The 60,948-nt window shown below is 34.2% G+C and overlaps 3 protein-coding genes across 3 annotated transcripts in view; 2 read left to right on the forward strand and 1 right to left on the reverse strand.

The window, feature by feature from the left end:
* Nucleotides 1-8,236, forward strand: part of LOC132560993 (ATP-dependent translocase ABCB1-like) — an 18,809-nt gene extending 10,573 nt beyond the window's left edge. Inside the window, exons 14-23 of the mRNA XM_060225705.1 lie at nucleotides 241-390; nucleotides 2,500-2,604; nucleotides 3,115-3,192; nucleotides 3,646-3,729; nucleotides 4,400-4,845; nucleotides 5,576-5,732; nucleotides 6,303-6,500; nucleotides 6,968-7,174; nucleotides 7,482-7,628; nucleotides 8,036-8,236. Of these exons, the coding sequence (XP_060081688.1) occupies nucleotides 241-390; nucleotides 2,500-2,604; nucleotides 3,115-3,192; nucleotides 3,646-3,729; nucleotides 4,400-4,845; nucleotides 5,576-5,732; nucleotides 6,303-6,500; nucleotides 6,968-7,174; nucleotides 7,482-7,628; nucleotides 8,036-8,236 (1,773 nt within the window). The remainder of the gene's footprint in view (nucleotides 1-240; nucleotides 391-2,499; nucleotides 2,605-3,114; nucleotides 3,193-3,645; nucleotides 3,730-4,399; nucleotides 4,846-5,575; nucleotides 5,733-6,302; nucleotides 6,501-6,967; nucleotides 7,175-7,481; nucleotides 7,629-8,035) is intronic.
* An 8,717-nt stretch (nucleotides 8,237-16,953) lies between these two features.
* Nucleotides 16,954-32,772, reverse strand: LOC132560994 (protein SpAN-like). Its single transcript, XM_060225706.1, has 16 exons — nucleotides 32,664-32,772; nucleotides 30,663-30,745; nucleotides 26,242-26,301; nucleotides 25,575-25,653; nucleotides 25,165-25,288; nucleotides 24,466-24,544; nucleotides 23,218-23,418; nucleotides 22,600-22,732; nucleotides 22,139-22,249; nucleotides 21,539-21,660; nucleotides 21,020-21,150; nucleotides 19,895-20,052; nucleotides 19,651-19,812; nucleotides 18,595-18,701; nucleotides 17,636-17,890; nucleotides 16,954-17,040 (listed from the first exon to the last, which is right to left on the reverse strand). The coding sequence occupies exons 1-16, from the start codon at nucleotides 32,770-32,772 to the stop codon at nucleotides 16,954-16,956; spliced, it is 2,001 nt and encodes a 666-aa protein (XP_060081689.1).
* A 5,322-nt stretch (nucleotides 32,773-38,094) lies between these two features.
* On the forward strand, nucleotides 38,095-54,425 carry LOC132560996 (solute carrier family 40 member 1-like). The gene is made up of 8 exons (XM_060225708.1): nucleotides 38,095-38,180; nucleotides 46,907-46,971; nucleotides 47,341-47,500; nucleotides 47,891-48,136; nucleotides 49,095-49,298; nucleotides 49,878-50,243; nucleotides 51,204-51,665; nucleotides 53,341-54,425. The coding sequence occupies exons 1-8, from the start codon at nucleotides 38,177-38,179 to the stop codon at nucleotides 53,685-53,687; spliced, it is 1,854 nt and encodes a 617-aa protein (XP_060081691.1). The 5' UTR covers nucleotides 38,095-38,176; the 3' UTR covers nucleotides 53,688-54,425.
* Nucleotides 54,426-60,948: the final 6,523 nt, after the last annotated feature.

A 60,948-nucleotide genomic window follows, 5' to 3' on the forward strand; every position in this document is an offset into this window, starting at 1 on the left:
ATTGCATCCAGCTCAGGTTGTTTCCAACAAAATGGATGTTATATAGTGTAAGTTTTATGCACATTTTCTTTAATAAAAGGTATAAATCTTGAAATGAAAACTATAAAATTTTATTCAGCTGAAGGGAAATTATCTTTGATAAATCTGAATCACACAGTCAAAAATATATTCAAGTAGACATTTTAGGTACATATAGGTAGTCAGTATCACATTTGTCTAATGTATTTCTTATCTTTTCAGAAAGATGAAGATTTGCCAGAACCCTCCTTCAAGAGAATAATGCGACTCTGTGCTACAGAGTGGTATCTCATTGTTGTTGGTTGTTTTGCCAGTTTATTGTTTGGAGGAGTTCAGCCATGTTTTGCTATTATATTTTCCAGTATCATCACTGTGAGTATAGTGCCGTATTTTCCAGCCTATAAGTCGCGACTTTTTTTCCACGTGAGTCAGGCATGCATCTTATATGTCAGTGCAGCTTATACGTAGATAAAACCAGAAAAATCAGCATCATGGGGAAAAAACTATAGTACCAGTACAATATGTCACAAACTGGTTTCAACAAGTACCACGTGTTTGTGAGCGAAACAAATTGCTTCGAACCAATTGCAAATGTATACTAAATAATTTAAAGATTGCAATCAAGTAACATTCCTGTGGATTTAATTAATCATACATATGAAACAGTAATACATTCTTGACTTACATGGTTTCTTCGCAACAGTACATGCAAGAATGGGTAGAGGATGTTTCCAGTAGCCTATTGCACCCTGGGATTGATAGTTTGAGGCCTCTGACGGCAACAAAAATAAATCTTATATTTGTGTATACTATTACTAAAACCATTGAAAGGGTATTTTTCAAGAATCTTTAGGATGCTGTGAATTGCCCAGAAAATACATCCTCAATTTTGTTTTGAAGATGTACATATTTACGTTAATATTTACTGAGTAATGAAAATTAATGGAAAAACTCTCTGTGAGCCCTACCATGATAACACACTGCTTTGCGCCGTGGGGTGAAGAGGTCAAATTTAAGAACGACCGCTATGTTTGTTTGCGATGTTTGTGGCTTTGATGCAGCTAACAAAAATGAATTACGAGATTATAGGAATTTTATCAACATGCAATAGCCATCGTTGATATTCAACAGTACAGACACCGGTGGAGAGCTTGTAGTGCTGTACATAAGTCGGGCCCTACCAGTGCATTGGCAATCGTTGAAGGCCCCAAACAAGTTAAATGTTTTATGTATTTTAAATAACCAGTAATGTTTAAAAATACAGCCATAAAATAAAAGATATTTGTGCAAAATTCATCAGTAAACTTTTTAAAATTGAACATCGACGCTTTTGATAAACTACCTCCCGTTATCTGTTATATCAAACGTCAATAATAATGAATACATCAAGCAAAAAAGATGGGAATTGTTACACAAAATTTTACCAAAATGCCAATATGAACTTAACATAAACATACAATGTACATCAATGGAGGAATCAATAAGATAGGGGAGGAGGTGGGTCAAAAATACCTGGTCAACCAAAATTTTTCTGTGCACAAAATTTTTTCACCAGTCACGTGATCACATAAACCAAAACATTACGTGACTTCCCCTCACTGTGGCGATAGTATTAAACAAAAGGAGTGTAAGCGTGATCACGGATAAGAATGTATAATATTCTGACAGAAAATTGATAACATGCTAATACATTCAGATAAATATATAAAAACTAATCAGATAATATAATGGTCATCATATCATAAGAAAGGGTGCAGCTTAAGTGCCAGTGCAGCTTCTACATGGATGAAATAGTGAATTTGAATTTTTTTTTTAAACAAAATGAGTAACAAGTAATCCGTTTGGAGGAAATCAGCCGTGTTTTGTTATTATGTTTTCCTGTGATAAATGACTATATTATACACCAGATAATAGGTCAAGATGAAATTTAATGCCTTTACACCATAGCATTTCTTTTACATTTTGAACATTGGAAAAAATCAGTATGAAATGAAAATGAACATTGATGCAAGATAAAGTTACATTTTTTTTAAGCTTGGTGAGTTGAGCAGAATTAAGCAATGATTGATATATTTTGGTATCATTATTCAGGGGTTACCAGTGGTGAAGCAAAAAGTTTCCCCTGAATTCAACAAAACTTTACAAAGTACTCATACAAATGTATAAAACTTGTTTCATGAAGATACTGAAATAAGATGAAATAAAAAGAAAATGATTACAAGACCTCGATTTCAAACTAGATAGGTTATTGTTTATACAAGTGATTATGATATATAATTATATATATGTATTAAATATCAAGAATGCCAGGTCAGGATTTTGGCTATTGTGTCATTTCTCTTTTAAATTGCTTTTCAGTGATCTGACAATTTATAGTATCGTTTATTTGAAATTTTTAAATATTGTCCAACAATTCATAAGGATGATTTGGAGGTTGTGCTTGATTTCAAATCAGTGGTATTTTGTATCATTTCTGTACAGGTGTTTGGTAACACAGACTACAGCTACCAGGAGACAGAGATAAGAAAATATGTCCTCATCCTGATCGCCATTGGAGTAGGTGCTCTTATCGCCTTGTCTCTACAGGTACAGGCTCTTCTTATTTAGAGGACATCTTCATATTATTTGAAATCATCTTACAACAGATTTACAAGAGGTTAAATATTGACAACCAAAAGATGATATGAGCATAGCATAGAATTTCACTTTAAATTCTTCAATTATTTTTTTTGCCTCCATCCGTCCTTTCGTGTCTGGATCCTACACTTGAGCAAGGATCATGAAACTTGGTGCAATATACATTAGATATATTAAGGGGATGTGCATTGTACCAAATTCAGAGCTGTCAACCTCTCAATTACAGCGTTACTGCCTTTGTTCAAATTCAGGATAACGAAGCTTGGTGTTTACATTGATCATACGAAGATATGTGGTGTACCATATTCAGGGCCTGCAACCCCTTTATTACAGAGTTATTGCCCATTGTAAAACTTCATCAATTTCACTGATACTCTTGTTTTATTTGTTAAATGACGATATGGTACTTTATGAGTTGCGTATCATTTATACTCATTTTTTTTTTTCAAATCATTACAGAGCTACATGTTTGGGAAATCAGGTGAAATTCTGACAATGAGGCTAAGGAAAATGGCGTTTGATGCTATGATGCGACAGGTAAGTAGCTGCAAGTTTAAATGCATGTTCCTGTGTATGGTAGCAAAACAGTAAAACAGCTAGACAGTCCTTCCCAAAGAATGAAATCAATGAAATGTTTTTTACCAAACATTGCCTTTTAAGTTTTTCATAGTTGGCTAGTTGATCTCAAGAGAAACTCTCAGATGGGAATTATATCTATCTTTCATTGATAGTTGTCAGGATACTGGGCAAATGGATATCTGTGTATGGTTACACCATATCCACTTCCTAACATTGATGTTGGCACCCAGCCCAAAGATGAAATTTTATCAAATGTTTGAAAAAAAGCCACCAGAAATGGAACGACCACATTTTTTGGTTGTTACTGATTATAATTTTTGAGCTGGTCTGAACTATACTACATTGTTACTGTATTGTGTCTCTTCCATCAGACAACACTGTATTAATATAGAATATGCTATCTATGTTTAGGATATGTCCTATTTTGATGATCAAAAGAACAGCACAGGAGCTTTGACAACTCGTTTGGCAACTGAGGCATCAGAGGTTCATGGGGTCTGTATGATACTGAACAGCTAAGATGTATTTTTTGCATTCTATATAAAAACAAAAGTAAAATTATTGTAAATCTCATGCTTTGTCTACGACATATGTGTTATGATACACAATTTGTTGCATTAATTTAAAAAGACTGACATCATGAAAAAGAATAAAAACACACATAGGTCAAGGAATATTTTTCATCACTGACATCAAGTGTATTTTTTTAACATTTAAACATGAAGTCAGCATGAATTTAAAGTCCTCAGGTAAAAAGATGTCGGTCAAATTGTACAGAATTCAGAAAGGTGCTCACAGGTACAATAATTCTCCTATGAATTAGATATCAGATTGTCAATTTAGCTAATTGTTGGGGTCCAATTTTTTTTTTCAGTTGCTATGTTATTTAATGTACATCGTACATGTGGGAAAATCCATGCTGGCAAACTTTAATGTTTATTTTTTATGTAATAAGTTTTGTATCAATTTTGCAACCAAAATGTTTTAGCTGTGAATGAAAGTCGCACATTATTACTTTTATAAGGATTGAACCATGTAAGCTGATGAGAGAAAGTTTCTTGATTCCAGCCAGTCCCTAATGACATATCACTTTAACAGACATTACCAACTAATTTAATTACTAAATTCATAAGCAACCTCCTAAATATGCTTGAATCTCCTTCAGGCTGCTGGCATTACCATAGGGAAAGCTATAGAGGCTTTGGCAAATATTGGAACAGCAATTATCATAGCCTTCATTTATGGGTGGAAACTGACCCTGGTCATCCTGGCTTTTATTCCACTGATGGCTGTGTCTGCAGGGTTACGGATGAGGATTTTAACTGGTGTTGCAGGAAAGAATAAATTAGCGCTAGAAGAAGCTGGTAAAGTTGCTACTGAGGCTATAGAAAACATGAGAACAGTGGCTGGACTTTCTATGGAAGACAAAGTGTATGTTCTTTACCTTAAGAATTTGGAGCAACCGTACAGAGAGGCCATCAGGAAATGTCACTTGACGGGATTGGCTTTCTCTATATCACAGGCTATGCTTTACTATGCATACGCAGCTGCATTTTACTTTGGTGCTTATTTGATCAGCGAAAATGAAATGGAGTTTGGAGATGTATTTAGGTAATATAAAACTAATTTAACTGAACATTTAACCCATTTCTGGTACTAAGCCCACCTACATTTGTGTTATATCTATCCATCTACCTATTTTAATTAACGGAGTTCAGGTCCCCTGGGCAGAATACAAGAAAAGTTTCAGATACACAGAGAAGCTTGTTGATGACGAGGTAAACATGTGTAACAGGGGTCATTTATGATTTAAATCCATGCCTGTGCTAAGATACAAACTGGAGACCTATGGCTTACGAGTCTGACACTCAACGTATCCAGATAAAGTGACATTCTCTCTCCAGCCGAATGTTGCATCTAGCTTTAACCATGGTTACATGCTCTCCCTCCAGGACAGAACTTGTACTTAAGTTTCCAGGGATTACAGTGATGTTCACGGGGCATGGAAAAGTATTATTCCCAAGTTACAACATTGGTACCAATTTGTTTTAATACCTCCGCTAGGACTTGAATCCAAGACCTTAAACTTACTATTCTGATGCTCAACTGATCGTGTTTAAGAGAAATTATCACTATCTGAGCAGTATATTTGGATAACATTTACAAGGGTTGCACATTATACAGAAATTTGATGATATTATTAAGTAAATAATTATGCAAATATTTACAAGTTATGATTGGGTAATATATACATTATTTGATGTATATGTAATTTACAGTAAATATATAAAGGAAATTCCTAAGTCTGATGCCCTATATTTTCCTTTTTTTTTTGTTTCAGAGTTTTTTCTGCAGTTGTATTCGGTGGTATGGCCCTAGGACAGGCAAGTTCTTTTGCTCCCGATGCCTCTAAAGCTAAGGTTGCTGCATCTCATATCTTTGCCTTGTTGGATCGTGTGCCGAAAATTGACACAGAGTCCGAAGCTGGTAGCAAACCAGTATGTATGCCTCAGACTTTGGTGATAAATATTGATAACGAAAGTACATGTATAATGATTGAAAATTTTCAGATCAATTCAGTGATATATAATGATAATTAAAGTATTTTTTATAGAAATGACTGTAAAGTTTCAGATCAATCTTAAGTGACAATCAAATTTTGAAATGTTGTTTGAGTTAAGATATCAATATATTGCAACCATTAAGACAAAACTATGATGAAACACTAAAGGGTATCCGCAGTATTATAATTTTTGTATATAACACCTGAATAAAACTCTGTATCCAGATATTTCACTGGATTGATGTATGGGGAAAAGGATGATTTGAAAATTCATTTTTATATTAACATCAAATACAAGAAACTGTTGAGGTCAAACTTTGACCTTATAAATGGTCAGTAATAATAAATATTAAATGCCCTTTTTGGAACAATTTTAGTGTTTGAAACTGACATCACGGCTGTGACTCCTTGAATATTCATAACCCTTCATTATTTTTTTCGAAAACTGAAGTTTAGCCAAGGTCCGGAAACTTGATTCCAATAAATCTGACTTTTTCTCTTTCAGGCCAATTTCACTAGTAAAATATCCTTCGAAAATACAAAGTTTTGTTATCCTTCTCGACCAAATGTGCAAGTTTTACAAGGACTAACCTTAGAAGTGTCCTCTGGTGAAACCCTGGCATTAGTAGGGTCCAGTGGATGTGGCAAGAGCACCACAGTACAACTTATAGAGAGGTTTTATGATCCTGATGATGGATTGGTGGTAAGTTTAGAGATTTTTACTGGGGAATGAAGGGTTGGCAGTGGATGAGATGAAATTGAGATATAGAGTATGTCAAATATCACAAAAATATGCAATATGTAATATTATACCCCGAAGTGAGATATATTGTTCTGAAATAATGAAACCAAGACCGAACAAACTCTTACTTAATACTACGGTAAATTTCTTCCTTTTTATTTGTATCAAAGAGATCACAGGTATGCATGATATTGTTAGTTTTCAGCCCCATGTCAACTTGTTTAATTAAAGCCTTTATTTCTCATGACATATTCTCAGGGTACAAAGAATATAATCATAACTGATATAATCTGGTTTTCAAGATTTGGTTTTTATGGATTTGAAAAAAATATTTAAATTTCTAGGATATTAACATGTTACTTACATGGTATAACAACAAAAATAAGGAATACATGTGAATGTTACTTTTTGTTGGTTTGTTGATGCAGAAATTAGACTCCTACGATTTGAAGGATCTCAATGTACAGTGGCTACGATCACAAGTTGGCATCGTATCACAGGAACCAATACTATTTGACAGCAGTATTGCAGAAAATATAGCTTATGGTGACAACTCCCGGGTGGTTGGTATGGATGAAATCATTTCTGCAGCCAGAAGTGCCAACATTCATCAGTTTATAGAATCCTTACCCAACGTAATTATCCTTTATTACATGTAGTGATCAATCATTGTGAAAGAAATTGTCATATGTAGACAGTATGCTGTAACACAATCTTCCATCAATCAAATATTAAAGATATTTAACTATTAATTTTCATCAAACACCTTCAGTCCGCAAATTATGGTCAGTTTAGTTGACTTTCAATTTGAATTTCATTTTTTTTTAAGTAAAGATATTCATTTCCTAACATAATGCTAAATAGGAAATCTTGGTGAAACTCTGCGATAGACAAGTTTTAAAGAATATGAATATACATTTTTTTACAACTCATCTATCTTAGGGATATGAAACGAATGTTGGAAGCAAAGGGACACAACTCAGTGGTGGCCAGAAACAGCGTGTAGCCATTGCTCGGGCCCTGGTGAGAAATCCTAAGATCCTATTGTTAGATGAAGCAACATCAGCCCTTGACACAGAGAGTGAGAAGGTGAGAGATTATTGATAAGCCCAAGGTCAAAATAATTCAAAATGAAAGTCAGTTCAGTATGCTGAATTAAATAAAAGAAAACTATTGATGAAAATCTCGGGACCAAAAACAGACAATATCCCAACCAGTTGTAAAGGAATTTCTGTGTCCAGAAAATGTCAAATTTATGATTTTTCCATGTGATGCAAATGTCTCATTACACATATTTGTCATATTTGTAAGTGCTCAGAATTGCTTCTTTAAATTCCTTTTTTTCTCATTTATACTGTTTTGTTTTTTGGGAGAAAGGAGTGGAAATATATGCATTATTGATTGAGATTACATAAATTGATAAATGTATAGGTAGATGTTATCAGCTTTTAAATACGTACAAACATTAACAGAACATAAATTTTTTATTGCACTAGATTGTACAGGAAGCCCTAGACAAGGCCAGAGAGGGACGGACTTGTATTGTTATCGCCCATCGTCTGTCTACCATCCGCAATGCTGACAAAATCTGCGTCATCAAGCATGGTCAGGTGGCAGAAGAGGGTCGTCATGGTGATCTTATGTCCAAGCAAGGACTCTACTTTAAACTCAATACTGCGCAGAGTCGTCAGAAATAACCTGTCTGAGACATACTGTTTGCAAGCTACAATGTCAAACATTGACAGTCTACTCATAGTTTCTTCTAGATTTTTTTTTCTTTTTTTGAAGAAAAAATGAGGATTTAGTCATATTTATTTACATGATTTCTGTGGAACAAGTGGTTTCCAGTGTATATAATAATTACATAATAATTATATTTCAAAACGTCACAATCAGTATTATTAACTTTCTTTGGTTAAAAACATGATGGTGACAAACATGTCTGTGATATTTTCCAAGCTGTGATCCTGTGTTTTGAATATTGAATATTTTGATTAGAAGTCCTAGCCTTTGGTAGTTATATTAAGATTTCATTGATGTCCATGCATAGTTCTGTTTGTGTTTATGTTTTTCGTTATCATTTAATAGGTTGCTACAAATAACGTAACTACAGATATATGTACAGTTTAAGTATAACTTATGATTTTGAAACTTCGAAAGATTTCAGGAAAAAATTCTCATATTGAAGCTTCACCAGTAAAACATCCAACATATCCAAGGGTTCCCCAGTTAGATTTATTTTGAAAAGGTAATGCATCCTGGTATAAATTTATACAGTTTGTAGATTGTGAATCAAATTCAATGTGTGTGATTTCACTGTAAAACAAAACCCGAAACTCTGAATTGGTCGGATGTATTACTTGAATATTCACTGTAAAACAATATGAAGCAGCATTTGGTAGATAAGTTATAATGACAGATAAAGTTTGTTCCTTTCACAATATATATATATATTTATTTCAGTAATGCTATAGACATTTAAACAATTTCTTCTTTAACAATTAAGTTTAATCTCAGGGTATATCTTACTCATTTGTATGGATTCATCTCTGTAGCAATGTTTTGGAAACTTTTTAGTCTTGTTTTTACACTAAAGACTATTTTTTTCAGACATTAGTTTATGTTGTTTTTTTTATATCAAGAGTTGAAATTTTTAGAACACACTTATATATTATGTATGTGTACATTTGTATATTGCATATTATTATAGTTAAGCTAGTAGTTTTTGTAGTACATGTGCATTTGTATTTTTGCATGTTATTATAATTAAGCTTGTACCAGGATCTACCAGAAAGTCGCCCAGGATGAAAATAGAAAACCTTGAAAATTTCAGCAAAAGAGATTGACCAAATAAGCACCCTATGTGGTTATTTAGGTTAAGTTTTCTTTGATTTTGCCGACTGATTGACACTAAAGTGTGTCAGTATGTGAAGTATACCACAGGATTAAATATTCAATGTGAAACATCGGACATTCTTTATGTGAGATATAGCCATTATATTTTAAGATAGCTGGAATTATATTTATTTAAGTTAAATGCATATCTATTAATCTGTTATTTTCAATATACTACAACAGCTATATTTTACATACTGAATGTCAACTACGACTTTGTATTCATTGCATTGAAATTTCCCTGTTTGGCAGCAAATGAAGCAAAGTTTGAAGACATGAATAACAGTTTTTAGCCCACAGTCAGCATATGGTGGGCTTTTCAAATCGCTGACATCCTTGGTCTGTCAAGCATCCAGTCATAAACAATCTGGATGGATCTTAAGTCTCATATAGCAGTTCCCCACTTTGTACATTTTAAATTTTGGGACTGATCTGACAAGCTGCCATCTTGGATTTGACAATTAAAAATTACTAGGAATTTTCAGATTTCATATGATGGAAACCAAGAACAGAGGAAATGATCTAAAACTTAAAGAACAAATAAAGACTAAACAATTGTGAGTGCCAAGACGCTTTCCAGATCTCTCGTTTACTTCTGTGTACATTGCAGTCCCATGTTTATGGTAACTGTTTTCTAAGTTATGGTAAGCAGAGATCAGCATACATTGTTGGAATATTATGTATAGTGGTCAATTCAAAATGGTGCTGTCTTTAAATCAAGATTAACATTGTAACTACGTGACATCAGAGAATAAACATAATGTATGCAGTGTTTACGGGACTTTAGAATAATTTCTGTCATACAAATTGTTTTGTGTTTGCAATTTTTCCAAAAAAAATTGTTATTAATACAGATTTCACAGAAAATATCGATATTTTTCACTCATTCTATTGAAATATATTCTGATGTAATAATCCTCTTTCGAAACATATCCTTGTAAGGTATTCATGGGGAAAACAAAGCAGGAAATGTCCTTAGTTTGGTCTGTAGTGACCAATGCAGATATTTATACATCACTGCTAGAATTTGATGAATGTTTTTTACTATGCTCCCTGACAGGAGAGCATATGGTTGCCGTTTTGTCCGTCTGTCCATCCATCCATTTGTCTGTCCATCATTCTCTGGAACATAACACAAAAACTATGAGAGGTATTAACATGAAACTTCATAGGTAGATGGATCTTGATGCTTGATTTAGGAGTTGTTGCCCTTTGTTACTTTTGATACAAAATTTTTTCCGCACCATCACACTAAAATTATTAGAGGCATCAACAAGAAAATTTCTAGATAGGTAAATCTTGATAAGGAGAAGTGCAATGTAAAAAGACCATAACTCTCTTTGCATTATTCAAGAATTATTGTCTCATTTGGGGAGCATGTCCAATGGCCCTTGATTTTTTTTTTTTTTTTTTTTTTTCCATCTCTTTTTTTCACCTTGTTGCATTCAAGGTGTTGTCTATGGATTTAGTTATACAATTCATATGTTATTGTTGATGTCTTTAGTATTGTAAAATATTTGACCTGGTTTACAGGAGATAGGAGCTTATTAATGCTTTAGTGTCATCATGCTTTTTAGGCCAGACTTCAATTTTTACCAAATTTGAAAAAAAGAATTTAATGATATGAATGCAGATAGCTGTTTTCATCAATTTCAGGAATCTATTAATGTTATATATGAGAATCACATGTTTTTGTCTTGATTGTTTACATATCTATAGGTGAACAATGCATGCACCATATGGACCTGTTGTTTTACTTCTCAAGATGCCAAATATGTTTATTTTTATACATATATATTGCTTGGAGTACCAACAGTTACTGTATTGATCTATAAAGAATTACAGGAAAGCTACATAGCATGTATAATAACATCTTTTGATACATTGAATTGTTAAAAAGTATTTTAATTCAGAAACACACACACAAAAAAACAAACAAAATATAGCTACATTGATCAAAGCCATAATATTCTGTAGCATATGCTGTTTTGTCCCCAACAATGTTAAAGGATTACTTAACAACGAGACACTAATGGCACAATAATATCATCTGAATATATATCAGACAAGTGGCCTCCTATGTTATAGGAGCAGTTTGCTGCCAGTCCTGTGCTTCATTGATGTCAAATAATTAAGAATGTATACTGTATAAAAATGACTCAGTGGTACAATGTTCCGTCCAGATATTTTACTGTATCAACAAATTCTAATAAACATGTGCTAATTGATGAAGTCTTGGTGTTGGGTTTTATGCTTTGAAGTATAAAAGAAAAATTGATCTATTCATATGTTTCATTTCTCTTGTTTTTAAAGTAGTAAAAAATAAATGATCAATTTTTAGTAAATTTATTTAGAAGGATACATATACAGGGTACAGGACTCTGGGCCCCTGGCCACAGACTGTCTGTTGACAGGGTAACTTCACAGTGGGATATCTCATCATAATGTAAATGATAAGTTATATATAAAATCTCATGACATGGTGTCAATTACTGTTTATGTAAAGAACTTTTGTGATATTTACATAATCCCTCCTACACGAAGAGCTAGTAAGAAATTAAGAGCTGAGTAAGACAATAAAATCCATACAGATAATTTTTTTAATGTCATGAATTATCAGGATCATTCTTAGTATTCCGATCATTATTGATGGTCGGATGGCGCAGTAGTAACGCACTCGCCTTTCACCTAGACGTCCGAGGTTCGATTCCCAGAGCGGACATGGAAAAGTATGGGGTCACCTGTCCAATCCGGTGGGTCCCACATTAAGACCCCTTGCATCCTTCCACTCGAGCCAACAACAATGATCACTGTCACTTGGCAAAATAGTTTCGTAATTTTTGTGAAAAAGATAAAAGTTTATTTTATCTTTTTAATTTATTTTCATATTTTCAGAAGTTACAAGGCGTTTTTTTACATTACTTCTCATGTTACTGAGCTATTGTTATCTGTTTTTTATAAACAATGTGGAGGAATTGCTACCAGAGAAAAAATACAATGAACCGTCGAGCTTGTGAAGACTCTAATGAATCAAGGGAGACGAGACAAAACTAGTTATAAAAAAGGCAGGACAGGCGTAAGCAAAGGAGGGTCTATACTAATATGGTGTCATACACTAAATTGTTTTTAGATATTTAATAGCAAAAGTATGGACGTAAGCTGAAAGCCTTTGTCTATATCAAATAAATGCATTCAAATGTATGTCAGTATAATTATATAACGCTAGAACGGTTGAAATTTTTCCCAATTTGGAAGAGTTGTTTATACCCACCAGAAATAGGCAACAAGAACACAACAGACTGTTCTTCACTAGCCTCTCACCTCTATCTTTACCTGCAGCGAAACCATCATATGCAGCTCTCCACCAAGCTGTATGATAAGCGTAATAATTTCAATTTGCCTATTGTGAATTTTCCATTTTTGGATAACAACCTCCCTGCATCCCTAACGTATGGTGTTTATATGTCGCATTTCAATTGATGTTCAGTGGCCTGTTCCTATTAACATGATTGCAGAACAAGAAGTCAAGTGGCAGACAAATTCGTAACACGAGGTTTCAAAAGATGCAGGTTAATGAAATTTAGAAGGAAATTTTACGGTCGTCGCAGAGATCACATTGAGAAATGTTATATTTGTTTGTGTAATATGAAGCTGGACAGGTTTGATGCTCGTTAGTTTCCTGTAGATTCCGTTGTTATGTACCTTGTTCTCATATGAGAATGTGACACTACTTACTAGGATTGACCGATATTAATATGTCGGATTTCGTCAATGATGTTGAAGACACTTACTCTTTCGGAACACTTGGTCATGTTCTCCATGTCCTTTTTTATGGGCATTCGTGTAAATCTCTCTTTTGTTCATAGTTTGCCATAGTTTTACTTAATTTGAGTTTGGCGCATATTTATGGTTGACATGTTTGTATGGTTTTGTCTGGTTTTAAGTAGAGATTTTTATTGTTAGCAACAAGACTGCGAGATATTTTGCACATTGTGATTAGACGGGCATCCATGCGTCTGTGAGATAAGCTCGACCATTGAAGATGTTCAAAAATCTCGCTTACACTAGAAGTATTGTGATAACTGTTAGTGCCCAAACGACTCGCTTTTCACTGTACCTAATCTTATTTGTGAAAATAAACACCAAAGATCTGGTAGCTTTGTTACATATGTTGGAATTCCAATTTTAGATATTTTTTCTTAATATCATAACTTATCTGAACAAGAAACAAAGACCTCACCGAGTCCTTCAGTTTTACGTTAAGACCCATCGACGATATCGTCATTGTAATTAACTAGGAATCTATGTCAACAAAATGTTTCTCTCTGAATAAAATACCTGGCAGACTTCTTTGTTGTATCCTTTTCCGTCCTCATTTACTTACAACGCGTCGAATATGGGCATTTTTTCGCCAGACAGTGTGATAATCCTACTCTATATTCAACTATTGTCATTTAATTTTTCTTTTGTAGATAGTATCATTTTTTTTCCAAAATTCATACTGTTAACATATCGCAGTGGATTCGTTAACATAGACAAAACTTTGTCTAGTTTGGTGGTAATTTCTTACAACAGACTATTGACATATCTATGGGAACTAAATGTGCTCCTCTGTTGGATGTCTTGTATTACATCAGCCGTTTATTTTTATATATTCCTACAACTGTATGATAATTGTGATGATTTCGGTTTCCCTAATGTGATTTAATTAATGGACAGAAACATCCCTGCATCCCCAACCAGTGGTATTTACATGTCGAAGTCAATTCGATATTCAAGGACCTGTTCCCAATATTAGGATTTTCATGCCCAACATCGTAAACTTACAGTGTACTTAAAAATTCACAACACGGAGTTTCAGAAGAGTCAAGTTGATGAAAATTATGGGAAAAGCTGTACAAATGTTATAGTAATCTCATTGAGAAATTTCTTTTTGCAATATGAAGCTGGTCAGGTTTGATGCTCGTCAGTGTACCCGTAGATTCCGTTGTTGTTTACCTTTTTTCCATTACAGAATGATACATTGCTTACTTGGATTGATCTAGATTTACATGGCAGATGCCGTCGATGAAAATGAAGACGCTTGCAGTTCCGGAACATATGGTCTTATCCACCTTGTACTCTTTCATGCCCTAGTTTTATTGAATTTGAGTTTGGTTTATGGTTGTATTCACAGGTGGGGATTTTCTTGTTTCTGGGTGCCTGAAATATTCTAATTTAGCCAAAGCTATGTAAGTGACTGACGGGAAATCGTCTCTTATGTTTCCGAAAGATGCAGAATTAAGAGGACTGTTGGAAAATGTTTTAGTTACCAATACAATCTCATTGGAAATATTTTATTGAATTATATGAAGTTATTGACTTATTAAAATGTCTGGTTGTTTCGATGTCATTAATTCGCTTCTCATTTTGAAAACAATACATTTCTTAGACTAACTACATTGCACACAGCAGGTGTTGTTGGAAAAAAAACGCTTACTCTGTCGATGCAATTGATTGTAGTCTTTTGGTTTAGCGTATCTAATGTTAAATTTGTATCGAAAGGATGAAAATCATTCGATCGAAAATAGTATGATATAGTTTCTTATTCACTTTGGTGTTATTTTTAATAATTATAGGGCTAAGCCTTAATCTGTATTTAACTACATAAATGATGAGCGAAAGTCTGTGAGAAATTTTCAGTTTTCTAATACTTTTTGCAGTTGTTGATGTGATTCTAAGCCTGAAATGACCAATGTGAGAGATATCGTAGTTGCGAGGTGGAGGAATCATACCGGGTAAGGAAAGATTTTGTGTCGTGTTTTGCGCTTAAATTGAAGGTGTTTCTATAGTGATAACAGGGGCGATATTTTTCTACCCTGACAATGACAAATGATGTTTCGTTATTTCAACACAAACAACTACCAAGTGATAAATAGTTATTTACTTGTTAAAATTTTAAAGTTGTACAGGCTTAAGATACACATGTTTAGTTGAAAAAAAGTATTTAATAATGTCATGAGACTTGGAAAAAATATTACAAAACACATTATGACAGAAGTAGTATATCCTTACAGACATTAAAAGATATGAAGGAATAGAGCTAATTTTGTTTAGTAGTGCAATCATCTGGCATGAATGAATTTTTTTATTGGCACAAATAATTAAAAAGTAATTGCAATATTCAATGTAGATAGATGAAACTTATGGCCCTTGCAGCAATAATTTCAAAACGTTAGACGATATCAAATGACAACGGCCTTTATTGCAAGACGAATCTTTAGAAGACAAAAAAACTTTCCAAAAGGATCAACATTTGACCACGACACCGATCAACAATGCGGAAAATCAGTATTAGGAAAGATCAACAATGTTTTAAATCAGCTGTAGCTTTTAAAGAAATGAAGGGTACTCAAGAAGAGGATTCGAGCCATGAACCTCTGAAAGCTAGTCCACCGCAACTCATTCAGCTGTTTGTCTTTAAAGTCCCCTTAATACTTTCCACTACAGCATGGTTCATAAGGACAACACTATATACTATAAATAAACATGTTAATAAACACATTGGGCATACCGCTGTCGTCTTGCAAATCGATCTAAACGATACGATATATATTTATATCAGTGTCTACATTATAGAGAGTTTATTTTTTGATACAATTCTTAAATCTTAATGAATGATAACCACTTACTATTTTTTATTAACTTTCGCTAATCAACAAAATATATACAAAATACATTTCTGTATACAACGTAATTTTTCGATGACTTTGAGCTTTAAATCATTTTTGTTTTCTTCCATGTCACGCCACACAGATATATTTTACATTGACGTCATGGATCATATTTACCATGTGCAATATATAAATCAACATTAATTATTTTAAGTTTTTGGTCGTAATACATGACCCTCTTTCCAACCCAAAAATGTACCATAAATATTGTTTAACTCATCAGCTATGATTTAAAAAAATATATATTTACTTATTTATTTTGTATACTCCCGTGGGCTAAAGTATTAAATGAGTATTTGTGCACAGACTGCAATGTAACTATTATACATCAATGATATACAATGAATCCTATACAACTGGAAGATATAAGTATAGAATAAGCGAAACCCTGGCTTAACTCCACCACCCCGACCGGCTAGTCAGTAAAAGACTGAAAATAAACAACGTGAATGAAGACTGATAACGAGTACAGGCTTTAGACACGAATGCTGAAAATGTGACATTTTCTTAAGATACTGATATTAACAATTTGTCATACATAATTTCACACCTGATTAATTTCTTTTGGTCTTTTTTTTCTCTTTGATGAAATGATATTGGTGTTCTGGTTTCAAATAGCTGACGTCATATAACTGATTTTGTTTTGCCCTGTTTTACAGCTTTAAAAAGCTGCTTTCCTTAGCCAAAATGTGTCTTATTTTCCCAAATTGAAGAAAAATCTAAGAATACTTTCCCGATTTTGCAGAAATTCTTCCTTTATTTTTCCTGTTTCTGAAGGCACAGGCTACTGTAAAGTATTGTGTCCACTAAGAACAGGGAGTAGACTGCAGCTCGAAATCACTTAGGGCGATGTCAGCTCCGCTGTCTGGGAGATTATCCACTAGGAATTCCATCTGACGAATACAGAAAAATATCAAATTAAAGCTCATGTTTAAATCTGGAGGAAAATTGCAAAACATCCAATAAATGACTGCCCGAAAAAAACAAATATATCAATTTTATAAGAAAATAAATAAATAAATAAACGATGAAAATTTATGAAAGTACAAGAGAAACCAATACATTGTTTTTTAACATATGGGCCTTAAACTTTAGGATTTTAAACATATTTATTCATTCTAGTGAGTCTTTTGAAGTTCGTGATTATCTTCTTTATGTTGGATAAAAAAGCGCATTTTAAAGTTCCGGTATACAGACAACAGCGATTTCTTCTCAGAAACATTTTTTCTAGGACAGTGTTTCCAATATCTATATTTTGACTCCAACTTCTTTAAATTAATGACGTCGACATTTAATTGGATGTTAGTTCTATTTTCATTGGAACTAAATCATAGCTTATCCTGATTCTCTGTTGGTTTCTGCCTGCTACTTTTGAATTCCTTTCAATTAATTAATTTCAAGTAAGAGTTGTTCCATAAAATGTGATTTGAAAAAAAAAATAAATAAAAAGTTCATACAATAATCCAGAATTTAGAACCGTTGTCCTACCCCAGTGATCTTTGAATGTGATGTAAAACTGATCATTTCACTGAAGTCAGTCTTTTCTGTGCAGTCGTCATCGAACAGTAGGTAATCGTCGAACTCTAATGTGAAACCTGGATATTCTTCCTCCCTGGAGACGATAAAAGTAAGTTCGGAACATGTCGTCTCCTCAGGGGAGATAGGTCGGCTGATTTTGAAGTGGAAGCAATATTGCTGATCTGGTTGAGTGACATTGTAATGAATTGGAAGGTGCACGGGAGCCTGTAATCATAGAAAATGACTCGAAATTCAGCATCTATTTACTAATTTGCTGCAACCAATCACTCATAAATAATGTTACGCCTGTTCAATGTTAGAACGAAAAAGAGCATTTTAAGATTTATATCGCGGGTGTTATAGGTGAAGCAGAAGGCGCTGACACTTCCGAAACAGCTGATCTTTGTACATCACTACAAGGAACATTGTAGATGTGGTATGTAATAATGGGAAGGAATAGATAAGTAAGAAAATATAGGAACATGTTGATGAATTTTATGGGATACCATGTGCTCTGGAATATCTGTATCCCTACTTTGGTTAAATATGTATATATGGTATGCTATTCTAGAATTCTCTAGTATCCTATATTTACGAAATGGTTCGAACGACGCATTTAGCTTACACCGAATTCCATATGGAAAGATTGGTTTCAGCTTATTAGTCATTCAATCCTTCTTGAATTCAACATTTTAGGCTCCTAGAAATAATCATTTGAAAAATTCTCATAAATTTTCATTGTCGTTTTGCATGAAATGCATTAATCATTTTACGATGTTATGTTTTTGAACAACCTAACAGAAATTCCTTCTCGACATGCAAAGGGCGCTATTTTTGTAGGGTTATTGAGTTTCAACCGATATCCCAAATGATTTTGCCATTTGAAAATTTTATTATATTTTGAAATCAAAAGAAATATATAACTCTACCTGTTGTTGTGGTTTCACTACAAAACGACCACTGTCGTCTATTTCCCATGCAGTTCCCAAATCAACCAGTTCACATTGATCCGTGGCTGTGTTGTCACAATGAAAAACTGAAATACACAATACTGCTTATTGCTGGTTTCGAATCAAAGTAGCTATTGTGTGTAAGTAAACACTCTGCCTACAGATCATAATTGTCTTCAACAAACACCTGCTATTGGTATTTTGATGTTCTGTAGATTGGTCGTGATTTCACGCAAATGCTTTCAGTTCGAAAAAAATGAAATACACTAATAAGCACCCTATAATATAAATGAAAGTGATGTCGTAGTTTGATACATCGGTTTCGAGTGAGTTTAGGATATGCCTATTCATTAAGAAGGACGAAACAGCTGTATGATACAGTTAACTTCATTGAACGGCGCTACTGTGTCTTATTGAAATTTGTATTAAAAGGTGCTCGCTATTCACTTATGTGACTTTTGTGCAATTGTATCAAGAGTCCATAAAAAAGGGGGGAAAAGAAGAAACATTTTTGTCATACGAGAGATAAAATAACATAATTAACCCGAAAAATATTAACACTCTAGAGCCATGAAATATAAATCCTAATGCATTTTCTCCAAAAACAGCAGTTGAAGTGGATTACTTCTTTGTGATCTCTGGTAATTGTGCTGTCATGTTGTGATAATCACGATCGTTTGCAGGTAAACATCACGTTGCGCGCTAGCTCATTATGGCATGTTTGTAAAACTGTCATTCATATAGAACATAAATGCAAGACGGTCCAATGCTAATATCTATATCTAATAAGCAAGCTGATGTCTTATGCCGATGCTGATTTGACCGAAACGTGGAGAAGATATTAATTATCGACAGAGTAATCCGGCGTTTGGAGCAACCTATTAAACCCACCAATGACGTAACTGTCCGCAGCGTGTCATTAATTATATTTCTTGAGATAGAGACTTCGTTATGTAATTTTTTTTAAAAAATATTTTACATGCCTATTAAGAAAATACAGAAATGGAGGTTGTAATGAGAAAGACATGTACCTACCTGTGTTTATATCATTCTGGTCATTTTGAACGCTGGACGTTCTTTCACAGTTACGTCCCATGAATCCGGCCACACAGCTACACCAGTAGTTGTTGTCATTGGAATTACAGGTACCACCGTTTTGACAATTAACATCCCTGCAGAAGTCCACAGGTTTCGTGGCTAGAAATGATGTTAAAAATTTCATCAGAATGAACCAAGGCAAGTATACATAGTTATTTAACAGATTTGAGTTTAAACTTACCATTATTGCCTTCAACAGCCACGAACTCGAGACTGAAGCCTCGGTGGCCGACAGATGACGCTTCGTTCGTCGTATCAAAGTTCATTAAAATCTTGTTGGACTCGGAGTAGTCAGCGGTTTCTATTGTCGTCACTTGTCCTCCATTGTCTCCACAAAATCTGAAATAATGTCGAGTCCTTCGTGAAGATAATTTAGATCGTGTCATGTGATTATCTTCAAACGTCAACGAATTATATTTAAAGTGTACAAATATATATGTATGCAAAACTTAACTTCTTCTAATAGAAAAAAACCCATTAGTACAAGGTATTTACTGTAAACAAATTATTACTCTATCTTTTACTGGTTTGCCTGTGATAAGTATCCTTGATCTGATATAATCTGTTGTGGCTCTGAATCTAAAATATATTCTTGATCTGCCGCTCTAACGTTAGTAAGTATTACTGATCTGACATAATTTACACCTATCTGGGTGTAGTAAGTATCCCTGATCCGAGATAATTTACACCTATCTGAGTGTAGTAAGTATCCCTGATCTGACATAATTTACACCTATCTGAGTGTAGTAAATATCCCTGATTTGAGATAATTTACACTTATCTGAGTGTAGTAAGTATCCCTGATCTGAGATAATTTACACCTATCTGAGTGTAGTAAATATCCCTGATTTGAGATAATTTATAAGTCTCTGACATTAGTAAGTTTCCCTGATCTGAGATAAGTTATTAGTTTATGACTGTAGTAAGTATCCCCAATCTGAGATAATTTACTCCCATCTGAGTGTAGTAAGTATCCCTGATCTGAGATAATATACACCTATCTGAGTGTAGTAAGTATCCCAGATCTGAGATAATATACACCTATCTGAGTGTAGTAAGTATCCCTGATCTGAGATAATTTATTAGTCTATGACTGTAGTAAGTATCCTTGATATGAGTTTATTTCCTCCGTCCATGACTGTAGTAAGTATCCCCGATCTGAAATAAGTTATTAGTCCATGACTGTAGTAAGTATCCCTGATCTGAGATAATTTCTTTTGTCTATGGCTGTAATGATATTTCATAAGGGGACATAACTTATTTCGGACCTTGCTTTAGTAATATTTCTTGGTGGGAAATAACGTACTCTGGTCCAGGCTGTGCTATTAAGTTGTAACGAATCTCCAGCCAGTGTATACAGTATACGTTGTCAGAACTTCTGCTGGATACGATGTCCATGTCCCTGATGGTGGCATGCAGCTTGCTTCCCTTTGGCCCCTTAGATACAGAATCATACTATGTATACAATGTATACCACCTACATATTTTAAACGAATAAAGCATTCTTCTGTATTAGCATTATACAAAATACAACAACAGAAATGAAAGTTTCCCCCACAACCTCCATGATTTTCCACGGCGTATGAAACACAATACTCAGTGTTTTAATTCAGTTTTAGTTAATAAATGGGTATTTTAGCAAATTATGAAAAAATATATAACATAAATTATAAAAAAAATCATCGAACATCTGTTAACTCGCGCAACATCTTTATAATTTATTCATTAATTTTCTTGAAGTTACCATTGAATGAAAAATGTACATTTTCATCCCAATAACTAAAGTCAACAGAACAAAAAAGATAAGTAATTGGTATAGTCTAACCTCTATAAGCCATCGGCAGATACTTCCGGTCGGGTAATTCGTGTTAGGGTAACCGGAAGAATTCACGGTAATTTTCTCGCCGATAGATCCAATCACAATTGAACCATTATTGACATAGTTGTCTTGGAAACAAACACATAAATCACGAAATAATTAATGAACCAAATATAGAGAAAATCGAATAAATATGTATTAACGACAGAAAGCGTGACAAATATAACAAAACAAACATTATTAATGTGAGAAAATAAAATCAGTTCAGAATTTTAAAAAAATGTTTCAGAGATTGTTGTAATAAGAAGTGTGGGCAGTTTTGCTTCTTTTGTAAAAAGAAAACAGTTTTTATTCATTTGCAGGTTTCAAAATATGCATACATGTATATACGTAATCTTTCAATTCAGCGAATATTGAAAATTATTGGAAATTTATTAAACGATGAAATTAGTGCATTTCACAATCATTTATTTATCATTATTATTTTTTGTTCATTGTGATTTTCCCAAACCATTCCGAGATTTCATGATTTTACAAAACATGTTTTGAAGTTCTTGAATATTATCTTGTGGTCAAACTGATTTTGGTGATGTTTACAATACTTACCGTCCTGTATAACAGATTCGCATGATTCTCCAGTCAGACCGTCTGGACACAAACATGTACAATTCTTGTCCAGAAATTCTCCATTCTTGCAACTCTTTGGATGACAACGGCCTACAAATTCATATTTTGGTATTTATAGATGTATAATGTGTCATAACATGAAAAAATATAGCACAGATAGGGCAAGAACGTGGCTATTAGCAAATATTCATGTTTTTATCTTATTCTTTTTTATGAAAAAAAAGAATCCACGCATTCATGTGTTTGCAATAATTGCGTAGTGAAACAATGTGCTCTTGAAAGAAATTTGACAAAAAAAGACACACTCCCCCCTCCAAAAATAAAAAACAAAACAAAACAAAAAACAAAATACTACATTTTAAATGTAACAATAGAGGACACAATTTGTTGGATATGAAGTTTCTTGAAATAACCATTGAGAACTTTAATGAAAAACCTACCAGCACAGTCGTAAGCTCTGTTGATGAGGAGTTTGTCGTAGAAGGACAAATCATGGCGGTCTTCCAATGTTAAACCAATAAGATTAGCATCCTTTGTTTTATAACTCAGAGTGCCCTTCCTAGTTGTCATTGCCTTAACAAAAGAATCAAAATGATACACATTCGGGATTCTAAGGATCATTTTAAGAATATATTGCTTCTTCTACAAGTGACATTAAACTAGACAGTACATATTTTTAATGGACTGAAATGGATTCCGGTAATTTGGATGCACAATTGTAAATAATATTCCAAGCCAGAAAAGAAAAAACAGACAAAATGATAATTAGTTTCTCGTCTTCATTTTTTAAGGGTAATGCATATCCTTATAAGACAGCAAAGTTCACAAACATTAAACGTAAAACCTATAATTAATTACCCTTGACTTTTTACCAATTCCCTAACTCCAACATACGTATTTATGGGACACCAACAGAGAATTTCAAGATAGGTCATGAACACTGCGCTTAAAAGCAATTCAAACATACTTTGCTTCTATTTCCATTTTTCTTGAACATATCATTTGCGTGAAATATTTTATCATATCGAGGAGACACAAGAAGAGCTTTTGTGACTTACTACAGCCGTGTACTGCATGATGGAAGTGATGTCGAAGGGAGTGGCAAACATGCGCAAGTCGTCCTTCATCTTAATATTAGGGTTGAACATTCCGCCAGGGATGTTATCCCAAAGGAGGATGATCTGATTGTCACGATCTGGTCGGCTGAGTTCATGTTCCATACCAATTGTGTGACTCAATTCGTGTAGTATGGTACCATTCTGGTGATAGATTTTATAATATTTTATGGTACGAAATTTGATTGTTTTTTTTACGTCACATAAATTATATAAATGTGAACCATACATTTTGTATACAAACTGTGTTTTACACAAGATTATACAAGAATACCTGAAGTATTTGCCCTACTGACTAAAATATACGCTCAAGCTTGATGTTCTTTAAAAAATGACAAATTTGAAAAAGAAAAAGAAAAAAGGCATTTAAACTTCGAAAAGCATCACAAATCACAAATATCGATTTTGATCTTCCTTATTTTCCTGTTTGAATTTCCGACTTTTCGACCCAACGTAAAAGTTGTTATAAGTTTAATTGATATATTACAATACACTGTAACAGTATATCATTAAGCTGCTAACCGTCTAGCCACGTCCAATCGGAAGTGCTAGGGGTCTGAAGTCGTGGGGGAGACCAAGAAAAGCGTTCGTAGACCGAAATAAGTTATAAGATATAACTGCAGAAGTGCGCTGCTCCAGAATTCAAACCCAGTAAATGGAAGTTATTTTCAGTATTTGGCGATTTTTATGAGTGACTAAATTCGCATCTAAAGGAATTATTCTCCTGTTTCGCTTTTGTACCGAGCATTCGTTCAAAGGGTTGTTGACACAAGAGAATATAAACTATCAATATGAATTAAACAAGGTATATATCATATGTTTGTTTAATAACGTATTTCATAAAGCTTAACATATATACAAAGGCTGAGAGGCCTATAGTTTCCGGGAACCGATGGGGTATTTCTAGTTCGTAATTATAATGCTATGACGAGAAAGAATGCAAACATTCCTTTGAAGGCGACCAATGTGTGACACACTAGATTGTTTAATGTAAGCTATATTTAGGAACACTGACTGCGAACTATTCTACATTTGTCATCCTTTCATTACAGGCTAGTTGTACGGTTTTCAAACTTCCCTGTTCACCTGAATCGACATTTGTATTTGTGTACTTTTGTGAGTTGTTGATATTTTATAATTAAATAAATCCAACGAAACACATTCATATAGTACTGTAAACTGGAGTCTTACATTCATACACAAGGATTGGTCCAGTGAGAGTATCTGAAATCCAGCGGATGACTTGATATTTCCAGTCGGAGACTGACACCTGAGTTACATAGAAAATATACATTGTAACGTCAAATAAATGTTGTTTTCCGTCATTCAACACAACAAGCTTAAGAAAATTAGTACATGCAGTTTATTGTGTGGAAACGTTGCCTTTGTACACACATTTAAAACAAACAAATGCATTCTGTTTACATCGACAAAATAAACGTATTTATGCCTTGCAAATATAAAAACTGTACTTTTTCAATAGTAAAATGAAAACCTACTGAAAAATCATTAATTATAGTTGGTGATTTATCTTCACGAATTGATTCATAACTTAACGATGACAAGGATTATAATTCCAGTAGAGGAATATTGAATTGTCTATAGGATTTCACTGACTTAATACAATATCACCGGAGAATGTATTGCTATTCAATCCTACTAAAAGTTTGATACCGAAAGTAAAAAGGGTTATATGTTGTAATGCTATCATTTTGAATACATAGTTCTATGATTAATAATTTCAATTCGATATTCTAAAACAGTGAAAGTTTTTTTTTATTATTTTATAATATTTTTTTCTTCTTTTAATGATATTTCAATATCTAATGATAAAAAAATAATTCAGTACTGGTCTGAATGGATGTGGTATGAAAATACAAATATTCTTACCCGTTCTTGTCTTCGATGAGCACGTGGTATTCTGTAGAACCTGGACTTACAAATTCCCACTTGATGCATGAATATTCTTCGAGCTTGTCCATCATCGTTCTGACTTTTATCCGATTCCCCTCACCTGTCAGAGGGATATTGTTTCAAACCAAACTGGTGAAAAATATTAAAATTACCTCTTCCGTGTCTAACATAATTTCTGCAGATATAAATGTTTTATGGATTGTAACATAATGAATAGATGAGTTTAAAAATAAAATCGTGGGTTACGTTTTAATATTGTTTTTTGTCCCTTCCATGTAAGCATGTAAAAGGGATTGCGCACGTGCTGAAGGGCCACGTGATTCAGAAAATCGGATATATACCTACTGTATGTTAAAACAATCTATTATTATGTCTAGGTTACTCACTGATGTTGCATTGAAAGGTATATGGAATTCGTCCTTTCTCCCATAAAATTGTGGATTCCTTGAAATTCTTTTTCTCTTCCTGAAACAAAACCAATAGATAATTTACTTGTGGTATTTAATTAAGCATAATTTCTTATTGACATACAACACTTAATTCATACAAACATATATTTAGTATTATGGAATCTGTGAACTTTGGTTTGAAACATCTAATGAGTGATATCAAGATATAAGGACAGTCAAACATTTCAACGGAAAACATTAATATGCCGATCCGTCAAAATATACAAGTATATAATTTGTCTTTGTGTTATACTATGTTATTGTCATGTGTTTGAAAAACATTTGTATTTCGCTGTCTAAGTAATGAACTACATAACATCAAATGTGGAAAAAAAAAAGGAAATATGTTTATCATATAGACTATAATCATATACATGGTACACGTAGCTTAAAACCATAATATGAATTTGGGGCTGTTCATATCAAACTTATTTGTTATCATTGTCATATCATAGTGATGCGATACTTTGTATACCTGTACGTACTTTTCAACGATATATGTGTAAAATAGAGCTTTAAAATTGTTATTGTTTAAACAACGAATATTTTTAAATTCATCTAATATCATTCTAGAATTTAAAATTTTCACTTTTTCAGGATTTACCGATGCCTGTTCTGGAGCACTTTCCTTTATCGGGTGTAGACTGTCATAATCGATTTTTGGCTGAAATGTAAAAAGACTTCATATTCAATAAAACTAGAAATGAGCAGTTTTTTATTTAGAAGTTTGTTAAATGAGTTTGACAGAGATAGTTGTCATGGTCATCATCTTCATCACATATCGTACAATGATTCTCAAAGTCTACCTGGATATTTCCGAAATCATTTCCAATCATGATTAAATGTGAAATACATATTTGTAGTCACCAAATCTTCAACAGACTATTTACTGTGTTGACGAATTTTCTGCAGTTTACATTTTACATATCCCAAGATATACATAGAGTTATTATAACCATTCTTTAACTTAAATCAATCTCCAAAAATCCATACTATTATCAATATCGCAATCCTTGATATGTTTCAATCATTTTTAAGCCCGAAACTCTTCTTGTTATGTAAAAAAGGATTACAATGTTCCTTAAGAAAGACGAATTATTGTAAAATTACATATTTTCTTGATATTTAATTTTCGTGGTTTTAAAATATTGTATACTTATCAAAACAGTTCGTAGACAAGCAATACCACGAAGATAAATCCCTCACGAACATTGATGATTTCACAGTATGTATAATAAGTGTTTTTCTCCAATGAATTTCACCATAAGGTTACATGGCGAATAACAAGTGAGAGTTACGTATTCCGTAGCTTTAGATACAGCTATTCAACGGCGAAAATATGACATGACTAAAATTATGTACATGCATTCCAGTTTTGAGCCAAAAAGACGATTTTTTTTTCTTTAGGAATTACAGCTTTTACACATTGTGTGTACGTAATGGCGGACAAGTGATGTAACAAGCTCGCACATGAAATACTTTATCATATAAAGTAAAAACAATATTTTTCCTCAGATAACAAAAAAGAAAGAAAATATGTTTATCATTTTGTAAGTTTGATGTAATTAAAATTACCTTATATTTTTCGTTTCCTTCAATAATGACTTGGTGTAGGTCCTGTAAAAACATAACTTCCATATAACAAATTGTTTTAAGGTGTGCCAACCTGTTAATTAAGTGAATAGGCAAAAACAATTTTCATAATGTAGATACCAATGTACACCAGCCGGTTCATAATGTAGATACCAATGTACACCAGCCGGTTCATAATGTAGATACCAATGTACACCGGCCGGTTCATAATGTAGATACCAATGTTCATTTCCCTGTGTTAAATATATACCAATGTAAAGGGTGTTATGTATATACCAATTTACACCAGCCGGTTCATAATGTAATACCAATGTACACCAGCCGGTTCATAATGTATATACCAATGTACACCAGCCGGTTCATAATGTATAGACCAATGTACACCAGCCGGTTCATAATGTAGATACCAATGTACACCAGCCGGTTCATAATGTATATACCAATGTACACCAGCCGGTTCATAATGTATATACCAATGTACACCGGCCGGTTCCGGTTCATAATGTATATACCAATGTACACCGGCCCAACCGGTTCATAATGTATATACCAATGTACAGCAGCCGGTTCATAATGTATATACCAATGTACACCAGTCGGTTCATAATGTATATACCAATGTACACCAGCCGGTTCATAATGTAGATACCTATGTACACCAGCCGGTTCATAATGTATATACCAATGTACACCAGTCGGTTCATAATGTATATACCAATGTACACCAGCCGGTTCATAATGTAGATACCTATGTACACCAGCCGGTTCATAATGTATATACCAATGTACACCAGTCGGTTCATAATGTATAGACCAATGTACACCAGCCGGTTCATAATGTAGATACCTATATACACCAGCCGGTTCATAATGTATATACCAATGTACACCAGTCGGTTCATAATGTATATACCAATGTACACCAGCCGGTTCATAATGTAGATACCTATGTACACCAGCCGGTTCATAATGTATATACCAATGTACACCAGCCGGTTCATAATGTATAGACCAATGTACACCAGCCGGTTTATAATGTATAGACCAATGTACACCAGCCGGTTCATAATGTAGATACCTATGTACACCAGCCGGTTCATAATGTATATACCAATGTACACCATCCGGTTCATAATGTAGATACCTATGTACACCAGCCGGTTCATAATGTATATACCAATGTACACCAGTCGGTTCATAATGTATAGACCAATGTACACCAGCCGGTTCATAATGTAGATACCTATGTACACCAGCCGGTTCATAATGTATATACCAATGTACACCAGCCGGTTCATAATGTATATACCAATGTACACCAGCCGGTTCATAATGTAGATACCTATGTACACCAGCCGGTTCATAATGTATATACCAATGTACACCAGCCGGTTCATAATGTAGATATCTATGTACACCAGCCGGTTCATAATGTAGATACCAATGTACACCAGCCGGTTCATAATGTAGATACCAATGTACACCGGCCGGTTCATAATGTAGATACCAATGTACACCGGCCGGTTCATAATGTAGATACCAATGTACACCAGCCGGTTCATAATGTATATACCAATGTACACCAGCCGGTTCATAATGTATAGACCAATGTACACCAGCCGGTTCATAATGTAGATACCTATGTACACCAGCCGGTTCATAATGTATATACCAATGTACACCAGCCGGTTCATAATGTAGATATCTATGTACACCAGCCGGTTCATAATGTATATACCAATGTACACCAGCCGGTTCATAATGTAGATATCTATGTACACCAGCCGGTTCATAATGTATATACCAATGTACACCAGTCGGGTCATAATGCATATACCAATGTACACCAGAGGGTTCATAATGTATATACTAATGTACACCAGCCGGTTCATAATGTATATACCAATGTACACCAGTCTGGTCATAATGCATATACCAATGTACACCAGTCGGGTCATAATGTATATACCAATGTACACCAGCCGGTTCATAATGTAGATACCTATGTACACCAGCCGGTTCATAATGTATATACCAATGTACCTGTGTTACCTGATATGTAAATAGTTTATGTACCTATGTTACCTGACCGGTAGATAGTTTATGTACCTATGTTACCTGATATGTAAATAGTTTAAGTACCTATGTTACCTGACCGGTAAATAGTTTATGTACCTATGTTACCAAACCGGTAGATAGTTTATGTACCTGTGTTACCAAACCGGTAGATAGTTTATGTACCTATGTTACCTGACCGGTAGATAGTTTATATACCTATGTTACCTGACCGGTAAATAGTTTATGTACCTATGTTACCTGACCGGTAGATAGTTTATATACCTATGTTACCTGACCGGTAAATAGTTTATATACCTGTGTTACCTGACCGGTAGATAGTTTATATACCTATGTTACCTGACTGGTAAATAGTTTATGTACCTATGTTACCTGACCGGTAGATAGTTTATATACCTATGTTACCTGATATGTAAATAGTTTAAGTACCTATGTTACCTGACTGGTAAATAGTTCATGTACCTATGTTACCAAACCGGTAGATAGTTTATGTACCTGTGTTACCTGACCGGTAGATAGTTTTATATACCTGTGTAACATGGCTGGTTAACAATGTATTTACCTGTGTAACCTGGCTGGTTAACAGTGTATTAACCCGTGTAACCTGGCTGGTGGCAGTATATTAACCTATGTAACCTGACTGGTTAACAGTGTATTTACCTGTGTAACCTGCCTGGTTAACAATGTATTTAACCGTGTAACCTAGCTGGTTAACAGTGTATTTACCTGTGTAAACTGGCTGGTGGCAGTGTATTAACCTGTGTAATATGACTGGTTAACAGTGTATTTACCTGTGTAACCTGACTGGTTAACAGTGTATTTTACCTGTGTTACCTAGCTAGTTATCAGTGTATATACCTGTGTTACCTAGCTAGTTATCAGTGTATTTACCTGTGTTACCTAATTGGTTAACAGTGTACCTACCTGTGTAACCTGTCTGGTTAACAGTGTATTTACCTATGTTACCTAGCTGGTTACCAGTGTATTTTACCTGTGTAACCTAGCTGGTTAACAGTGTATTTACCTGTGTTACCTAATTGGTTAACAGTGTATTTACCTATGTTACCTAGCTGGTTAACAGTGTATTTTACCTATGTTACCTAGCTGGTTAACAGTGTATTTACCTGTGTTACCTAGCTGGTTAACAGTGTATTTACCTGTGTAACCTAGCTGGTTAACAGTGTATTTACCTGTGTTACCTAATTGGTTAACAGTGTATTTACCTGTGTTACCTAGCTGGTTAACAGTGTATTTACCTGTGTTACCTAGCTGGTTAACAGTGTATTTTACCTGTGTTACCTAGCTGGTTAACAGTGTGTTTACCTGTGTTTCCAATCTGGTTAACAGTGTACCTACCTGTTTTCCCTTGCTAGGCAGATATCCATTGTCCTCTTGTTTGTGTACTGATTTGAGTAGTTGTATGAGTTTCTCTAAGACATCTGAATACGGAAAATAAACAATAACAAGTTTACAAGGACAGTACCCTAATTATAATTTCATAGAATAAAAGCACGGTATTAGGCAACATTTTAATTCTGAGTTGATAGAATAAAACACATTAAAACAATCATATTAATTCTAAATGGGTAGAATAAAGCATAGCGTTAATTAACTAAAATCTTACAGTTGTAGAAATCGTTTGATCAAATCATTTCGAAAATACATTTCATTCGTTTTGGATTGTGTGGGGAAATCAGACTGATGGATAAAGCAGATAACAATGATGTTGGCAGATTACAAAGATGATGTAGGATTTTGTTAACTGTAGTAAAATCTTATCAATGGAATAGAAGGTGAATATGTTGTGACAAAATAAAAAGATGAAATTAAGAAATGAAGTAGAATTAGAGCACGGACAGAAGCAGCAAGGGTGAGATCGAGAATTAAATGTTATGGAAATGGTAAAAAACCTTCCATTTTTTTCATTAAAATTTGAAAATCAGTAAACTGCCAACATAGTAATTAATGAACAGGTCAATTTTTATTTTTTAAAAAATGTTCGTCAGAGGGTTAAGAGTATTAAGAGTTAGATATCGGAAAATGATAAGGAATCTTGTGAATATCCTTCATCAGAGACAGATATCTATATTTAGAAATCTCAGCATTACAAGATAAAAGATCATGAAGTATTAGCAGCGTCTTGGACGATTTCTACCAAATTTACTTTAATACTATCATTATTAAAATGAGCTTACCCAAGTAATAAACGATATTTCTAACAATTAAATGTAAAAATTACAATCACAAATACATTTGTATATTTAGATAGATTGAAATGACTTATAAATTTTCAAAACGTATTTTAACAAAAGACCATATCTCAATTATTAATTCCTTTCTAGTTTAGTAAATACAGGATCACTCATCTTTACACTAGACTGTATCTCTCTACTACCCAGTATTACCGGAGATCAATTGTACAATTAGTGATACTATCTCTAGACTGTGTCTCTCTACCACCCAGTATTACCGGAGATCAATTGTACAGCTGGTGATTCTATCTCTAGACTGTGTCTCTCTACCACCCAGTTTACCAGAGATCAATTGTACAATTGGTGATTCCATCTCTAGACTGTGTCTCTCTACTACCCAGTGTTACCGGAGATAAATTGTACAATTAGTGACCCTATCTCTAAACTGTCTCTCTACCACTCAGTATTACCGGAGATCAATTGTACAATTGGTGACCCTATCTCTAGACTGTCTCTCTACCACTCAGTATTACCGGAGATCAATTGTACAATTGGTGACCCTATCTCTAGACTGTCTCTCTACCACTCAGTATTACCGGAGATCAATTGTACAATTGGTGACCCTATCTCTAGACTGTCTCTCTACCACTCAGTATTACCGGAGATCAATTGTACAGCTGGTGATTCTATCTCTAGACTGTGTCTCTCTACCACCCAGTAATACCGGAGATCAATTGTACAATTAGTGACCCTATCTCTAGACTGTCTCTCTACCACCCACTTGTACAGCTGGTGATTCTATCTCTAGACTGTGTCTCTCTACCACCCAGTATTACCGGAGATCAATTGTACAATTAGTGAGTCTATCTCTTGACTGTGTCTCTCTACCACTCAGTATTACCGGAGATCAATTGTACAATTGGTGATTCTCTCTTCAGACTGTGTCTCTCTGGTTATTGTACACTACTTCATCAAATCATAATGTTAATGTTTTCATCCAGTAATTAAAGCTAAGTGTAATATCATCTATCTAAATTCTAGTTTGACTACTCATAGTGTTATAAACGAGCAAATGTATACATATACAAAACTGTCATTCATACGATTTTCGTACACGAAAAAAATCGATTCCGCCATATGATAGATTTCCTGGATTAAAACTTACCTTCGTCACTAGCAGAAAAATCACTGTTAGAGGAAGCTTGGACACTGGGTGTTAAGAGAACCACCAATATCCCAACTAAAAAGAGGGTGGTTGATCCACGGTCGACCATGCTGAATATTGGCAAGTACGGAGCAGTTCTTACATAGATTACAAATATTCAAGTGGAGAGCGTCTTCCGTGTCGCCTGTTATACGTATATCAGTCGATTGCGTTATTTAAATGGCCAGATGAGTCTTACAACCGAAGACATGAAATGTATTACATAATTGGTACATGAATCTATCATTCAATTTAAAGGGGAAAAAAAGACAATTACATAGATACACGTACCTCACCTGGCTGTTTGGACCAATCAAACATAAAGCAAATTAAATGACTAGAAGCCGATATTCTCAAGGAAGTTTTTGTTAGTCTACCTCGGCCCTGTTGTTTGTTTACTTAAATATTTCACATAAGACAAGGTAAATGGGTATTCTATATTATCATCTGAACCGAAAGGGTCAGATTCCTTTATCAATAGGATCCATAAGGGATTTAGCCAGCCAGTCCCTGAAATACTTTGTTTCACAATCACAACAAAACCTTTGGATAACTTGATTCATGACGGTTCATGACATCGTGTATTTCGAATGTAAATGATATGTTCTGATCTTCCTTAATGCAACTGATATACTATATTTTTTATGACAACAAACAACAATGTTTTGTCAACATCTTTTCAATGATGGGTAACTAAAAACACTTCCTGTGGTGTTCGGTCATCTCATGGCTCGTGTACAAACACGTGTATGAACATGTGATTTAAAGTAATAGTTTTGATTTCAATTCGTTATAATAAAGAATCCTGATACCACTGTAATTTATGATCGCAGACAATTAATTTTGAACCGATATTTTCTTGAGATCAATAAAGGAATACTATTGCTTTGTTTGTTTACTATGTTGTTTACTTACATTCCCAGCATTTTCTAAAGAACATTTTTAGAGGCTGGGCACAATACATATAATGCATGGACACCTGTGATTAGAAAATATCATTTTTGGGACATACATATATTTGTCATGAAGTTTTATCATTGTAACCTGCAGCAAGAATAAAATTCAAGATTTTAATTTCCTCTTTGTATTTCGTGATAATTGTTACGCTAATGGCATGAAATCCTAATAAGACGAAAAAAATGTTCTAATAACAGATTGAGTCAGGTATTATCGTGTCACCTAATGTATAAACTCCATCTGATTTTGAATATATATATAGAACTTGTTATTCACTTGTTTGTCTTTTGTGTAATATTTAGACCCCAAACATTATGGGTTCTATAGGATAGAAAAAGGAGAGATGAATGTGTGGTCGGGTGGCGCAGTGTTAACGCACTCGCCGGAATTCCCGGAACGGACGTGAAAAGGTATATATATATATATATATATATATATATATTACATCCGGGCCAACAAGAGTGATTAGTATAAGTTTAAATAACTTGTTTCGCAATTGTTGTAAAACAAATAAAGTTTATATTTATAATGTAAGATTGAGAAATACAGTCACGGAATTAAATATATATATATCTAATACCGTCATACAAAGTTTCTGTTATTCTGTAGAACCATTCACAAATAAGATTTGATTAAAAACAAACAGCAATTCCAGTTTTCAGACGTACAAGTTGACAGTGTCGTTCCAGTGTCTTTTTTTTTAAAAATTAAATTTAGCTTGATCTAAGCCCTTTTGCGATTAATAAGATTTTTTGTCTTTGTTCCGTAGTGTTTTTAGTAATTCACTATGACAAAGTTTGAACAAGAAAAATACTTAACCAAGCTTAATACCATTGATAGGAAAATTAAGTGTAAATTTCGTTCTTCAAATATGCGTTTACCTGTAGAAACAGGAAGATGGACAGGTATCCCTCGTCAAGAAAGATTCTGCACATTATGTAACTCCGACATCGGAGACGAATATCACTATTTATTTAAATGCGAAAACGAATTAGTAAAACGTCTAAGAGAAAAAAATATACCAAAATATTACTTACCCAAGTCATATCAAAATGCAAGGATCGTTTAACATATTCAATGTTAAAATATTTACAAGAATTTGTAGATTTATAGAAAAACTTGATAAATTGTTGATTTAAGTGTTCAAATTTAAGTACCAAAATTGTTAATGCATGAATGCGATAGTTAGCAATTATTACTATCATTTACAGAAATTGTTGTAATTGTACCTGTCATACGCCACGTATCATGTAAATTATATGTATGTGACCTCTTGTTACACACGTAAGTGTGTCAGAGTGACTGGATAAAACCTTGTTGCTGTGTGTGCGTTAACTTTTCCGGTAACTTTAAAAAGAAATACCGTCTTATTTTATTTGTTTGCTTGTTTTTTTTTTTCTTTGAAAATTGGATCTACTCAGATTAAGTCCCTAATTGTAAACAGCCAAACATTAACGCGCATTAATTGCCCGTATATATATATACGTACATACACTAAAGGTTTATAACTTCAAAATGTGAGTAAATATTAGGCCTTCTGGACTTGCGTTTCGTTCCAGACAAAAGAATGAATGGTACCCGTTATGGAGTTCTATTCAAGCAGAAAATCCATGTAACTTCTGAATTATCAAAAAAATCTTCTAAATCGTTCTTGTTAAATTGATTGTCTTGGTCCTATAACGGTATTCTTTTCACTTCCTTGTTGCTGCTATCCAGTGTTTGGTTATCTTAACGCAAAATGAAGGCATGCACCCACACTTAACATCCCCACTCCCCTCACCCTAAACCCCATCACAACCCCCCCCCCCCCCCCCAATAGGTATTCTTATAAGGCCGTTTTTTTCTAGGGTTTTCTTCCATCTGCCGGTTCATAAATAAATAAATACAAGGACGAGGACCTGTGGTTGTTTTCTTTGCCCTGTGACCGAAATATTAACAAAACATTTTTAACAACTAGTCTTAAACTCGATGTGTTGGCACGATTTCTCTGGTTTGAATGCGATATGTTACGATATCAAACTGATTACTGAACATTAAAACTTTTATCCCGATACCAAAATATTCCAATCAACGCTAGATATCATTCATTGTCCAAAACTCTTGATAGGGTTTAACCAAATAAAATGATTAGAGGCTCCGACGTGTCTAGTTAAAATTGTTCTGAGACCTTATTTTGGTTTATATCAAACAACACAATATATGTTTTCATACTTTTATATTTAACTGTATAAGTCACAATATTTTAGGAACTGTTATCACCGGACTCACAAAAGACCCACATGTTTGACAACGATCAGGTGACATGCCTAATGTTACAGATAAATTAAGTATTTGTACAAAAGAGACATGCACGCGAAATAGATTTGACGTATATTAGACATATATATATATTTGATCGAACATGTTATCTCTGGCTATGACAGTTTTAAACTGCACAGTGTAGGTATCGATTTAAACTTGAAATATGGTATTCATTAACTTTTCGTAAGACGTTTTGCTTTGATAGAGAATAATGGTGTATTTTTCATTATTTAGAATGAGGGGTTGTTGTGCTTGTCTTTATAATTTTATCCATTTTTTTCGAAGACCAAGAAATAAAATAGAATTCTCTTTGTCGGGCCTTCCCAGTGTTTCTTCAAGTCACTTACGGAAACAGCGGTCATGTGACCATAGGACATGAATACTGTATTAGAAACAGTTGTTAAAAAGATAAAACAGTTCTAGCTTTACCAACCGGGGATTTTAGTTTCTCATATATTTGTCGCTAATCTAAGATTGTCTAATATATGAAATTTATCTAATGATGGGGGCTGCTGCACCTCCCCCCGTCTAGATTTTGACTTTTCTTTCGATAACTTTGGATTTTCACTATTCGCCTCCTAGTCTTCAAAATGTCAAGCCCTTACTCACTGACGAGCCCTAGAAGGACGAAACAGCTGTATGATGCAGCATCCCTGACGAGCCCTAAAAGGACGAAACAGCTGTATGATGTAGCATCACTGACGAGTCCTAGAAGGACGAAACAGCTGTATGATGTAGCATCACTGACGAGTCCTAGAAGGACGATACAGCTGTATGATACAGCATCCCTGACGAGCCCTAGAAGGACGAAACAGCTGTATGATGTAGCATCACTGACGAGTCCTAGAAGGACGAAACAGCTGTATGATGTAGCATCACTGACGAGTCCTAGAAGGACGATACAGCTGTATGATACAGCATCCCTGACGAGCCCTAGAAGGACGAAACAGCTGTATGATGTAGCATCACTGACGAGCCCTAGAAGGACGAAACAGCTGTATGATGCAGTGTAATTCCTTGTTTGGCTCTACTGTATCAAACTGTAAATTATGTGTTATTCGCTTGTGTGTTTATTGCAAAATCTCAGTTTTCCTATCAATGTACCACTAAAACAGGAGATAACGTTTAAAATAGGTGTTGTCAGTCTCGCCAACCTCTCGGTAAATAATATCTGGTCAAGGTGTTAAATATCAAGGGTCACAGTGTGCATCAAAGGGTCATCAGGTAAAATGACCTTATAATCATTTCTATTGTATAGTTATCACAACCATTGACATTGAGATGCTGTTCTGCGTTTTATTTGAACATTATAACGTTATTAAATCCAAAATTTATAAAAAATGAAAGTTTTAAATACTTATCAAAGTTAACGAAATATTAATTGATTCTATCATGTTAATCATGTGAGCAGGTCACATGATATGGTCAATTCGTTTGCAACTAACCCAAAATATCACAACGCTAGTCAGGACCGTCTAGGGATCATTTCAGGCAAATTTGAGCTGTATCTCACCGGCGCGGCGGCATTTTAAAAAGTTTAACTGGATGATGAAAAGAAAAGAAAGCGAATAACTTATATCATGTTACAGATTGCCTTGTCAAAGTTTGTGCGAAACTGAAAATTTACACAATTGGTTTAAAATGAAATCAAAATGGCGACCATAGATATAGGCCTACTGGATTTTCGGGATCAACCCGAAAAATAACAAAGTGTTTTCAGACCATCTCAGGATCATTTCAGCTGAATATGACTGATGAAACTTGAATATAATTTTAGAAAAGTTTTACAGGGGAAAATACAGATTATGCTCAATCATGTTACAAAATGCTAGGAGGCCGAACAGCAGCATTATGTATGCATCCGTTCCCTAACAACCCGGCTGATGTTCAGCTCTATAGCACACTTGGAAGAGGAAGAGGTCTTCTTATCACGTTGGAATTCATTTTATATTGAAATATGTTCTTCCTAAATCTTTAAAACCTTATTCTAAACTCAATCTCTTGTTTTTGTGTGTTTGAAATCCCGCGGGAAATTTTACATAGAGCGTTTGAGCGATAATGATTTAAAGCATTTGTTTGACACCGATTGTAAACCACGCTAGACAAATGGAACAATATTTGACGGGTGGTTTTTTTTGGTAACATTCCAGATTCTGCCCACCAGGTCGCTCTCCTATGATGCATTCAAATATCATCCACATAACTTCATAATTAGGATGGGTGAGTAGGCCATGACATCTGCATTACAGTGCCAGTTAGTGAAGTTACATACATGCACAATCGGCAGATATATACCAGTGCATTATAGGGGCCGTTTCGTGCAAACGAACAAATGAAATAGGTTAATCGGCATATATTGTAAACTGCCAACAGAGTGTGATTTGGAAACACCGATTTCAAATGTATGCTTTACAAACGATGCAATACCCCTCGATAGCTTTGTAAAAAAAACTATTGTCAAATTATATCTGATCATGCCATGGCCTTCAAAATTGAAGGTGACAATGCATCCTTGACGCATTAGTTTCGGACCCAAAAGAAACCTTTCTCGGTTGCTACGCTTTGTCGACAAATTGCTACACAACAAATACATAAATGAATTCAAATGTGTTCATACTATACGATTTATTTTAAAAAAACTGATTGGTAAAACAAGTATTTTTCTAAAAAAAAAAAAAAAAAACAACCCCACAGATCCAGACATAAAATGTTCATTCACTTGACAGACGACAACAGAACACTTGCATCCAAGAATGGATGGATTGGTTATTTCATATCTGGGAGTATGTTAAACGTGCAAAAATGTGTATTAAGAAAAAATACACAAAATTGCCATAAAACATTTACTCAAAATGTTTGAAGATGAATGGTTTAAATCACAATCTTTTGTTCTTAATGGAAGCGTGAAATGTAATAGCAACCAAAATTAACCGGGTCAAACAAGTGATAAGTGCATGTTATATGTCATTACAAAATGACCTTTCCAAAATATGTAACGGTCTAGAACTGATGTCAAGACGATACATAAAGGGTCAACGGGTTGAAAGATAAATGATTTTGTATAGTTATCACATCTGTTGGCAATAATATGATGTTCTATGTTATATTTGAACATCATTTGATTATTTTGATGATATTAGATCCAAAAACATGAATTTGAAACTTTCGGATTACTGATAAAAAAGTACAGAAACATCACAGGCATTTCTAGCAGTTTTTACAGTATAATCAGGTCATGATATGGCCATATCAGGTTGTCCTGATGAACTTAGGTGAGTTTGTAACACTTGTTTGGATTATAATGTGAACTGTACAATATAGCATGATGGACAGGCATGCCGGCCATAGCATTGAAGTATATGCTAATTAGCTATTGCCCTGAGAAGAACTACTATTTTGGGGCAGATTAAAAGATGAATGTATTTCGAGTATATATTCATACTTTACTTGAGGGACTGCCAATACTCCTTAATACTTGTCATGGAACTGATCAACATTTTGAAAATGACACATCATTTATCATTCAAGTTTCTGAAGTTTAAAAAACAAAAACCAAATCTCCCTGTATTATAACTATGTAACAAACTTCCATCAGATGTGAGAGGTTTGTATAGATATACCGTGTGTGAGAGTTTGTATAGATATACAGTGTGTGGGAGGTTTGTATAGATATACAGTGTGTGAGAGGTTTGTATAGATATACAGTGTGTGGGAGGTTTGTGTAGATATACAGGGTGTGAGAGGTTTGTATAGATATACAGTGTGTGAGAGGTTTGTATAGATATACAGTGTATGGGAGGTTTGTGTAGATATACATTGTGTGAGAGGTATGTATAGATATACATTGTGTGAGAGGTTTGTGTAGATATACAGTGTGTGGGAGGTTTGTGTAGATATACAGTGTGTGGGAGGTTTGTATAGATATACAGTGTGTGAGAGGTTTGTGTAGATATACAGTGTGTGAGAGGTTTGTATAGATATACATTGTGTGAGTGGTATATATAGATATACAGTGTGTGGGAGGTTTGTATAGATATACAGTGTGTGAGAGGTATGTATAGATATACAGTGTGTGGGAGGTTTGTATAGATATACAGTGTGCGAGAGGTATGTATATATACAGTGTGTGGGAGGTTTGTATAGATATACAGTGTGTGGGAGGTTTGTATAGATATACAGTGTGTGAGAGGTTTGTATAGATATACAGTGTGTGAGAGGTTTGTATAGATATACAGTGTGTGGGAGGTTTGTATAGATATACAGTGTGTGGGAGGTTTGTATAGATATACAGTGTGTGGGAGGTTTGTATAGATATACAGTGTGTGAGAGGTATGTATAGATATACAGTGTGTGGGAGGTTTGTATAGATATACAGTGTGTGAGAGGTATGTATAGATATACAGTGTGTGAGAGGTTTGTATAGATATACAGTGTGTGAGAGGTATGTATAGATATACAGTGTGCGAGAGGTATGTATAGATATACAGTGTGTGAGAGGTATGTATAGATATACAGTGTGTGGGAGGTTTGTATAGATATACACTCAGTGTGTGAGAGGTATATATAGATATACGGTGTGTGGGAGGTTTGTGTAGATATACAGTGTGTGGGAGGTATGTATAGATATACAGTGTGTGGGAGGTATGTATAGATATACAGTGTGTGAGAGGTTTGTATAGACAATCAGTGTGTGAGAGGTTTGTGTAGATATACATTGTGTGAGAGGTTTGTGTAGATATACAGTGTGTGAGAGGTTTGTGTAGATATACAGTGTGTGGGAGGTTTGTGTAGATATACATTGTGTGAGAGGTTTGTGTAGATATACATTGTGTGAGAGGTTTGTATAGATATACAGTGTGTGAGAGGTTTGTATAGATATACAGTGTGTGAGAGGTTTGTATAGATATACAGTGTGTGAGAGGTTTGTATAGATATACAGTGTGTGAGAGGTTTGTATAGATATACAGTGTGTGAGAGGTTTGTATAGATATACATATACAGTGTGTGAGAGTGTGGTTTGTGTAGATATACAGTGTGTGAGAGGTTTGTATAGATATACAGTGTGTGAGAGGTTGCAGTGTGTAGATATACAGTGTGTGAGAGGTTTGTGTGTGTGAGAGGTTTGTATAGATATACAGTGTGTGAGGAGGTTGTGTGTAGATATACAGTGTGTGAGAGGTTTGTACAGTGTGTAGATATACAGTGTGTGAGAGGTTTGTATAGATATACAGTGTGTGGGAGGTATGTGTAGATATACAGTGTGTGGGAGGTTTGTGTAGATATACAGTGTGTGAGAGGTATATATAGATATACAGTGTGTGGGAGGTTTGTATAGATATACAGTGTGTGAGAGGTTTGTGTAGATATACAGTGTGTGAGAGGTTTGTATAGATATACAGTGTGTGAGAGGTATGTATAGATATACAGTGTGTGAGAGGTATGTATAGATATACAGTGTGTGAGAGGTTTGTATAGATATACAGTGTGTGAGAGGTTTGTATAGACACTCAGTGTGTGGGAGGTTTGTGTAGATATACAGTGTGTGAGAGGTATATATAGATATACGGTGTGTGGGAGGTTTGTGTAGATATACAGTGTGTGAGAGGTTTGTATAGATATACAGTGTGTGGGAGGTTTGTATAGATATACAGTGTGTATTAGGTTTGCATTGATATAGTGTTTGTGGTTTACATATGGAGGTACAGTGGGGTTCGAGGTAAGAGGTTCTTATAACAATGTATGGAAGGTTTCCTCATTGCTTCAGCCCACGCTTTCTTTTCATTGGAAAGCAATTGCTAGACCTACATAGAATAGTTACAAAATTATATTGGGTTCCAGCTTTAAAATTCCAACATAACAGTAGCACATAATTGTAACAATCTAGAGACTTGTCCATAAACAGGTTCGCAGTGCACCTATGTCCTTCATCTGGCTTTTGTGGCTGTGCGGTTGAGTGATGTTCTACCTTCTGAGGTTCAGCTATGTCGAGGTGCTCAGCACTTCGGTCACTGCACATTGTAGTTGTCTGTTATGTTGGTAGCGAACATGCCCAATATGGTTGTACATGTAGTCATTATTGTACTGGACCTGGAGAAAAGACGTTTATCGTATCATAATCACTGTATTTTATCATTACAGCTAAATGTATGTCTTTCTGAAATTAGAATACACACACAAGATAATGGTGTATTATACGATATTAAAAAAAAAAAATTTAATGAGAAAAAAGATCACAAATGATGGCCTGAACAATATATACCTGTATAGTGAGGATAATACACATTAATCAGCAAAGTCATCAATAGAATAAAAATGTAATCATATAGTTTAACATTTTCCCCTAAATGTAGTGGAATTTTTCCAATTTTGAAGTCCACAGTTCATGATTAAGGACTGTGTCTTGCACAAGAAGCTTTTCGTTCAACATCAGCAGAAAGACTTCAAGAAGAAAGCTCTTGCTCTGTTTTTAATCCAACCCAAAAAAGTCTCATGTTGCATTCTACCACTACGACGAAAACATACTCATCCCAAGTGAAAGCCAGGTTTTAACATTTGGTTTGCGAGTCAAAAACTTTTCATGACTTAAAGATATACAGCTCAAAAACACTAGGCAAAAAGTCCTTTTGAAATGGTGATTCAAGCATAAGAAGTCTAATATGTGTAGAAGTTGAGAATACAGGTCGCCCTTCTAGCCTTGGCTAGTAGGAATTTGCCTTAGGTTCAAGTGGTAGAGTATCCTGCTAGTGACGACAGGGTTGCTGCTCTAGGGGTGGTAGGATATAAGCATACTTTTTCAAACTTTTAAATTATCCTTCACAGCTTGTACCTACAAACACTGGTGGTTGAAATAAAGAAAAAGAGTTACAGCAGGGTGCTTCTCCACTTTATTTCTTCCATTTGTACTCCCAAAGTTTCCATTACCAAACCACATTGACTTGGTACTGTAAAAATGCCTTAATTAGAAACTGCTCAATATAAGTTATAGTGTAATTACATCTGTTTCATTTATACAGCTCTCCTAGGAATCTCGGTAAGAGATTTCAGTAACCATACTCTTGACTGATCTATGTTTCCTCTAGCCCCAGCACCGGACTTTACACATTGTGACAGACTATAGGCCATGTTTTCCAGTGGTTGCTGTTAGTTATCTCACATCCGGGTCTTTTGAGACACAATATTCATGAAGTTTCATTGATACAAACAGTACTCCTGCAGAAACATATTGCTTACAATGAATTATAATGTTGATATGGTGCTTCCTTGCACAAAGGTAATTTTGTCTGTATTTTTTGTATTCGCTATTTCTAGAGAAGTACAGGATGGTTATTCTCAAATTTCATATGTAGGTTCGCCTTTGTCTATAGTTGTGCCCATTTGATTTTGGGACTGGTCAGGAAAACAAGATGGCTGACAGGATGCCATCTTGGATTTTTTCAATGAAGTTTGTTATGACTACTTCTTGAAAAATACCTGATAAATCTTTCTTAAGTTTCATATGTAGGTTCCCTTTGGTCCCTTATTTGATTTTGGATCTGATCAGGAAAAAAAAATGGCTGACAGGTGGCCATCTTTAATTTTGACTTTGCAAGTGTTTTATCACTATTTCGTGAGAAGTACTGGATAGATCTTTCTGAAATTTCAATGTAGATTCGCCTTGGTCCCTAGTAATGCCTGTCTGATCTTGGGACTAACGAAAAAAACCAAATAGTCGACAGGTAGCCATCTTGGTGGGCACCAAGATCCATCTGGGATCTCTCGTTCATAATCATTACCATAATATTTTTTCTGTTGTAGCAAAAAAAAATTCTATGTTATTCATAATTAAGATGCCAGCTGCCAATAATTTATTCTTATGCAAAAATTTTTAGGATAAAGAAACAAAAAATAAAGATTACTGCAATAGAGAAAGCATTCATTTCTATGAATATAGAACGCTCTGTCTGCAGATCATGTAACTGATTAATTGCGAATATAGAACACTCGGTCTGCGGATCATGTAACTGATTAACCACATTGAACAGCCCGATGTATATAGAACACTCGGTCTGCGGATCATGTAACTGATTAACCACATTGAACAGCCCGATGAATATAGAACACTCGGTCTGCAGATCATGTAACTGATTAACCACATCGGACAGCCCGATGTATATAGAACACTCGGTCTGCAGATCATGTAACTGATTAATCACATTGAACAGCCCGATGTATATAGAACACTCGGTCTGCAGATCATGTAACTGATTAACCACATTGAACAGCCCGATGAATATAGAACACTCAGTCTGCAGATCATGTAACTGATTAACCACATTGAACAGCCCGATGAATAAAGAACACTCAGTCTGCAGATCATGTAACTGATTAACCACATTGAACAGCCCGATGAATATAGAACACTCAGTCTGCAGGTCATGTAACTGATTAACCACATTGAACAGCCTGTCAGATTTTAAGTGATTATAAGTTCTGGAATCAAGCTGATTTCCTATCACAAGGATAGACGCCATTCTAAATTCAGAGACTAAATATCTGTTCCTTAAGTTATTAACACTGAGCGTACAACAGTTAGCATACTTTACTGATTGAAAAATTTGAATTCATGACAGGTTACAAATAATAATAATAAAAAACAATATTGTTAGTTTTAACCCTGAATGAAGTAAGGAAAGTATTTTTTTACCTTATATTTAAAAGATGTTTTTCTTGTACATGTATCCAGTGAGCAAGTCTCTTCAAAAGTATATATATTGGACCAAGTAAAGATGCCCAGACACGAACTTCGTGGTAGTCATTCATGAACATGAATGAGTTATTAGTTGCCTTTACATTCTCTGCATGAAGTGAGCCAATCGTGACGTTACACAACCAAAGTACCAGGATGATAGTACATAATTATATTCATTTCTGGAGATAACTGTATATATACTGAAATCAACTGTATTTCACATAACAGTTTCTGGGTCACTTACTAGGACCATCATAAATTGTGATATTGTCACAAATGTTTATTGAATTTATATCAAAACAGATGTTTACTTGTAATTATCACTTTCATTAATTTATATTCCAAGAAAAAAACTGTTTTGAAACTCTTAAAGATTAAATTTTGTTGCCAAGACATTTATGTGTAATATGCTGTAAATCTGGATACAAGATTTAAGTAAGGATGTGGCTCTCATTTTGATTAACTGAGCATGTCTATTTTAGGTTACAAGTTATTTTCTAACCTATTATAAGGTCAATGTCAACAGATTATCAGTTTCTTCGAATATCAAACAAAATTTTGTGATTTGAAAGCATTGGTGCTTTGTAAAGTTTGTCCCAATCTATTATTCAATAAGTTAATGGTCATAAATGATTTATAAACATCTGTTGAAATGCTTAAATATTTCAATTAGAGAGAATTCGCAGATCCAAATCCGAGTTAGTATTGATATGTCACTTAGGAAAGGTACAGAAGATGTACAAAGTAGCGTACTAGAAATTTACTTAGTGGGAAGTTAGGACAAAATTTGAATATGCACGAACACGTATCAGAACAAGTGGTGTTGATAAAATCAAATTTTGTTCTTGAGTCATACGTCTATCATACAACCGTATAAAAAAGGCCAATTCAAAATTAAGTTGTGTGATGTCGAAACAGGGAATTTTCAATTAAAAAGTTCCCAGAGTTAAATAGAAATGTTACAGTTACAGAGGTTGGGTGGAGAGGAGGGGGGAGGGGGGTTTGATTGTTATTGTTGATGATGATCTATAAATGATGATGTCCTGATGTTTCTACATCTTCCTAACATCTTTGACTTGGTCCATCACACACCATTTTTTGTCAGGGAACCAGATTCAGCCTCAATGATTACCAGCCTTTGTTGACTGCTTGGTTGAATACATATTGTTCTATTGATAATCTATATTTGAAGGTTTCAGTCAGGTATAGTGATAACAATGTGATGTTTTGTGCATGGTTGCTTCTGCATATAATGAAATTCCAGGTAAAAAGAGCATTTTGATTTTTTTTAGGAATCTCCAATTTAGGGTACTGAACTTTTGAGAACTTTCCTGTGAAAAAATTATAGATTATATGCTGAGCACAACTTTGAACCAAATATTTGTTGGGTTGGCCTTTTATAAACATTTCTGAGATACAGGTCCGTCCTGATGACTAGAGAGACCAAACAATTTGTAATGTAAAGAGATTTTAAGTACTAGCATCGGACTTAATTGATAATGCCTTCTAAAAGTCAGAGAGAGGAAGAAACTAGTTTATTGAAAAGTGACATTAGCAGTGACGGGGAAAACGGCTTTACCTCCACAACAGGGTTTAAACAGGATTATAACACATGGCTCAAAGAAGAGAAAGGTGAGAATGAAACATTCTAATAGGCATCAAACTAGGTCATCTGACCTTCTCCCTGCTGAAAGTTTTTGTAGTCAGAGGACTGTTAAGGCCCGTGGGCCTCTTGTTTTATTGAAATATAATTACGTAGAAATATAATCAGGATTTAGTTTCTCTTCAGATGTCAGTTTTCGGACAAAATCAATGTTCGTGACCAGACTGGGCTGTTGAAACTAAGACAAGTAATGGTTGTTTACTAAAAATTAGAGTTTGCTAATGTTTCTCTTTAAATTGAAATATTACACCAACATATAATTTTGGCATACTGGACAACTACTAAAGCTGAAAAAAACATACATATAAAAGACTTGCTTTTGTTCTCAGGATTTAAGAACAAAATTCAGAGTTGGTGTTAAAGAACTTGTATGATTCAGTCTATTTGTAATGTTGCTCTGAATTTTCCGTTTTTATCTCTCCTGTGACATCTCTCAAAATCCTTGATTATCCTGTGATATTTTTTTTTTTCAACAAAAGAGGTCAGTAATTTTAAAGATTACAATACATTGTATTTATTTTTATTTTTCTATATTTTGTTTTGTTTTTTTTCCAGCCAAGGAGAAGTTAGAGGCTAGAACCCGATGGTTTGTTTACATCAGCCACTTCCTGTCTGCCTGGGTTTGTATCAAGAATTCACTTCTCTATATATATAATGACTTCAGTCGTATACTTTTACTAGTAAATAATGGTAAATTTTTAGATTTCTTTGGTGTTTAACATATTTTGTTTTACAGACTCAATTAAGAAACAAATTCAATTAACAAATTTAAAAAGTCTACAGAAAGTTACAAACTAGATAACTTGCTTGTAGATGGATGTTCACTGTGTTGTCTTTGAAAAATCAGTTTGAGTTTTAGTTTGATAAGAAAAAGCAGCATCTGGGTCTGAATAATTCACTTTTACAAAACCCAAATGAAAGAACCTGTGGACATTTCATGTTAAACAGTATGTGTTACGGGTGACATGAATTGATCTTTATGGTTTCAGGGCGACAGGATGTGGTCGTTTGGAGTGGGAATATTCCTCGTTCAGTTGGAGCCAATATCCTTGAGACTGGTTGCTGTGTATGGATTTGCTAATGGCGGTGCTATCTTGTTACTAGGGGCCATTGTCGGCGACTGGGTTGACAGGACGGCCAGACTTTCTGGTGAGATGATTTATCATGTGTGTGGGCATTGCAGATAAAGTATGATGTTCTCCTTCAAACAGGGATAAAGAATTAAAAAAAATAATGCAATTTTCTACCTGTTGCGTCTGAGAAAGTGAGAGTAGTTTTCAGTGGAACATGATGTAGCTCATTAAAGTGTTGATAAAGGTTTATCTCTTGGGTTACATCAAGTTCATTATCCAACTACTTTTACCTTTAGATGTGAGACTTCATCAGCTTCACAGGACATTTTTGCTGTTGATTCTACTCTTGAAAACAATGTACAATTTCGACATGGTGAAGTGTAAGCTGTCATCCAGACGTTTGTTTCCATAGCAACAGATACTACTTTAGTACCTCGTTACCAATCATTAATTTTTGTTTCCTCAGCGGCGAAGTGGACATTGATGATACAGAATTTGAGCGTGTGCTTGTGTTCTGTTCTTGTGTACTTCGTGTTCCAGTACCAAGATGAGATAAAGGAAATTTGGCCACAGCAGGGTTTGGCTGACTTGTCCTATGCCATCATCATCATCTTCTCAATAATAGGAAATCTGGCCAGTGAAGGACGCAAAATTGCAGTGGAACGGGATTGGATTGTCGTTATTTGTGGGCGGGATAAAGACTTGCTTGCAAGTATGAAAAACTAATCACAACACATTTTTTACTGTCTTTAGATGATATTTTTACAGTTATAAACTTGGAAATTAACCTTCCATTAAATGTAGACCCAAATTTAAAAACTTCTGTACAAGTATTAGCCTTTAAATAACAACAGCTTAAGAAACGTGAAAACTTTACCTTGATCTACTGTTATTGAAATAGAACTTTATTCATACATAAGACATTGAGACCCTGGTAAAGATCGTATTAATAGTATGATGAACTTTTGAGTTACATAAAAGATTAACACACATATCATATTGATTTTGTTATAAGCCCGCCTACATCTGTTCCAGTTTTAGTAGTGTAATGTCAGAAAATGTTACATTATTGTCTTGTTGTAAGAATCAGAAGCTACATGTTGACTTCCCGAGATTATTGCAGATTATATGCAGTAGTACATTGAACGTTTCATTGATTGGCACTGTCATATCATTACAGAAAGGTGTTTACCAGATAATGTCATTGATCCCGGTGTCTCATTGATTGGCACTGTCATATCATTACAGAAAGGTGTTTACCAGATAATGTCATTGATCCCGGTGTCTCATTGATTGGCACTGTCATATCAGTACAGAAAGGTGTTTACCAGATAATGTCATTGATCCCGGTGTCTCATTGATTGGCACTGTCATATCATTACAGAAAGGTGTTTACCAGATAATGTCATTGATCCCGGTGTCTCATTGATTGGCACTGTCATATCATTACAGAAAGGTGTTTACCAGATAATGTCATTGATCCCGGTGTCTCATTGATTGGCACTGTCATATCATTACAGAAAGGTGTTTACCAGATAATGTCATTGATCCCGGTGTCTCATTGATTGGCACTGTCATATCATTACAGAAAGGTGTTTACCAGATAATGTCATTGATCATGGTGTCTCTTGTAACAGAGCGATTGTAAAAGATAATAATTTTGGTTGTAGGTATGACCTCGTTCTTGAGATCCATTGACCTTACGACCTTGATCTTGGCGCCTGTTGTCACCGGACAGATCATTGCCTTCACAGTGATTGGCTATGGTGCTCTCTTTATAGCCGCATGGAATCTGGTGTCAGTTGTGATTGAATATGTCTTTGTTTTAAAAGTCTATGAGGAAGTGCCAGCTTTAAGAGCAGTTAAAAACAAAGGTGAGTGTTATTTACACTGTAAACTCTTAAATTATCATTATTAAATGGTAGATATCCCGTTGTGTGTCACAGATGAAGGGCAGTTCTATTATTGACCTGTCACAGACAAAGGAAAGTTCTGTTATTGAGCTGTCACAGACAAAGGGTAGTTCTATTATTGACCTGTCACAGACAAAGGGTAGTTCAATTACTGATGTCACAGACAAAAATTAGTTTATTCTTAGATCTGCCACAGAAAAAGTACAAGTTTTTATAATGGAAACCAAGGTCTAAGGTTGAGAATCTGGGCTTTTGTCATTAGTGCAAAATCAATACAATATATATCTGAAATGAGAATGTAATTCAGTTTTAAAGTGTCTTAAAATGAAATGGGAGGTTTACCTTTTTGTTCATAATTAAGAGGAAAGTGTGTAGAAAGTTTATGTTACGAAATATTTCATAAATGTTACCGGTATGTGTTACATTTCCAAACCTAACCCATGAAGGGTGATAACTTATTCAGTATGATTAAATATGTTTCCAAAGGATCCATTACATCAGATATGACATTGTCAATTTATCAAGTTTAATATCTTGCAGGTCGTAAATCTATTGAGGAAGAGCCAGCAGATAAAGATTCTCCATTGATGAAAGAGGGAGAACAAATCACTGTTAATGAAGACCTTGAAGAGGCCAGTAGTGTATATAACCAAAACAAGCATCCGTTGGACCTTGATGAAACCAGCCTTAAAACAGAAAATGCTATAAAAAGCATGTCAGGAGAAGATGAAGATGAAGATCCAAGTTGTCAGGGGAAATGTTGTAATTGTTTAGGAAAAGTTTTCAAAAGTTTTATAATTTTGTATCGTGGCTGGAGTACTTACATGAAGTATGACGTTGCTTTTGCTGGCCTTGGCCTGTCGATGCTGTACATGACTGTATTAGGATTTGATAACATAACAAGTGGTAAGTTGATCATCCACATCTTAATTCAATTGTTCAATATTTCTACCAAATTGATCTTTTTTTAACTAGATATCAGTTTTCCCTATGTGGTTGTCTCTGTTCTATTTTTCCTTTAAATAAGACATATGTGATTCTCTTCTGAAACAAAATATTATTTGATTATAAATGAATTGTTCTGGTATGGTTTCAGAATGGGGCAGCTTGCTCCATAGTTTTAATTCAGTTTGTGATTTTATATATTTTCAACTTTGATGTCAGTGTTCAGGTATTGTGATTTATATTACAGTGGAAACCGTTTGATATTATGCGTCATTTGTCAAGAGAAATTGTGATAATAAACATAATATGACATTAATAGTTGACACATTTTTTTCAAAGGTGAACTTCTTATGTGCCAACAGACTTTTTTCAAAATAAAAATATAGTAATTTGATATGTTTTTGCCTTAAAGCTATTTTTTTGAATGCTTTTATTGTTTGTTGTGAGAAATCATGTCTAATTCACAATAAGCTTACAATGGGTCAGATTTGTATGTGATGTTATAAACTGATATTTAGCTGCAAAATTAATTAATTTAACCATGTAACAAGCCAATCAGATGTTGTGAAACATGACATCCAGAAATTCTGGTACTGACATTTGTTAGTGAGACAAGGCCTAGTGATAGGAAGTGTCATGGAGATGTAAAATAGTAGACAAGGCCTAGTGATAGGAAGTGTCATGGAGATGTAAAATAGTAGACAAGGCCTAGTGATAGGAAGTGTCATGGAGATGGAAAATAGTAGACAAGGCCTAGTGATAGGAAGTGTCATGGAGATGAAAAATCCATAACCGATCAACCAACTGACTATTTGAGAATAATTTGTATTTTATAGAAAAATAGGGATCAGATGTAATAAGAATTCTGAGTATAGTTTAATAAAGAGACTGTTTTTATATATATCCTTTTTCCTGTTTCAGGTTATGCTATTTCTCAGGGTGTCTCCGAGTCTATATTGGGACTTCTAATGGCAGCAGGTGCTATTGTAGGAATCCTCGGAACCATTGCTTATCCTCATATCCGGAAACGCATCGGCTTGGAAAGGACCGGATTATTTGGATTTCTGACAGAGATTCTAATCCTTACATTGTGTGTTGCTGCTATCTGGGCACCTGGCAGTCCATTCGACCTTCTCTACAAGTCAAAAGTTCCAAAAGGGGAGATAACAACCCAAGATAAATGTGGAAACTTCAGCATTATTGATACAAATCTCACAATAAATGTTCTAAACAATGAAACAAGTTTGGGTTACAATTACACCTCTGATTTGATAGCCAATCACAGTGTTATATGTAATGGAACAGGAGATGAGACAAATTCAGGGCCAGATTCTTACATCTCTATTTCACTGCTAATGGGAGGAATTATTGGTGCCAGGTTTGGTGAGTAGATTATCAAAAAGTTCTTTATGATATAGATCAGATCACAGGTTTAATACTGGGAAAACTTATAAGTATTTTAAGATATTTTTAAAATTTTTAAGTAATGATCGTGTTTATAGTCTTCTGAGTTTTATCTTAACAAAATCAACATCAATTTATTCAAGGGCAGTTGATTGTTCACCAAATTATCTTTGTTAATAAGTAAAGAGAAAAAATTGCTGTGTTTTATTCTAATTAAGATTGTACAATTAACACATGAGGTAAGGCATTACCTCTGTCTGAAGTAAGGAGGTAGGCTTATAACTGTAGTATAAGTCCAGGGGGTAAGGCATTTCCTCTGTCTGAAGTAAGAAGGTAGGCTTATAACTGTACAATAAGTCCAGGGGGTAAGGCATTTCCTCTGTCTAAAGTAAGGAGGTAGGCTTATAACTGTACATTAAGTCCAGGGGGTAAGGCATTACCTCTGTCTGAAGTAAGGAGGTAGGCTTATAACTGTACAATAAGTCCAGGGGGTAAGGCATTACCTCTGTCTGAAGTAAGGAGGTAGGCTTATAACTGTAGAATAAGTCCAGGGGGTAAGGCATTACCTCTGTCTGAAGTAAGGAGGTAGGCTTATAACTGTACAATAAGTCCAGGGGGTAAGGCATTCCCTCTGTCTAAAGTAAGGTGGTAGGCTTATAACAGTACAATAAGTCCAGGGGGTAAGGCATTACCTCTGTCTAAAGTAAGGAGGTAGGCTTATAACTGTACAATAAGTCCAGGGGGTAAGGCATTACCTCTGTCTGAAGTAAGGAGGTAGGCTTATAACTGTAGAATAAGTCCAGGGGGTAAGGCATTACCTCTGTCTGAAGTAAGGAGGTAGGCTTATAACTGTAGAATAAGTCCAGGGGGTAAGGCATTCCCTCTGTCTAAAGTAAGGAGGTAGGCTTATAACTGCAGAATAAGTCCAGGGGGTAAGGCATTCCCTCTGTCTGAAGTAAGGAGGTAGGCTTATAACTGTAGAATAAGTCCAGGGGGTAAGGCATTACTTCTGTCTGAAGTAAGGAGGTAGGCTTATAACTGTAGAATAAGTCCAGGGGGTAAGGCATTACCTCTGTCTTAAGTAAGGAGGTAGGCTTATAACTGTAGAATAAGTCCAGAGGGTAAGGCATTCCCTCTGTCTAAAGTAAGGAGGTAGGCTTATAACTGTAGAATAAGTCCAGAGGGTAAGGCATTACCTCTGTCTAAAGTAAGGAGGTAGGCTTATAACTGTACAATAAGTCCAGGGGGTAAGGCATTACCTCTGTCTGAAGTAAGGAGGTAGGCTTATAACTGTAGAATAAGTCCAGGGGGTAAGGCATTACCTCTGTCTGAAGTAAGGAGGTAGGCTTATAACTGTAGAATAAGTCCAGGGGGTAAGGCATTACCTCTGTCTTAAGTAAGGAGGTAGGCTTATAACTGTAGAATAAGTCCAGGGGGTAAGGTATTACCACTGTATAAAAGTAAGGAGGTAGGTTTATTACAGGACACTTGGGCAGGGGGGACAAGATGATTCTTCCGTCTAAAAGTAAGGAGGTGGGCTTATCACAAAACAATAATAACATTTGATGACAATTTTGCTAAAACTGGGCTTGTCTTATATGGCCTTTACATTATGAGAATTTGAAAATCTTGAAATACTTTTTATTTTATTCAGGACTTTGGATAGCAGACCTTACCATTACACAGCTTTTCCTTGAAGCTGTCAGCGAACGTGAGCGTGGAATTGTCAACGGAGTTCAAAGTTCACTGAATCAATGTTCAGATATGTTGAAGTTTTTAATGGTCATCATTGCACCTGACCCGGAAGTTTTCGGAATTCTGATCTTAATCTCATTTTCCTTTATTTGTATTGGTTGGGTGTTTTATGCTAAATATTCAAGATCAGCTCGCGGACATCTCTTCCATTTTGACAAAGTTGCGTCCTGTGTCGACTCCAAGAAGGAACAACCAGTAACAGACATGACAAGACGAGACACTGAAGACATTCACAGTAGATCGTGATAGCAGTTATAAGTGATTACACGGTATAATTAACCAGTTGTTTTTGTTTTAAATACTTCAGTGTGTCATAATTTTGTACGAATTGGTTGCATTTTTAATATTTTGTAGAGGAAAATCGCTCACTAAACACACTAGATTGCTACACTAAGGGTAAGGATTTCATATCACTACTGTATATAGGGCCAGATATATGTCTCAAAATAAATTTTGTTGTGTTTTGATTATGTGTAGAGAAAAGGAGGAAAATAACTGAGTATGATGAAGTATGATGTATGTGGGAGAGCAAACTGAATGGACAGTTGGCAGTTTTTTTGTTTTTTTAAACACTTATTCAGAATGTTTTAGTTTTTGTGTGCTTTATTGACTCACCAATGAAAACTATTTGTGTGCGAGGAATTTTATTGTTTATGTATAAGCATTAGTTGCCATACTTTTACATCGGTTAGCACTGAGTTTGTGAGAAATACCTAGGAATGAATTTTAGTAAGATCATTAGTTTATTTGGCACTGCTAGATTTCAGCTTCTAAGATTTATAACTTAAAAATTATATTTTTCCTTGAATCATTTGATAGATTCCTTCTAAATATATGTCCAGACATTGTTGGATAATTTTTTAAGTATATCTCAAATTGCCTACAGATTTTATCTTCACACAAGCATGCCCCTTTGTTGTTTCACCTTTTCTGGTGACATGACATTCACGGCTGAATGAGTTTCAGATGTACATTTTTTTGTTAACTTGTTGGAGTTTCTTTGCTCATGAGTCTGACGTAATATCTACATCTACTCAACTGATAAATTTTCTTCCCAATTTGAGATAAAAAGGCCCTCTCCAAAAATGAGTGGAAAAGAGCCGTTATATAGTTACTACCTCATGAAATTTAATTTTTACTAAAAATAATGATGTGTATCTGAAAAACTGTTAAAGATTATTCTGAAAATTTCAAGGATCTGATTATCCTAATTCAGGGTCATTGACTATCACAATTTTTGTAACCTAACAAATTTGTGACGGATAACTTCAAGAAAAAAAATGTTGTGTTATTTTCCCAATTTTGTTTTGATGGTAAAAGTCACCAAAAATGAATTGCAATCAGTTATGAAGGATACATTGCCAGAAATGAGTACATTCGCTGCTTATCTTCATATTTCTGAGAATATCTTAAAAGGTGTTTTTTTTTAAAAGCTTCTAAGGAGATCATGGCAAGTCTGTCTATTACAGAGATATTCATCCTAGTCATTCAACATTTGATCAACAGCATTGTGTCAGAGTGAGTCTAGCTTTGGAATTGCAGTGTACACAAGTATTTTTCATTAAATGACTAAAATGTATATAACATGTTTATGCAGATAGAACTGTGTATTAGAACACACAATGGTAAAGCTAGTTTTGTATAATAACGAAAGGGTAACTATCTTAAATTCTGCGGTAGTCTCCGCAATGGATTCGATAGTGTTCCTCACCAATAAAACATAAAGATATAATAAAGTCTATTTCATCTAACAAACTTTATAGTATAACTCATCCCGTGTAACCTTCCCTAATTCATTATGAAAGCATTTATTCAAACACCGTTGTATTTGTAACAGTTTTTGTTACTTTGCACAGACTGAAGAATTTTGTCTCTTATTTCTCCTTCTTCCTCTTTGAAATACAAACATGTTTCAGGGTAAAGCTGATACTGTCATAATTAAGATTGTCCCCAGTATTCCCTCGGAAACTAGATGTCATGATTTTGGTGCGGTTTTGTGTGGTGCTTCATGCAGGTACTTAATAACACCTCTCATTTACAGAATTTTGAATCATTAAAATGATTTCCATGGTAGAAATGGGGTTAATTTTCGGAAATGTTTGGAAATGTATTCTGGTTACTATGTCTTTGATTGGAATTACCAAGCATTATGCCAAACCGAGAAGAAGGGAGGTAATCCAATTTACGCCTTATAATGTTCCTCTTTGTAGCCTGGTATATTTTTGAAACAAGATTGATTTACTGTGAAGAGATTAATCTGATTAAAAACATATGTTAATTGAATAAGATTTAATGTAGAGAGTATCATAGTAAAATAAGATCTGGATAAAGTTTAATCAGGCTGGTTAAAAAAGGATATTTTATTAAGTGAACATGCTACTTTGTTGTGATAGTGATCCAAGGGAGGTAATCCAGTTAGGACACTTTACAAATGATCTGGGTTACAGGTGACCCTTTATGTAAGGTAAATATGGTATTAATGCATTCAGTTCTGTGTGATATACTTATGTTAAGTGTACCTGATTGTTATTAATAAATTCTGTGATTTGTTTTTTATTAATCATTTAATGAATGGTTCAATGAAATTTTGATAATTGTTTTTTAATTGACACAAAGTGGTGCAATCAACAGGTGTGTATTTGTGAGCCATATATATATATATATATATATTATTGCTATTAAAAATAACTCTTCATCTGTGTTTGTTTGTTTATATTACAATCTCCATTGCACCATGCCCAAGTAAAAATGAGGGAAGACATTTCTGTTATATGTTTCATATTCAGACTCAATTCAAGGGGGTGGGCTAAATACAAAATACAGCAATGCAGCACTGTTTGTAATTCTACAAGACACACATATAGGTGGGTTTATTACAAAATACTGCATTGCAGTACTGTTTGTAATTCTACAAGACACAGATACAGGTGGGTTTTATTACAGAATACTGCAATGCAGTAATGTTTGTAATTCCACAGCTTTAGAAGTTGATGAAATTTCATAGGTAAATGTAGGATTGCAAGTGTCTTGTACATACATTGAGTTCATTGGTCAAATTCATTATTTGTTTGACACTTAATTCTTGTTTGGTTAACAGCAAGAAAATGAAGTTGTATGCATGGATACAGTTTGAAAATAAATTAGTATACATGCCTGTCTTTCCTGGCAAAAACGACTTCTTAAACATAATTACATAATTCAAGTTAAGATTTTCTAAAATAAAAACAACAATGTTGACGTCTTTAGTATCTGACAGTTTTATTTGACTGAATGTTGATCACATATGACTTAATATTGATATTGAACTAACATGTATACGAAACCTTATTTTTTTTTAATCTAACATTCGCCCTACTGCGACAACCAATTAGTACTTATAGGATGCAGAACCACGATAATCACACATACATTAATTCATCAATTAAATACTCTAATAATTAAAGAAATTATAATTGAGCTTATCATTCAAAAATGGAAACGTATACAATAGTGCATCACATCGTGCAATTCATAAAAAGTTGAAAAAATTTGCTGATTTGTTTTAGCTTACTCTCATGAGAATTTTTTTCTAGTTGGATGACTTGTGAGAAAATTTCCAGTCTTTTCACATTTTAATATCTTTCACCGAGATTGTACTGAAATTTGTGACTTAATTCTGTGTGAATGATCAAACAAGACGATTATGAATTTACCCTTTAAATGGTGGTCTGGAACTGAACAAATCAAAACTTTGAGAAGAAAAAAAATGAAGTTTTTCACTAATACCCAGCCTCTTGGAATTATTAACTTGAAATTTTAAATTGGTTTAAGTAGGTGTTAAAGTGATATCAGAGACTGCTTAAAATACTCCGGTACTATTACAAGGGGGTGAAAATAATGAATGATACTTATGACTATCTACAGGAATAACGTATCTACAACTGTACCCTGAATCTGGAAAATCTCAGCGAATCACCAAGGTGCACATGACATAAATACACAATACTATGAAAATGGTAATCAGCTTCGATCTTCCTTTGAAGCCATATCCATGACAAAATTAACAGGTTACTTTCATTTTGCCTATACCTAGTATTTGAAATGGTATTTGTCAAGTTTTGATCCTTGCCATTAATGGATTCTTTTTTTAGCCAATAAGATGTTTTTTTCTTTCCTAGAATTTTGGCACCACTAACATGAATTTGTTTGAAATAACCTGATCTTTATAAAAATGTTGAAATACATAAGAGAATGTGTTACCAATCTTTTTTTAAAAATTGTCAATATTTTTTGTTAATCTACTTTTTTCTGTCTTGGAGTTATCTCCCTTGCTACATGATTTCTCAGTGAGTGCATTGGCGGATTTTTCCTGGTCTTTTTTCTAACTTATTTTGAGCAACTCTCATTCTGTAAAATGTTTTCTGAGCCATGTTAATTATAGCATAGGACCATCCTATGGCATACTCCTCCATAAATCTACCTAACACGGAGGTACACATCAAACTAGACATCATGACGCCCACAACTCATTTACATATATTCTTAATTGTGTGCAGTTTCTATGGCTTCTAATTAACAGTATGCTAATGAAGACAGTTAAATATCTGTTTCTATAGCAACTGTTAATTATTCATAACAGATATAAAATGAATGTACAGAAATTCAGTGTTTCATCAGCTATATCAAAAACGTATCATTCAAAACCATTAAGAAAATGTACTTTTGGAAAACAATACAAGTTGTTTACATCATATTTAAATTCTAAAAAAGGAAGACTTAAGTCAGCTGATATGCAGGACTTTGACATCAACAACTCCACTTTAGTTTGACTTTTTTAATTTCTTGTAAATTGATAAAGGTTGGTTTCAAAGATTTTTGTCTTTGATAATAGTTTACTTTAAACAATAATTCTTGTTTCTGTACTTTCATATATATACCTCAAACCAGGGTCAAGGTCAAAGACCTAACTCTTGTGTCAGTGTCTACAACAGTTTGTGATATTTCCATTAGATCATTATTTTCATCATTATGAATAATACAAAACACTGAATATTGAAAAATATATTGAATAGTGACATTCAGGAAATAAAAAATAAATAATATACAGAGTTTGTATCAAAATACTGAAGAAAAAAACACATAATCACACAAAGTCTTTATTCATAATGTTGATAAATAGTTCTACCAAGATACACCTACAGTTCTATCATTAATATCAATCTTTATGATCAATGCACCATTTTTGGGAATATGAAACACAAACTAATAAATGGCAAGATGTTATAATCTTCAATTCTTATTTAGCAATAACTTGATAAAAAGCGAAAACATGATACATGTATCTCGAAATGATGCAGTTTTCTGACAAGTTCCTAATGTCAAAATAGCCAAGTGACTTTTAAATGTTATCTGCCAGTGAAAATTTTTTCCAAAGAATTTCATTAACAATTTTTTTTTTCTTGATGAAATTGTCCATTCTTTTAGTTTCACTGCTGAAAATCATGATAAGAAAAAGAATATTATTTTTATTGAATCAATATATACAATCATAGACAAGTGTCCTTATCAACATATACAATGCATTGTTTAAACTATTGATTTTAGTGAAAATAAATGACAGTTCAAAATTCACATAAAATCAATTTAATAAACACACAAGATTCCATAAAGACATACGTAGATATAAATAAAATAAAATAAAAAAAAAAATTTAGAAAATCATTTTGATGATTGTCAAGTACTATTAGATCCAATACCAAAATGGAGACTTCTTTTTTCAGCATGATAAGTACATTAATGTGCCAGGTATGAGTATGAAGAAATATTAAACCTGGCAGTGAGTATATCCTACAATGAGTTGTGCAAACTGAATTTTTGTATCATTTTCAAACTTTACAAAAGACAGGAGATAAACTAAAGTGTCCTTTCACATTCTGAAAATCAACAATAAAATTGATAGTCAAAATATTACATGTCGGGTCCACTCTTTTCTCGAGGATGTTCAGGCAAATTATGAAATAAACTATTATTAATTATGACTGTAACGAAATTATATGTCCTGTCATAACACAAGCTTTGAAAACATACATGGGCATGGTGGAAAAGTTTTCAACCCAAAATTCTTCCCACATGTTACAAAACAGATTTTACACTTCCAGTTGTTGTGGGTGGAAAAAATACAAGTTTGCCTACATATCACATCCATTGTCGGAGGAGAGAGTTGGGAGCAGCATTAAGACTTTATACAATATTGTTGATATAATGATAAATGATTATCTGGCAATGAGAAGGGTTTATATATTTACACCACTGTCAAACAAATTCTAAATCTAGCAACTCAAAACGTTGTTATGATATAGTAAGACAAGGACCTGTCTATGACTGATTAGAAACTGTTTAGGCCTATATGGTGTTCCAGTTGGAAACAGTTCAGTCCTATTTGATTTACCTATTGGAAACGTTTTGTGCCTTATCGTACATAGCTTTCTGATTGGACACTTTTTGGGCCTTTATCGTACATAGCTTTCTGATTGGACACTTTTTTGGCCTTTATTGTACATAGCTTTCTGATTGGACACTTTTTTTACCTTTATCGTACATAGCTTTCTGATTGGACACTTTTTTGGCCTTTATCGTACATAGCTTTCTGATTGGACACTTTTTTTACCTTTATCGTACATAGCTTTCTGATTGGACACTTTTTTGGCCTTTATCGTACATAGCTTTCTGATTGGACACTTTTTTGGTCTTTATCGTACATAGCTTTCTGATTGGACACTTTTTTGGTCTTTATCGTACATAGCTTTCTGATTGGACACTTTTTTTGTCTATATGATTTTTCAGATGGAAACGGTTTCTGCTGAAATGTTTAGAAACTATTTTGGTCTTTTTGGATTCCAAATTGGAAATTGTAAAAGGCCTATATGGTTTTCTTATTGTAAACTGTACAGGCCTTTACTGTTCTCTCATACTGTTTAGACCTATACTGTTTTCTGATTCTGTTTAAGCCTATACTGTTTTCTGATCAGAGAATTATAAGGCCTATACTGTTTATCAATGTCAAGTCACAAGACCTATTAAATCCTAATGGAAATTCTTAAAGGCATCTGTTACCCGACAAAAATGGGTAACCATAGCAACACCATCTTGTTCCCACAAACATTAGTTGTTCTACCAGTTAGTAAAACAGTTAGTTTAAAATGTATCACACACAAAGGGAGAATTCATCCAAGATGGACACATCAAGAGTTTCTTTGCTGATTTGAACAAATGCGAACATTTTTTTGATAGCACACTTTCAGTCAAACATAATGAATATTTTTCTTAATCACTTTTTTTTTTTTGTGGATCTCCGAATCTTGCAACATAGATTTATAATTTACGTTTTTTTTCTCTCTCCACTGATTTATGCTACATGCACTTGCAAAGTGAACAAAAAGAAAAGCATGCTATCTGATGACATCGGTAAGTTGATCTCCGCACACGGTCAGAAATTAATCATCAAAGTAACCATTGGCTTCATTTTAGG

This window comes from Ylistrum balloti, unplaced genomic scaffold (genome assembly GCF_031769215.1).
Source record: "Ylistrum balloti isolate Yb309-2 unplaced genomic scaffold, AGI_CSIRO_Ybal_v1 Utg371134, whole genome shotgun sequence".
Lineage (NCBI taxonomy): Eukaryota > Metazoa > Mollusca > Bivalvia > Pectinida > Pectinidae > Ylistrum > Ylistrum balloti.

Excerpts from the sequence above, each read along its gene's own strand:
- LOC132560994 (XM_060225706.1), bottom strand. The coding sequence starts at position 32,772 with ATGGTCGACCGTGGATCAACCACCCTCTTTTTAGTTGGGATATTGGTG. Across the intron at positions 24,545-25,164 it reads CTCATCGAAGACAAGAACGG|GTGTCAGTCTCCGACTGGAA; the intron begins GTAAGAATATTT and ends TATGTAACTCAG. Across the intron at positions 22,733-23,217 it reads TCATGCAGTACACGGCTGTA|GCAATGACAACTAGGAAGGG; the intron begins GTAAGTCACAAA and ends TCTTTTGTTAAG.
- LOC132560996 (XM_060225708.1), top strand. Across the intron at positions 46,972-47,340 it reads GCCACTTCCTGTCTGCCTGG|GGCGACAGGATGTGGTCGTT; the intron begins GTTTGTATCAAG and ends TTATGGTTTCAG. Across the intron at positions 47,501-47,890 it reads CAGGACGGCCAGACTTTCTG|CGGCGAAGTGGACATTGATG; the intron begins GTGAGATGATTT and ends TTGTTTCCTCAG.